This window comes from Hemitrygon akajei, chromosome 6 (assembly GCF_048418815.1).
Source record: "Hemitrygon akajei chromosome 6, sHemAka1.3, whole genome shotgun sequence".
NCBI classification, from domain to species: domain Eukaryota; kingdom Metazoa; phylum Chordata; class Chondrichthyes; order Myliobatiformes; family Dasyatidae; genus Hemitrygon; species Hemitrygon akajei.
Window position 1 is genome coordinate 67,790,099 of NC_133129.1, and position 72,089 is coordinate 67,862,187.

The 72,089-nt window shown below is 44.9% G+C and overlaps 1 protein-coding gene across 1 annotated transcript; it reads right to left on the reverse strand.

Moving 5' to 3' along the window:
• Positions 1–7,063: 7,063 nt before the first annotated feature.
• On the reverse strand, positions 7,064–33,212 carry LOC140729139 (thioredoxin-like). The gene is made up of 5 exons (XM_073048582.1): positions 33,063–33,212; positions 25,348–25,452; positions 18,096–18,155; positions 8,672–8,737; positions 7,064–7,462 (listed from the first exon to the last, which is right to left on the reverse strand). Exons 1-5 carry the CDS (start codon positions 33,087–33,089, stop codon positions 7,349–7,351), a joined length of 372 nt encoding a protein of 123 aa, XP_072904683.1. The 5' UTR covers positions 33,090–33,212; the 3' UTR covers positions 7,064–7,348.
• Between the last annotated feature and the right edge of the window lie 38,877 nt (positions 33,213–72,089).

Below are 72,089 nucleotides of genomic sequence, written 5' to 3' on the forward strand. Positions count from 1 at the left end.
TTCATCACTTGCAGAAATTGTAGGTGATCTCACTTCCTCATCAACACTCCTTTTTCCAAGTAATATCCTACTGGCACCTTCTCAATTTCACTATCTGGTAGAGCTTGTTCTCTTAATTTTATAATCTCAGGGTCTCTATTCTGCTCTGCTATCATCTCCTTCCGAGACAGTGATAAATCTTCATAGTCAGACTTACTCCAAGAATCTTGTTCAAACAATGAAGGTAAGAAAGTCGCTGACACATCCTCAAAACTCAAATCCTGAGTTGAACAGTCATGAGTAACAACCTCATTCTGCGCATCAATCTTTTTAGCCATAGCTCTAGTCACAACACAGGAAGAATCTGTGTTAGAATTCATCTGTGGTTCCTCTGACTCCATTGTCAAATGCACTTCAGGAAAAACTTGTCCACCTGCCAAGTCATTACCTAACAATAAAGAAATATCCTTCACAGGTAAACTAGGCTGTAATACTACTTTAACAAATCCTGTAACTAACCCTGACTTTACATTTACTTTGTGTAAATGTACAGGCATAAAAGCACTCCCAACACCTCGTATATAATTTACCTCACCTGTATCAGACTCTTCATTAAACTTCAATACACTGTCTAACATCAGTGATTGAGAAGCTCCAGTATCCCTAAGGATTTTTATTGGCACCAGAGTAGATCCTTCTTTCAAGGATACAAACCCTTCAGTTATAAAATGATCACATCCCTTTTTAACTTGGTCAGACTCTAACAAAACCTCATTTGTGTTTATCGAACCCTGTAATTTTACAGGTGCTTCAGTATGTTGCACACAAGCATCTGGGACTGCTTCCTTCTCTTTCTTTTTCAATCGGAAACAGTTAGCTATTACATGGCCAGGGTTCTTAAAATAGTTACAAATAGGACCAAACTGTCTTTCCTTCACAGGTTTTCCTTCCTCCTTACCTTTCTCATTAACTTCTGATTTAATTTCTGATTTACCTTGAGTCTCCGTGTTATTTTTCCTCTTAAAAATTCTGCACTGAGGAAATTTATTCTTATGGATTAAAACATACTCATCAGCTAATCTAGCAGTCCTGCAATGTATCAGTATCCCTCTCATTTAAGTAGGTCCTTACGTCAACAGGGATGCTTCTTTTAAATTCCTCCATTAAAATCAGCTCTTTCAATGTATTATAGTCCCCATTTACATTTTTAGAAGAAACCCATCTCTCAAAACACACTGCTTTATCATAGGCAAATTCCACATAAATTTTTTCCACAGACGTCTTCAAACGTCTGAATCTTTCTCTATACGCTTCTGGGACCAATTTGTATGCTTTCAAAATCTGCTATTTCACAATATCATAATCAAGTGCTTGCACAGCAGTTAAAGCTTTATAAACTTGTTGTGCTTTGCCTTTAATTACACTCCGTAACAACACTGACCATTTACCTTTCGGCCACTCTGAAATCTGAGCAATTGTTTCAAAATGTTGGAAGTATCTTTCCACTTCTGTTTCACTAAATGGAGGGACAAATTTAATTTCTTGACTAGCAACAAACAGTTTTCTAGAACCAGAAGACTGATTCTCAGACCTTAATTCCGCCATCGCATTTTCAAATTCCCTCTGTTTACCTTCAGCTTCTAACCTACATTAACCATCTAGACTTGAATACTCCTCTCTCCTATTCCAGCCTCACTCCTTCTGAACGCTCAGCACTCCACTCCCTCTGCACTAATCCTAACCTCACCTTCAACAATGCAGATAAGGGAGGTGCTGTAGTGGTCTTGTGGACTGACCTCTACCTTGCTGAGAACCAGCGCCAACTTTTGGAAACCTCCTCTTATTTACCCCTCGAACAGGACTCCACCAATAAACACCAGGCCATTGTCTCCCACACAATCACCATCCTTATTGACTCTGGGGATCTCCCACTCACTGTCAAAAAACTCATAGCTCCTGCACCCCACACCTCCCATTTCCACCTCCTACCGAATCCCCATACCTGCTTGTCCAGGTAGACCCATTGTTACAGCTTGTTCCTGCCTCACTGAACTCATATCTGCATACCTCAACTCTGTTTCATTCCCCCGGTCTAGTCCTTTCCTACCTACATCCATGACACCTCACACGCTCTTGATTGTTTCAAAGGTTTCAGTTTCCCTGGCCCCCATCATCTTATTTTCACTATGGTTGTCCACTCCCTATACTCCTCCATCCCCCACCAGGAAGGCATCAAAGCTCTCTGTTTCTTTCTAGACACCAGACCGAATAGCTCCCCTCCACCACCACTCCCCTCCACTGAGCAGAACTGAGAGAGAGAGAGAGCGAGAGAGAGAGAGAGGGAGAGAGAGAGAGAGAGAGAGAGGGGGGGGAGGGAGAGAGAGAGAGAGAGAGAGAGAGAGAGAGAGAGAGAGAGAGAGAGAGAGAGAGAGAGAGAGAGAGAGAGAGAGAGAGAGAAGATTGTGCGGGATACAATAATTTGGAATTCTGGTTAATTGGGCCATTGGTTAATTGGGCCAGCAGCTAATTTCGGACAACTCTTAAAGAATGAAAATGAATTGAGAAATGGCCAGATTCCCTTCATTTATTTGTGACACCATGTTGCTTAATTGGGTCAGGAGACTGATGCTAAACAGTTTCTAACTATCGTCAAGTTATGTGCAATTGTCTGACCATTTAACCCTACACTGTGCTTAGAGCAAACAGGTTTTAACTAGTCACAGTGGTGTGTGGTTGTATTATGTTTCCCATTTGGGCTGACGGATGCTGATTTATAAAGTAGTGATGTTTGAAGCACAAATATTGACCTTTTACAGGCTGTATAGTTTGTCAGTGATAGTTGGCGAGAAATAAGCAGTGAGACAACTCAAAACTATTTTGCTCACTGCAGTTTTAAATATTCAAACTTGGAGATACCAAAAGTGGCCGTGAGTGAAAATGAAACTATTTTACTACTTCAACAAGTTAGAAACTATCAACTACCTCGACTCTGTTTCATTCCCCCGGTGTAGTCTTTTCCTACCTACATCCATGACACCTCAGACACCCTTGATTGTTTCAATGGTTTCAGGTTCCCTGGCCCCCATCATCTTATTTTCACTATGGTTGTCTAGTCCCTATACACCTCCATCCCCCACCAGGGAGGCTTCAAAGCTCTCCGTTCCTTTCTGGACACCAGACCCAACAGCTCCCCTCCACCACCACTCCCCTCCAATGAACGGAACTTGTCCTCACTCTAAATAATTTCTCCTTTGGCTCCACCCACTTTCTTCAAGCAAAAGGAGTAGCCATGGGCACTTGCATGGGTCCCAGCTATGTCTGCCTGTTTGTCTGCTACGTGGAACAGTCTATGTTACAAACCTATACAAGTGACCGTCCTGCACTCTTCCTGCACTACATCATCGGTTGCATTGGTGCTGCTTCCTGCACCCATGCTGAACTCATCGATTTCATCCACTTTGTCTCCATCTTCCACCTGGCCTCAAATTTTCCCAGTCCATTTCTGACACTTCCCTTCCCTTTCTCGATCTCACTGGCTCTATCTCTGAAGACAGCTTATCCATTGATGTCTATTATAAAGCAACTGACTCTCACAGCTACCTGGAGTATACCTTGTTCCACCCTGCTACTTGCAAAAATGCCATCCCCTTCTCGCAATTTCTCCTTCTCCGCTGCATCTGCTCTCAGGATGATGCTTTTCATTCCAGTACGAAGGAGATGAGCTCCTTTTTCAAAGAAAGAGGCTTCCCTTCCTCCACTATCAATGCTGCCATCAACTGCATCTCTTCCATTTCATGCATATCTGCCCTCACCCCATCCTCACACCACCCTACCAGAGATAGGGTTCCTCTTGTCCTCACCTACCACCCCACCAGCCTCCATGTCCAGCACATAATTCTCCAAAACTTCCTCCACCTCCAACTGGACCCCACCACCAAACACATCTTTCCCTCTCCCCCCACTTTCTGCTTTCTGCAAGGATGGCTCCCTACACGACTCCCTTGTCAATTTTTTCCTCCCCACTGATCACCCTCCTGGCACTTACACGTTCAAGTGCTACACCTGCCCATACATCTCCTCTCTCACTACCATTCAGGGCCCAAACAGTCCTTCCAGGTGAGGTGACACTTCGCCTGTGAGTCAACTGTGGTCATCTACTGTGTCCGGTGCTCCCGGTGTGTCCTCTTTTATATCGGTGAGACTCGATGTAGATTGGAAGACTTCTTTGCCAAGCATCTACGCTCCATCTGCCGGAACAAGTGTTATCTCCCAGTGGCCACCCAGTTTAATTCCACTTCCCATTCCCATTCCGATAAGTACATCCATGGCTTCCTCCAATGTCGGGGTAAGGCCACACTTAGCTTGGAGGAACAACACCTTATATTGTTTGGGTAGCCTCCAACCTGATAGCATGGACGTTCATTTCTCAAACTTCCAGTAATGACTCCATCACCCCACCCCATTCACTATTTCCCATCCCCTTGTCCCTCTCTCCTTGCCTGCCCATCGCTTCCCTCTGGTACTCTTTCCCCCCCTTCTTCCATGACCTCTGTCTCTTTCACCAATCAACTTCTTAGTTCCTTGCTTCATCCCTCCCATCCCTCCCCCTCCAAGTTTCACATATCACCAGGCGTTTTTCTCTCTGTCCTCCCCCCATCATTTAAATCCGCTCCTCAGCTTTGTTTCTCTGGTCCTGCCAAAGGGTTTCGGCCCAAAATGTCTACCTCAAATGTTGCTCCTAAGAGAGAGACACTTTGTTTGAGGTGGACTTTGAGGGATGTTCAGACTGTGACAGGTGCTTTCACGCAAGTGAAATTTTGATGTTGTTCGATGCTGTGAATTACGGTTATCTCCAGCTTTGGAAGAGACGAGCTCCAACGGCCATGCTCACTTTTAGACTGGTTTAACTGTAACGGGCCCTTCTATTTTATTTTCTTCTTTCTTCTGATAACTGTTTGAGAAAGCTGAAATTGGTAAATATACTATCTTTAGAATTGTATGTGGTGTACGATCGGTTATTTCTTGCTGACCGATAATTGTGTATGGGCAGTATTTACACAGCATTCACTCAAATCGAGGTCAGCCAAAAGAGCCAAAGCATAAAGACTTGACCCCGGCAACCACAGGTCTCTGGGTCATTGATGGTTCGCGAGCCAACAACAGGGTTGCGGTCCTCTTGGATGAGATTAGGAGCGGTGAACCAAAAATAACCCTTCCAAGAGGGTGAAGAAGCTGGAAAGGGTTTAGAAAACAGGGTTTAAGTATCTGAGGCTGATGAGATGCCGAGGCCACACAAAAATAAACAGCATTTGATTAGGTATAGCTGTGATTTAAAAATAGAGTGGTCCAAGACAATTCATGGGCAATGACAAAGTGATGACTGTATTTTTTTGAGAGATTGGGAACCAGTGTTCTACGGACATAAGAAGATATGGGTAAACGTGACTATGAACACAAGGTTCGGGAGAAAGGGCCATATTTTCAAGCATTGAAGGCTGTCTTGAGGTGCCAAAGGGCCATGTGAAGGTCTGGATGGGAGAAGGCCTGGGGTAGGTGTTGTAATGTGAAGAAGCTCACTGAAGCGACATTGAAGCGAATGTGTCTTATTCAACAAATGAGACAATCTCAGAGGAAGAGGCCTGTTTGACCCAAAATTACATGAAATTTTGTATGCTAAAGATCAAAGGACAATTCTATACTTACAATGTATTAACAATGCCTCCTTTGAAAGGTGGAGGGAGGGACTGGAGTAGGAGCTGGCAGGTGATAGGTGGATCCATTTTGGGGGGTGTTTTAGAGTGACTTTTTAGGTTTGGGACATACATTTAACAATAGACTTTGGCTTCACATCTGAAAATGTATTGTGGATTTAAATTGCAGTGCAGCTCTGAACAATGGGTTCCTTAAAACTGTGAATCTCGGTCCAGCCAATGCTGATTAAAATTCATTTGGATATCTGTGGTGGGGATTTGAATCAGGAGGTATGAAGGTTGTATGCATTTTCAAAGAAAGCATTGTTCATACATTGAAAATATGGAATTGTCCTTTGATGTTTGGCAATAGCAAATATCAAGCCCATGTTGGGCCAGTAGACCTTTCGACTAGAAGTATCTGCATATGATCGACTAAAAGCGTCTGCATATGATGCCTGTTGTAGATTGTTTTGTCGAATAAAGAAGCTGCTTTGTATCTACCAGTAATTTTCTCCGGTGATTTAATTCATGCAATAACATTTGGTGTCAGAAGTGGGATACCTTTCTGACCCAGCGTGTGGCCAGCGATCTTAGCAGGATAAGTTATTTATAAGTTAATTATAAATTAGTACTCACACTTGGATTTGTTCAGGTTGGTGGTACGCAGGAACACAAGGTATCATGAACATAGAGGGCTGAACTGACAAAGTGGTGCATGTGCTTGCATGTGTGTTTATGTGAGAGAGGAAACTTTGTGTGTTAGGTCTCCAGTTCCATTGTGAATGATCAGAGGGGCTCCCTTTGTGTGGTTTTAATGTCAGTTAGATGGAAAGCTCCTACTCTCCTTTATCAGTGAAGAGGAGCTACTTCCCTTCAACCTTTCGGTTCTTCAACCAACCAGCACAACCCCAGCACAACCCCAACACAAATCGTAGAGTCTGGCGACACTATGATCACTTTGGACGAAAATTAACTACTAATTTTGGCACGTGGCCAAATGGCTAAGCTGTTGGTCTAGTGATCTGAAGGTCACTAGTTTGAGCCTCTGCTGAGTCAGCATGTTGTGTCCTTGAGCAAGGCACTTTGCTCTGTGACGATACCGGTGCCAAGCTGTATCGGCCTAGTGCCCTTCCCTTGGACAAGATTGGTAGTGTGGAGAGGGGAGACTTGCAGCAGGGGCAACTGCCAGTCTTCCACATAACCTTGCCCAGGCCTCAGTCAATATCGAAGTCGATGGACAGCCGAAGAACTACTAATTGTGTTCTTTCTTGTGAATGCTACTCGTATGATACTGTGTGCCTGTGAAGTTGCTGGAAGAAAGATTTTCATTGCACCTGGTCAGACATGTATTTGTGCATATGACAATAAACTCCACTTTGACAAGATGAAAATCAAACAATCAGGGATTTAATTATACAATATTCAATATCATTGTTCACAATAGCTAGGAAATGCTGTCATGAAGCACCATTTTTATTATTTTACATCCTGGAACACATCAATGTCAATTAATTTCTTCCATTTTGCTCCAATACCTTTCATGAAAGGGACAGCGGCTGAAGGAACAGGGCATCAGCAAAGGGTCACTGGAGTTATTAACCTACTAACCATTACATCTTTGAACTGCAGGATCCAGAGAAAACCCACATATTCCACAGGGAGAACGTACAAAGTCCTTACATAGGGCGTTGACACTGAACTCCAGAACCTGGTGCCCCAAGAAACCGGTCTCTGACTTCCTTTATTGCGGCTTTCAGCTCAACCTTATTCGCTCCTATTATCTTTTTTTCCTGGAAATACAACATTGATTAATCAACAGGTTAAATGAGACCATGGTACTGACTGAAGAAGTGTAACACAAGTGCTTTGTGTGGCACTTCAAGCAGGTTACATCACACAACTCAATGTGGGCCACAGCCTAGGATCCAAGGACCATCATCCTTGAAGATAGTGTCTTCTCTAACATTCCGGTGTTACTTTTGCACCCACCATTCCTCTCTCAATACTGATGTCCTCAGCCTGGTTCCCTCTTGTGATTTTTTCCCATATGATGTCCTCCCAAGCCTAGAATCTCTGTATTGGTTCAACCTCTTAGTGGCAGGGCCATTCCAGAGAATCCCAGGCCAAGGGCCTTGTACTTGTTAGATTTGCACACCAAACAAAACATTGCCATGAACCAGAGTTTTGTTGTCCATTATTTTTACAGTTTCTAGAGAAATTTTCATTGAAGTTCTTTTGACAGTCACAGGCCCATTTAGCATTACTTTAATAACGTGGTCAGTATTTACTGTCTCCTCAGTTTCTCCACCAGTTTAAAGTTGTACTACCAATTCCAAAAATCAGCTGAATTATGCACATCATGGACTGCTGATGAGACACCATTCCTTCTGGAAAGTCACCTCCCACTTTTTCCAATGTGTATTGTCATCTTTAACATTCCTCTTATGATGTTAGTGCTGAAAATAATAGCCATTTGAAAATTAAATTTGTGTGCTCATTGCAATTATTGACTAATACATTTTCAGTTAACTTGATAAAGGTTGTCCAATATTTTGAATAATTGCTGCACTTTTTATTTTCAGTGTTTTAGACGTTCTAACTTCCACATTTGTGACAATTCCGCTATTTTTAATCAACCAACTCATTTCCTTTTTCATTATTAAACATGGTTTTATAGTATCTCTGTCTCTTCAGTATCTTTATTTCCAGTTATATGCAGCTATACAATCCACAGAACCACAAGTTGAACTAATTCTAATTTCTGATCAGTTTATCAGTTATATCCTCACCCTGTCTTAAGTCAATGTACAGCATTTCCAGGCTTGGATATTCAGTGTAAGAAACTAAAGGTGAATTTGCAGCCAGAGGTTTGAAAGATTGATCAGTAACACTGCCAATGCCCACATGGAATTGTCCCAATACACACCAATGTGAATTCACCCAACATCCTAACGTGAAAGGAGAGTGATTTGGAAAATAGTACTAAAATTGCATCTTACCTCTGCTCCATGCATAAAAATGATGAATGTTGGCAAAGCTGTTACCCCTTTAGACTGAGCTAGATCCTAAAGGAAAGACATTGGTAGAATTATAGGAAACAGCACAGTAACAAGACATTTTGCCTATCAATATATAGCTAGTGACCTGACCTGATTTAACATGTTCCTGGTTGCCTGTAATTTCATTCAATAAACATTCTAATTCCTTTTAAAAGACTGTCCCTGTTTCAATACAGTCTATAGTGAAAAATACAAAAGTCGAGTTTCCCCACGATTACTGAGGGCCTGTGCTACTGAGCTGGGAGAACCACTACAGCGCATCTTCAACATGAGCCTGGAGCAGAGAAGAGTACCCAGACAGTGGAAGACATCCTGTATTGTCCCGGTACCGAAGAAACCACAACCAAAGGAGTTGAATGACTTCAGACCTGTTGCCTTGACGTCGCACGTGACGAAGACCATGGAGCGGCTGATAATACAGAATCTGAGGCCACAAACCAGGCACGCCCAGGATCCTCTTCAGTTTGCATATAAGGAGAAGGTGGGAGTGGAGGATGCTATCACGTATTTGCTGCACAAATCACTCTCTCACCTAGAGGGGGTCAGTTGTGCTGTGAGGATTACATTCCTTGACTTCTCTAGTGCCTTTAACACCATCCAGCCCAAGATCTTAAGGCACAAACTAACGGAGATGGGAGTAGACTCTCACATGGTGGATTGGATAGTGGACTACTTGACAGATAGACCTCAGTATGTGCGGTTGGGAGACTGTAGGTCTGACACGGTGGTCAGCAGCACAGGGGCGCCGCAGGGAACCATACTCTCTCCGGTCCTGTTCACCCTGTACACATCAGACTTCCAACATAACTCAGAGTCCTGCCATGTGCAGAAGTTCGCTGATGACACGGCCATAGTGGGGTGTGTCAGGAATGGACAGGAGGAGGAGTATAGGAAACTGATACAGGACTTTGTGATATGGTGCGACTCAAACTACCTGCGTCTCAATATCACCAAGACCAAGGAGATGGTGGTGGACTTTAGGAGATCTAGGCCCCATATGGAGCCAGTGATCATTAATGGAGAACGTGTGGAGCAGGTTAAGACCTACAAGTATCTGGGAGTACAGTTAGACGAGAAGCTTGACTGGACTGCCAACACAGATGCCTTGTGCAGGAAGGCACAGAGTCGAATGTACTTCCTAAGAAGGTTGGCGTCATTCAATGTCTGTAGTGAGATGCTGAAGATGTTCTATAGGTCAGTTGTGGAGAGCGCCCTCTTCTTTGTGGTGGCGTGTTGGGGAGGAAGCATTAAGAAGAGGGACGCCTCACGTCTTAATAAGCTGGTAAGGAAGGCGGGCTCTGTCGTGGGCAAAGTACTGGAGAGTTTAACATCGGTAGCTGAGCGAAGGGCGCTGAGTAGGCTACGGTCAATTATGGAAAACTCTGAGCATCCTCTACATAGCACCATCCAGAGACAGAGAAGCAGTTTCAGCGACAGGTTACTATCGATGCAATGCTCCTCAGACAGGATGAAGAGGTCAATACTCCCCAATGCCATTAGGCTTTACAATTCTACCGCCAGGACTTAAGAACTTTTTAAAAGCTATTAATGCTTTTTGAGACGGTGATTTAGATGCATATCATATTTTTTTACTGAGTTAAGTATTGTATGTAATTAGTTTTGCTACAACAAGTGTATGGGACATTGGAAAAAAAAGTTGAATTTCCCCATGGGGATGAATAAAGTATCTATCTATCTATCCCCCTTCACATTTTGTGCAGCCAAAATGCACAAAGCAAGCACTCGCAAAACAACGTGGAAATGAGCAAGTAGTCTGATTTAGAAATGTTGGCTGAATGATAAATATCAATCAAGAACATTTGTGTACTTCTGCTCCCAGAGACAAAAGACCACATCACCAAGAAGTTATGGTCAAGGGAGGTGAAGGAATGCTTACAGGACTGCTTTGAATGAGTGGATGGCATAATATTCGGCGACTCATCTTTGAATCTGAATGAATTGTTTCTGACTTCATCAAGACAATGGAAGTGTGCCTTCAACAACATGCAGTACTGTGCAAAAATCTTAGGCACATATTTGTAGCTAGGGTGCCTAAGTGTGGTGAATTTTGGCCAATTGGGTCGGGTGAATACCTTTGTCAGACTATAGTGTCTGTCTTGCCTAATGCCAGGAGCAACAGAGTATTGTGATACTGCCCCCCAGCCTACTGCTGTACACTGTGAGGCTACATGATACTGCCCCCCAGCCTACTGCTGTACACCGTGAGGCTACGTGACTTAATTGTGGAAGAAAATTCTGAATAAATGGTTAAAATATCTGAGTTGTTAACACCCTGCACTTCCCTTTAATTAGCAATATGCCTAGTGAGATCTTAGTGCATTACACAGCAGTGTAAACAAGATGGAGACAATGATGAGCATAAATTGTAGGGAGGACCCTGTGGGCTATCAAGTTTCTGATAATTAAACAGTGTGTATGGTTTTTCTTCACCTGTCTATTACTAACATATAAAACAAATTATATTTTTGTACTTTAATAACTTACTGGATCCAAGGATTTAATGAGCCTTCTTTATCATAAATAAAGACTTACCATTCTGCACGCTTGCAATAATCTATCTTAGTTTCAAGGCTGTTCTGACAACGCATCTCTGTGTGTCGTGCGCAGAAAAGAGACGGTCTCTGGAATTTTCGTGGGAATTGATAATACGCACAGGATTGACTTTTTAAACTCTGACATATAATTGACATCTCTGTGTGTGCCCGTGCGCATGTATAAAAAAGGCAGCGACTATTGTTCTTTGGAAGATTAACGATGCATAGTGGGTCATTCTTCCCTTATTCATGATTAAAGGTATTCTCTAGTCTCTTTGAAGTCCATGTCCAATTTATTAGTGACTAACCTTAATTGAAATTCCATAGCAAATTAATTTCCCTAACACTATGTTTTTGCACAGTACCGTGCTGTGTTTGTCAACGTAGAGCAGAGAACGAGTTTGTAAATCCGGTGGGAGCAAAGTGCTGGGAATGGTGAGGGTGGAGCACCATAGGAGGTGTGTGGGACAGGTAGGAGACACACTCAGACCTGAGAGAACAGGCAAGGTGATTTAATTCCACACAATTGGTTTATTGATCATTACAGAATGTCTTTCTGGTGCTTTCTGCTCTCTTCCCCTTTCCCCCAATCTGATTTCGCTCTCCCCGACTCCCTTCCTACTCTCAGTCTACAATAGAGACCCATATCAAAACCAGGTTTATGATCATTCACATATGTCATGATTTTTTTGTGATAGCAGTACAGTGCAATACATGAAGTTACTACAGTGATCTGCAAATGCTTTGGACATTCTAGCTACATTAATGTGCCCAAGGCTGTTGCACAGTACTGTACTAGACAGACCCAAGCCAAAAGCCGTGGCTGAACCACAAAATCTGGATCTGAAGCATTCAAGAAAATGAATAAACTGTCGATGTTTTGCGCCGACCCTTCTTCGGGACTGGAAAAGAACGGGCAAGATACTAGAATATAAAGGGAGGGGGAAGGGGAAGGAGGATTAGCTAGAAGGTGCTGGGGGAAGCTAGTTGGGTGGGAAAGGTAAAGGGCCTCTGATATACCTGAAGACTTGGCCTGCACAGCTGTCTGTGGCAAAGAAAAAAATTCCTTATCCCTGATCTATATGGGTGTCACTCTATTCAGAATCTGTGCCGTTGAGACTCCTCATAGGAAACATCCTCAATATCCAGTCTCGGCCTTTCAGTATTCAATAGGTTTCAATTTGATCCTCCAACATTCTTCTAAACTCCAGTGAGTACTGGCTCATTGCCACCAGGACTCCCATGTGATAACCATTTCATTCCTGGGATCATTCTTGTGAACGGCCTCTGGACCCTCTCCAACACCAGCACATCTTTTCTGGGATAAGAGGCCCAAAACTGTTCACAATACTCCCAGCGAGGCCTCACCGGAACTTTATAAAGTCTCAACATCACATCATTGCTTTTATATCCTAGTCCTTGTGAAATGAATGCTAACATCGCGTTGACCTTCCTCACCACAGATTCAACCTGCAAGCTTATCTTTAGGGAGTCCTGCCTGAGGACTCCCAAGTCCCTTTGCACCTCTGATTTCTGAATTTTGCTTCCATTCAGAAAATAGTCTACACTCTGATCCCTATTACCAAAGTGCATGACCGTACACTTCATGACACTGTATTCCATCTGCCACTTCTTTGTCCAATCTCCTAATCTGTCTCAGTCCTTTTGCAGACACCCTGCTTCCTTTCACTACCAATCTTCCACCTACTTTCTCATCGTCCACAAACCTGGCTACAAAGCCATCAATTCTGTCATCCAAGTTATTGGCATATAATGTGAAGGGGTCCCAACACAGACCCCTGTGGAGCACCACGAGTCACCAGCAGCCAACCAGAACAGGTTCCCATTTTTCTGACTCTGCTTTTTGCCATGGTAGAATCTCTCCTGTAGTACCACGGCCTCTTGTATTGTTAAGCAGCCTCACTGTGGGACTTTCTCAAAGGCCTTCTGCAAATTGAAATAAACAATGTCCACTGACTCTCCTTTGTCTATCCTGCTTGTTATTTTCTCAAAGAATCTTTGAAATTCAGGCTTCCTCAATTCCAAATAATTGAGGGAACCAGAAGACACACATTCAGCCTTTTAACAACAGCTTCTTCTCCTCCACCATCAGATTAAGGAATGGACTTCACTGTATTTTATTTCATCTGTGTTATGGTCTGGTCTGAAACCCGCTTTCCGGGTCTTGATCTGGTCCGCGGGCTCTGGGTCTTGATCTGGTCCGCGGGCTCTGGGTCTTGTAGCTGTCCCTCCTATCACCCTTAAGCCCAAATAGGATTATCTTGGCTTAAGGAGGTGCACCTGAGAGCTATTGGCTGGCAGGTGTATATAAGGGGCTCTGGAACTGAGTCTAGTTGGGTTGTCCTGTTTTCTCTGCGTGTCTTGTACTGGCTGTTCTGTCTGGTTTGTCTTGTTTGTGCCATTGTGCTGTTTGCCTGGCTATCCTGTTTTGACCCTGGCTTGGAATACCCACTGTTAATCATCTAGTTCTGTAAGTCTGTTCTTGTAGTCACCCTGGACTGAGCTCCCTTCTGATCCCTTGCCTCTGTCGGGTAAGCAGGCTGGACTGCTGTTGCCTGGCAGGGGACTCTGACCCTTTCCTACCCCTCGCTTCTGACGGGTTGTGCCCTGCAACCTGCCCAGGCCCCTGAGTTCCTGTCTGGGAGGCCAGGCCCTGCACAGAAGTAATGTGTCCTGCCCAGGGGGCTATCCTCCCAGCATTCCTTGTCTTATAGACCCATCCTCTAGCCTAGCCCAGGGTCCCACCTTTGCCATGAACTCCAGGGTCCCGCTTTTGCCATGAACTCTGAACCCCAGGATCACCGTTGCATGCCACGGTCTCCCCATCTTGTTCTATCCTTTAGTTGTTCCTGTCATGCCCCTAGTACTTCAGTGCCTGCGTCCTGCACTTGGGTCCAGTCCCCACGTCCCCTTGTGACAATCTGCTGCTTCGTTGCCCATTCTGCCAATCTGTCTAAGTCCTGCTGCACCGATCTTTATATTGTCAACAAACCTGGCCACAAAGTCATCAATTCCTTCATTCAAACATCGACATATAATGTGAAAAGAAGTGGTCTCACCATTAGGCTCTTGAACCAAAGGGGACAGCTTCACTCAACTTCACTTGCTCTATTATTAAAATTCCCACAAGCTATGGCCACACTTTCAAAGACATTTCATCTCATTTTCTTGATATTTATTGCTTATTTATTATATTTTCTTTCTTATTATGTGAGAGGTGATTGATAAATTCAATTCCTTCTACCTTAGGCCACAAACTTATCAATCACCCCTGCTGTGTACACTTTCTGGAGGTCCAAGATCAGACTTCTCAAAATGTGGTCTTGGCATTGAACAGCAGGCGTTCCTAATCGTAGTCTGACAGTGGTCTAGTGTGTTTGGATCCTTTTGCTGCAGGTGATGATCAAGCAGAGATTTCTTCAAACAAACCTGTTGAAGTCCCCAAGAATGATTTGAAAGGCGTTGGGATAGGCTGTTTTTTGTTTGCTAATAGTGGTACTCAGTATCTCGAGTGTCTGTTTAGCATCTGCCTTTGGCAATATGTACATTCCAGTTTAGGATCATGGAGAACTCTACTGGTAAATAGAATGGTTGGCATTTAATCACTAGATGTTCCATGCCAGGAGAACAACAGTACAACAATACAGGTGCGTCTGAACATCACAAAGAATTTATTATGAAGCACAGACACCCACCCCCCCCCCACCCCCAATTTTTGTCTTCTCTAAATCAGCAGTCCAGTCGGTGTATCATAATGGCCTTGGGTCTTACCAACATGCCTGGCGTGAGCCAGGTCTCCATGAAACACAAAGTGCAGCATTTCCTCATTTCCCTCTGATACTGCAATCTTGGCCATAGGTTCTCATTCTTGTTCTCTGGAGACTGTTCATTTTAACCGGATGCTGGTAGAGGAAGTTTCGTACCCCAGTGATTCAGTCTGACTTGGAGTCCTCCCCTGCTCCCTTCCTCCTAACCCGAAGTAGCAAAATCATTTCCTTTTCACTCCCAACCGTTTCTCACATTTCCAAGCCTGAATGCTTGAAACCACAGTGAGCAAAGCAGTTCTGAATTGCCTTAATGCTTATTTCTCACTACCAGTGAAATAAATCACCGCTATTTATAAAAAATACAAACACATGCAACTAACATCATTCAAAAACTCGAGCAATGCTGGAAATCCAGGTAACACACAAAAATACTGGAGGGACTCAGCAGGCCAGGCAGCATCTATGGAAAAAGAGTACAGTCAACGTTTTGGACTGAGACCCTTCATCAGGACTGACATCTTCTACTGTTGTGACGAGCCCACACTCAGTTTGGATGAGCAACACCGTATATTCCAGTTTGATGGCTGCCCCCCCTCACTGGACCGCCTGCAGTTTGCATACCATCCCAACCGCTCAACAGATTACACCACTGCCACCACCCTCCACCTGGCCCTAACCCATCTGGACAAAAAAAGACACATATGTTCGGATGCTGTTCATAGACTTCAATTCAGCATTCAACACAATCATCCCTCAGATACTGATCGGAAAGCTGAGCCTACTGGGCCTGAACACCTCCCTCTGCAACTGGATCCTAGACTTCCTGACTGGGAGATCTCAGAGATCTCAGTCCCCTCCCTGCTTCCCCTCCCCCACCCCTTGATCTTTCCTCTGATTGGTTTTCCACCCACCCCTACCGCCACCTTCTTTATAGGACCCCTGCTCCCTCCTTTAGTCCTGATGAAGGGTCTCAACCAGAAACGTTGACTGCTCCTTTCAACGGATGCTGCCCGACCTGCTGAGTTCATCCAGCATTTTTGTATGTCTCAGTCAGTCTGTGGTGAGTCTCATCAGCAAGAACGATGAGTCAGCTTACAGAGAGGAGGTGCAGTAGCTAGCGGACTGGTGCAGAGCCAACAACCTGTCTCCGAATGTGAACAAAACAAAAGAGATGGTTGTTGACTTCAGGAGGGCATGGAGTGACCACTCCCCGCTGAACATCGACGGTTCCTCAGTAGAGATCGTAAAGAGCACAAAGTTTCTTAGTGTTCACCTGACGGAGAATTTCACCTGGTCCCTCAACACCAGCTCCATAGCAAAGAAAGCCCAGCAGCGTCTCTACTTTCTGTGAAGGCTGAGGAAAGTCCATCTCCCACCTCCCATCCTCATCACATTCTACAGGGGTTGTATTGAGAGCATCCTGAGCAGCTGCATCACTGCCTGGTTCGGAAATTGCACCATCTCGGATCGCAAGACCCTGAAAAGGATAGTGAGGTCAGCTGGGAAGATCATCGGGGTCTCTCTTCCCGCCATCACGGACATTTACACTACATGCTGCATCTGCAAAGGAAACAGCATTATGAAGGACACCATGCACCCCTCATACAAACTCTTCTCCCTCCTGCCGTCTGGGAAAAGGAACCACAAGCATTCGGGGTCTCACAACCAGACTATGTAACAGTTCCTTCCCCCCAGCTATCAGACTCCTCAATACTCGAAGCCTGGACTGACACCTTGCCCTATTGTCCTGTTTATTATTTATTGTAATGCCTGCACTGTTTCTGTGCATTTTGCGCAGTCCTGTGTAGGTCTGTAGTCTAGTGTAGCTTTCTCTGTGTTGTTTTTTTTTTAAACGTAGTTCAGTCTAGTTTTTGTACTGTGTCATGTAACACCATGGTCCTGAAAAATGTTGTCTCATTTTTACTATGTACTCTACCAGCAGTTATGGTCGAAATGACAATAAAAGTGACTTGACTTGACTTGAATATTGACTTCTCAAAGTTCCGGTAATTCCCCATTCCCATCTCTCACCTCATCACCTCCCTCTGGTGCTCCACCCCCTTTTCTTTCTTCCATGGCCATCTGTCATCTCCCATCAGATTCCACCTTCACCAGCCCTACATCTTTTTCAACAATCAACTTCCCAGCTCTTTACTTCATCTGTTTCCCCCCCCCCCCAACCCCAGTGTCACCTATCACCTTGCAATACAACCTTTCCTCTCCCGACTTTCTTACTCCGACTCCTCATCCTTTCTCCTCCTAGTCCTGATGAAGGGTCTCGGCCCAAAATGTTTACTGTACTCTTTTCCATGGATGCTGCCTGACCTGCTGAGTTCATCTGTCATTTTGTGTGTGTACTATTTAAAAACTGTTCGCTCTAATCACAGTGTTGTGTCTAACGGCCACACAACTGTATGTGACTGATACAGTTGAAAAGGTTTTGGCAATGATCTCTTGTCCCGATTAAGTGGCATAGTGTTACAAAGGTAATCCTGACTATTTTTGCAATTAGTTTTTGTTCTTCAAGAGTTGTCCCAAATAAACAGCTGACCTCATCTGATTAACCGATGGCCCAATTTATGGGAATCCACTATATATATTTCTTATTATAATTTAGGATTTTAAAAAAATTTGTATTGCACTGCGCTGTTGCATCAAAACGACAGACTTCACACCATATGACCGTGATATTAAACCTGATACTTATTTTGAAGGGCCCCAGCCAGTTCAACCCTCTCTGAACATCACACTTCCCCAGAGCCTTTCAATAAACATGGATCACCCCAAGTGTGGTGACCCCAGAGTTTGATACTTTCAGAATTTCACTCTACATTGACTTCCAGGAATTGGAGTGGCAGTAATTTGTCTCCCATTTTTAATATTCCTGATGCATATCCAAATTAGTTTTGCTACAGCAAGTGTATGGGACATTGGAAAAAAAGTTGAATTTCCCCATGGGGATGAATAAAGTATCTATCTATCTAAATAAAGTCAAGAGTTTGCAGAGATTCTCCAACTTACTTCAACTTCATCCACGTCGACGGAACAGAAAATCATATCTGTAAATTCTTCAGAAAGTGCCTAGAAAGAAAAGTAAATGTATTCCATTTATAAGAAATATTTGTCTCCAGAAATACTCTCATTTAAACTTACATCAGTTACTTTAATAATCACACTTCTGAAATACTATTTGAAAGCTAAATTCTATGAAAAGCAATACTAATAGTGGTTTTCCTTCCATCACTAGTTATGGTTGACTTACACCCATTGGGATTGACACTGACACTTAACATATGAGGCAGTTAAGGATCAATCACATTGGTAGGTCGAATCACACACAGGCCAAACTGATTTTATTTGCCCAAAGGGTACATCAGCACCAGCAATTCACACCAAGTCTTCTAAAGTGACAAACAAGTGAAATCCGAGGAACTCAGCAGGCCAGGCAGCATCTATGGAAAAGAAGTACAGTCGACGTTTTAGACTGAAACCCTTTGGCAGGACTGGAGGAGAAAAGCTGAGGAGTAGATTTGAAAGATGGCCGGGGGGAGGGGAGAGAGAAACACCAGGTGACAGGTGAAACTTGGGGGGGGGGGGAGGGATGAAACAAAGAGTTAGAAAGTTGATTGGTGAAAGAGATAGAAGGCCATGGAAGAAAGATGAAAGGGGGAGGGGGGATGAGCACCAGAGGGATGTGAAGGGCGGGCAAGGAGATAACATGAGAGAGGGACGAGGGAGTGAAAAATGGTGAGGGGGATGATTGGGTGGAGACATTACTGGAAGCTTCAGAAATCGATGTTCATGCTCATGCCATTAGGTTGGAGGCTACCCAAATGGAATATAAGGTGTTGTTCCTCCAATCAAGGTGTGGCCTTATCACGATATTGGAGGAGGCCATGGATGGACATACTGGAATGGGAAGTGGAAGATGTCGTCTCTGCTCCAACCATCTCTCAGTGGCCACCCATTTTAATTCCACTTCCCATTCCCCACCCATTGCATCCCTCTGGTGCTCCTTCCCCCCACCCTTCCATGGTCTTCACCAATCAACGTTCTAGCTCTTTGCTTCATCCCTCCCCCTCCAACCTGGTGTTTCTCTCCCCTCCCCCAACTTTCAAATCTACTCTTCAGCTTTTTTCTCCAGTCCTGCCAAAGGGCTTCAGCCTGAAACATCAACTGTACTTTTTTCCCCATCGGTGCTGCCTGGCTTGCTGAGTTCCTCCAGCATTTTGTGTGTGTTGCTCAGTCTTCTAAAGTGGACCAGCTGATCACTCAGTACAAGGTCCATCATGCCAGGGGAAAAAACATTAGGAAAACTATCTGTTTAAGTTACGTTACCCATAGAGTCAAGCCTTCATTTTCTGCCTGGGCAGTTGTGAATGTCCAGCTCTTATCTTCATCCCTCCCCCTCCTGTCCTTTCCTATCACTTTGGATCTCCCCTCCCCCTCCCACTTTCAAATCTCTTACTATCTCTTCTTTCAGTTAGTCCTGACGAAGGGTCTCAGCCTGAAACGTCGACAGTGCTTCTTCCTATAGATGCTGCCTGGCCTGCTGTGTTCCACCAGCATTTTGTGTGTGTTGCTTGAATTTCCAGCATCTGCAGATTTCCTCATGTTTGTGAATGTAATGCTTTGCATATCTAATTTCCAGATTTCAGGTAACTGCTACCTTCTGACCTCCCCCCATCTTTTATCTTTTCTCCCTCCTCTTGGTCTCCATTACCCTCACTTTGCCAGCCCCCAACATCTCCATCTGCCCAACATCTGTACACTCATTCCACTGAACCACCCCCCCCAACCTTTATGCCATGCTCCACCACCCTCTGTCAGATTTCACCTTTGTGAGCCCTTTGTCACTTCCACCTATCACTGCCCATCTTCTGACATCATTACCACTCTCCCCTCTCCCTTATCACCTCCATAATCTGAATCCAGCCGGCGCTGACCAGCTCCTGCTCCACCCGTTCCCTTCATGTTTTCATGTCTCTACCAGCTATATACCCTCTTGTGCTAGTCCAGATTAAGTGCCTCAACAGAAAACATCATGAATTTCCCTCCACAGATGCTGCCTGGCCACCTTCCACCAGCGATTTGTGTTGTCATATGTCAAACGCCATAGAAACATACCTTTCAGCTCACACCAATTACCTATAACTTTAATCCCATTTTAATGCTGCCCACATTTCAACCAATCTCCCATTTACCTTTCCATCAAGGACAATTTACAGTGGATAACTAACTTACCAGATTGTATGTCTTTGGGATGTGGGGAAAGGTGAGCAGGCCAAGGAATCTCAGCAGGAACATGCAAGCTTAATATCCTCCTCTGGCTGGTCATTCCATATACTCTCCTCCCTGTTTAAGAATTTTCCCCTTGGGTCCCTCTTAAATCTTTTCCCTCTCTCCTTAAACAATGCTCTGAAGTTCTTGATTCCCTTTCTCTAGAAAGGAAACTGTGTGCAGTCACCGTACCTACACCCATCAGTTTGTTAAAAGGTTGCCACCCGGTCTCCTCTGCTAAATAAATAAAACCCTCGCCCATCCTCTCTCTATAGCTCAGATCCTCAAGTCCAGGCAATATTTGCATAAATCTCCTTGCAAACTTTCCAGCTTACTGCTATTTTCCCACATAAACAGGGTTGCCAACACCTACAGGTGTGTACAGATCTATATTCCCTGGAGTTTAAAAGTGGTGGACAGTAAAATAGGGAGGGATTTAGATTGCAAGTAGATACATTTTGTAAAATTTTGGGATTTGTGGGTGCTGGAGTACTGGCACAAAAGAGGAGAGGTGGCACGTGTCACATCAGCCACGACTATATTGAAAGGTAACACAGGCTTGAGGGGTCAAAGGGCCTATTCCTGCACCTGTTTAGTTATAATCTGATTGACCATGACAACAGTATTTACAGTATCTAATAAAGCCGCAGATCTTGTTGCTGTAGTGAAATTACTGAACCAGCAGCCTGGATTCCTGGACCATTAATTAGGAGACAGGAGACCGAATCATGACATGGAACCTGGGACATTTCAATTCAAGTAATTAAGAACATAAGAAGATAACATAAGAAATAAGAGCAGAACTGGGCCAACTGACCCATTGGGCCTGATCCACAATTCAATAAGATCATGGCTGATCTGGCCATGGACTCATCACCAGCTATCTGCCCTTTTCTCGTAACTCTTCCTTCCTCTACTATGCAAAAATCTGTCTAACCTTGTCTTATATACATTTACTGAGGTAGCCTTTATTGCTTCATGGGGCAGAGAATTCTGCAGATTCACCACACTTTTGGCAAAGCAGTTCCTCGTCTTCTCCATCCTAAATCTTTTCCCCTGAATCTTGAAGTTATGTCTCCTAGTTCTAGTCTCACCTACCAGTGGAAACAACTTTCCTGCCTCTATCTTATTTATTCCTTTTATAATTTTATACGCTATAAGATCTCCGCTCATCCGTCTGAATTCCAGCAAACCCAGACCCAGGCGACTCAATCTCTCTTTATAGTCCAACCCCCTCATCTCTGGAATCAACCTGATGAAGTTCTTCTGCACCGCCTCCACATCCATGATATCTTCACTCAAGTCAGGAGACCAGAATGGCACACAGTACTCCAGGTGTGGCCTCACCAGTACCCTGTACAGTTGCAGCATGAACTCCCTGCTCTTCAATTCAATCCCTTTAGCAATGAAGGCCATCGTTCCATTTGTCTTCTTGATAGCCTGCTGCACCTGCAAACCAACCTTTTGTGATTCATGCAAAAGCACTCAAGTCCCTCTGCAAAGCAGCATACTGAAATCTTTTACCATTTAAACAATAATCTGATCTCCCATTTTTCCTTCCAAAGTGTATGACCTCACATTTACCAACATTGCACTCCATCTGCCAGACTGTTGCCCAGTCACTTAACTTATCTACATATCCTTGCAGACTCTCCGTATCCTCTAGCATAATTTGCTTTGCCACTCAGTTTAGTGTCATCAGCAAACTTAGATACACTATTGTTGTGGGCTCAGTTCCAATCCTGTGGCACACCACTCACCACTGATTGCCAACCAGAGATATGACCAACTCTCTGCTTTCTATTGGCTAAACAATTCTCTATCCATGCTATTTATCCCTAACTCTATGCATCCTTATCTTATGGATAAGTCTTTTATGCAGCATCTTATTGAACGCGTTCTGGAAATCCAAGTAAATAACGTCCATCCGTTCCCCTCTATCCACTGCACTTGTTATATTCTCAAAGAACTCCAGTAAGTTTGTTGAACAGGACCTGTTTTTGCTGAATCCGTGCTGCATCTGCCTGTTGGATCCATTTCTTTCCAGATGCCTTGCTATTTCTTCTTTAATGATAGCTTGAAGCATTTTCCCAACTACACAACTAACTGGCCTATCGTTCCCTGTCTTCTGTCAACATCCTTTTTTGAACAGTGGTGTGACATTCACCTTCTTCCAATCCATCAGGACCTGCCCAAGGTCTAGAAGAGAATTTTGGTATATTATCACCAAAGTCTCAACTATAACCTCTGTCATTTCAGATTCAGATTCAGATTATTGTCATTTAGAAACCACAAATGCAATGCAGTTAAAAAATGAGACAACGTTCCTCCAGATTGATATCACAAAAGTACATGACAAAACAGACTACACCAGAAAATCCACATAACGTTTGGCAATCCCCAATCCAGAGTCCGGGGAGGCTGCTGCTTATTAATATCGCGCTACTGTCTTAGCATGTTCCCTGGAAAGAAGCTCCAAATCCACCAGACAAACAAGACCAAAAACTAAAGCTACAAGACCTGCACAAAACCACATAGTTACAACAGTGCAAACAATAGCATAATTGATTAAAAAAAAACAGACCATGGGCACAGTAAAAATAATCCAAAGATTTTAAAGGACTATAAGTTCAAAAGAAATCACCACACAGTTTCCACAAGTCCCCAGGGTCCCGACAGACTCGCCATTCCACGCCGGCGGCAGAAGGGAGTACCCCCACTATGGACTTCCAGGGCGCCATCCGACTCAGCCTCACAGACACAGCACACAATGGAAGCTCCGTCGAAACCAGCCTCGCAGACGCAGCACACACTGAAAGCGACCTGAGTCCGTCAAAAGGACTCCGAGTCCATCGAAACTCTGAGCCGACGACCATCCCCTCCGGCACAGCTTCTTCAAGCACCATCCTCTGCCAAGCGTATTAAGACGGCCCCACCAACGGCCATCAGCAACGCGACCCCGAGGACTGGGGGCCTGTTCTTCCCAGCAGAGTCCCGGACCTCACAGCAGCAGCAGCAACGAAGAAGGTCTTCCTGGAGATTTCCCGATGTTCCTCCGTACTTCCACATCCATTTTCAATCGATTATGATTGCGCACGGCACCCCACTTCACAAATAACAGATAATCAGCTCCGGAGTGGCCACTGCAAGCTGCGTTGCACCGCCATCTTGAATCTTAAAATTCTTTCAATACCCTGGGATGCATTCCATTAGGACCAGGGGATTTGTCTATCTTTAGGCCCACAATATTGTTCAGCACTACCTCTTTAGTGATAGCTGTTGTATTGAGGTCCTCACCTCTTATCACGTCTATATCATCTCCAGCATGTTAGACATGTCCTCGACTGTGAAAACTGACACAAAAGACATTCAAAGCCTCAGCTATTTCCTCATTACACAATATTAATTCCCCCTTCTCTGGCCACTCTTTTCTGCTTTATATAATCATTAAAAAACTAACTATCGATTTCTATATTTGGTGCTTGTTTATTTTCATAATCCACCTTCCATTTCTTTATTGCTCGCTTAGTGGATTTTTTGTTGATTTTTAAAGTTTTCCCAATCTTCCAGTTTCCCACTACTCTTGGTGACTTTGTACACATGAGCTTTTAGTTTGATGCCTTCCTTTATTTCCTTAGTTATCCATGGCTGGTTCTCCCCACCCTCACTGTCCTTGTGTTTAACTGAAATATACTTCTGTTAAGCACTGTGGAAAAAAATCTCTTTTGAAAGTCTTCAACAGTTCCTCAACCATCCCAGCATATAGCCTGTAGTGTTCTCGCTCAGGTGTAAGCTAACGCTGAACTAAACACCGAGGTAAACCGTAGTCAATGAAAACAGGATCGCAGTAAGATTAACCATTTACTGTTCACTCTTCACATTAATGTATGGTGAAAACTGTTGATAAAACAATACAAGATTTGTACAGTATTTGTTTCCTTCTAGATATCACACTTACATCGTAAATACTTGCAAAGGTAAAACTACAACAACTACATTACATTAAAGTGCAGCATACAGTTAGAATCTACTTACGCCATTGACTGCTTTAAATACACTTCAACACGACTATCCGCAACTCTTTAACTAACGAAAACATAAACCTTATCGACCGTCGTTACTTTTAACAGAATCAGCGTTAACATTTTAATTCAACACATCGATTATCTATGAACTTACAGCGTTGCTACACTGTGATTTATAATGCGTAGAGAGACAACTTTCTTGCGCTGGTCTCACACGTGTGAGCCCCCTCCGTTCCGTTTTTCCCAAACCGGTATTTTCCCACAAGATGCGGCGAAACCGGATGTGACGTCATCGCATGCCGCGATATATCACAGACAACGAACATACTTTAAACAATCCTAACTTTAACTAAAAAATACTAACAAATGAATTACTAAGCGAAAATATTATAAACTAAATAACTGCCATAAAGGCAACACATAGCCTGTGTTCCCAGTCTGCCCAATCCAACTCCTCGCTCATCCTGTTGTAGTCTCCTTGCTCAGGCATGATACGCTGTTTTAGATCAAACTATTGCCCCTTCCATTTGCATGAGAAACTCAAGCATACTATGATTGCACTTTCCAAGAGGATCCCCAACTAAAAGGGGCAATTAAAGAAGGACAATAAATACTGTCATTTCTGACAACTTCCATCTCATGAACAAGCAAAAATCAAAGTCAGACCACCCTATGAACCAGTTAATGTAGCAAATCATTGTGGTGACAGAATCCTGTTGCTACAAGAATGAGGTACAGTTCCTGATTAATACGAGATATCTAAGAAATAAGCTAAGTGCACAAGGATCAAATATTTGGTACAAATGAGCCATTAAACAATAATTAGCTGAATCCCTTTCAATGCAGAGAGCCAAGGCTATTGCAGACTTATCACAAGATTGCAGTTTATTGGGTTGAAGGGCAGCTTTTGTCATTCAGCAACATTACACCGTGAGTCACAAATTCTCATCTGCCAGTACTGTACTCACAGCAAAATCTGGTTCAATCTTTTTGCAAGGACCACACCAAGTCGCGGAGAAATCAACGATAACTATCTTGTCGCCAGCCTCCTGAAGCTTGGCGGTGAACTCAGCCTGAAAGTTAACAAAAACAGGTTATTCTAGTTAAATTAAAGCAAAGAGTTCCAGAAATTCTGATGGTGCTCGCTACAATATTTGGCTCTGTGCATCCTGTGAACTTCAAAGTTAATGGGTGATGTACTTTTTAAAAGGTACTAGTCACTTGGGATAATAGTACTCCAGGTTCATCTCTGAAATGATGATTGGGAGCTAAAACTGCCCTCTTTGAAACTGAAACAAGAAGATTTTTGTTTCCTCTTAAAGATAGATACTTTAATACCAAATCCACACATCAGTAATACTTAGCTAGTCATCTACCATTTGCCCTGTGATCATTTTTTAAGCCAATACATAACTTCGAAAAATGTTTTCGTTTAAAGACACAATGCATTTATTAGCCTGATAACACTAAATAGAAAGAAATGCTTGCGACAATTGTATTTTCTGCATATAATTTTATTCATAAACTTATTTCAATTATAATGTTAAGAACTGAGTCCAAGCAAACAATGGTACTGTATATTGACCAGTTTCATTCTGTAGACACACACACACACACACACACACACACACACACACACACACACACACACACACACACACACACACACACACACACACACACACACACACACACACACACACACACACACACACACACACACACACACACACACACACACACACACACACACACACACCCCCCCCTTCTTCGGTTGTCCATCGAAATCCAATGATGACGTCCACTCTTTTAATGGTGAGATCTTTGATGACTATACAGTCCTATCCTGGACCCACAAGCTCTACTGCAGTTGGGACATGTATATGTGGTAGTGATGGCAACCATGGCTGTATTTCTCCTGGCTCTCTTCTGCTGTCTTCTGGTTGTTCTTTCCATCTCCAGAATATGAACCCCATCCCTACACGGTCGCCAAGTGTTACGGTCAGCAGCAACATCCTCCAGGTCCTCAGGTGCCGAAGACTTTTGCACAGTACTGTGCTGTATTTGTCAATGTGGAGCGGAGAGCCAGTTTGTATGTCTGACGGGATGAAAGTATATCGGGAATGGCGAGGGCGGATCCCCGCGGGAGGGGCGAGGGACAGGTGGCAGAGAAGGAGTGTCAGGGGTCGGGGGGAGTGTCGTGGGTGCAAACTCACTCACCCCAGAATCACCAGGCAAAGTCTGTTGAGTCCAAACAATTGGTTTATTGATCATTACAGAATGTCTCTCCGGTGCTTCCTGCTCCCTCTCTTCTCCCCAAAGTTGATTTGCCCTCTCCCTGCCCCCTTCTCACTCCCAGAAAACAGATCCCATATCAGAAGCAAGTTCATCATCACTGAATCTTGTTTTTTTTCATGGCCACAGTACAATGCCATACATAAAATTACCAGAGTACTGCGCAGAAGCCTCAGGCACTCCCACTATATGTGTGATACCGTCATCAGGATTGCTGTATGGAGTGAGAGGGGTCAGGGGGAGAGTCAGGGGTCGGGGGGAGTGACGTGGGTGCAAACACACTCACCCCAGAATCACCAGGTGTGCTGAACTATATATACCTGTCTGGACACGCCCCCCGCTGACTGCTCCTGTGGCTCTTCCCACAGACCCCTGTATAAAGGCGATTGGAGGCACTGCTCCCCCCTCAGTCTCCAGGATGTTGTGTGATGGTCTCTTGCTGCTGATAGTGCTTTCTCTTCCAGCTAATAAAAGTCTATCTCTCGTCTCACGTCTCCGAGAGTTATTGATGGTGCATCAATTTTATTAGCTGCAATTTTAAACCATGGAGAGCATTTTACGACCGGACCGGTTGGACATTGATCCTCAAGCTCCCGAAGCAGCCATTGCCTTTGAACTCTGGCTTGCATGCTTCCAATCGTACCTGGAAGAGATTCCCGTGACTGAGCCTGCTATCATGCACAAAGTTCTGCTCTCCAGGGTCACTCCGCGGATATACTCCCTCATCAGAGTCCTGCTGACCCACCAAGGGGCACTGGATGCCCTCAAAAGACAGTACCCGCGGCTGGTGAACACCGTCTACGCAAGATATTGCTTAGCGACGCGGCGGCAGCAGGCTGAAGAGTCGAGCGCTGAGTTTGTCTGGGCCCTACAGATACTCATGCGGGCCTGCGACTGCAGGGGACTGACAGTGGAACAGCATGCGGAGCTCCTGGTACGAGACGCCTTTGTTATGGGGATCAGGTCAGTGTACGTGCACCAGCGGCTACTGGAAAATGCCGATCTTACCTTACGCTCGGCGATCGAGCTGGCTGACACGCTGGAGGCTGCTCTGCACAACGCTGACGTTGTCCAGCCGCGCGATCTCCCGCCGGTTCCGTGGACACTGCAGACCCCGCCACCCACCGGCGAATCGACCACAGCTGCTGCCACTCGCGAGTCCGTGACCTCCCCGCAACCCTCCAGCGAATCGACCACGGCTGCTGCCAGTCGCAAGTCCGCGCAGTGTTACTTCTGCGGACTCGAAAAGCACCCCCGAAAACGCTGCCCGGCCCGAGAAGCGACCTGCTCCGGCTGCGGAAAGAAGGGCCATTTCGCCAAGGTCTGTAAGTCTAAACCATGAGCGGGGTCAAGCAGCGCCACGTGCGAGGCATGGGCATCAGCATCTTGGTCGCCGCCATCTTGCCTGCCCGCCTCGTGCGAGGCATGCGGGCAGCCATCTTTGTTGGCGCCACCTCGCCCCGCCTCCGACCCACGGGTGCTTACCGGGCACCAAGATGGCGATTCAACTCTGGCCTCCGTAACCCTCGACCAAAGCGCTCCACACCAGCTCGCAAGGTAAATGATGGACATCCTGGTGGAGGGGCACAGGACTAGCTGCCTGTTTGACACGGGCAGCACTGAGAGTTTTATTCACCCAGACACTGTGCAACGCTGCAGACTCATGACACAGCCGGTAAGCCAGAGGGTCACCATGGCTTCTGGATCGCATTCCACAGACATCCGGGGGGGGTTGTGTAGCGACATTGGTGGTGCAGGGCACAGAATATCGGAACTTTACGTTACTGGTCATGCCTCAACTGTGTGCCCCTGTGCTATTGGGGCTCGACTTCCAGAGCCAACTGAAAAGTGTGACAATGGAGTATGACGGGCCCCTCCCACCAATCACTGTCAGAAATCCTCAGTTTTGTGGGGTTTTGTCATATACTCCGCTACTGACCACACACACACACACACCGACCCGCACATCCCACACAACACCATGCCAACGGCCGCACTACTGACACCACTTGCAGCCTCTCCACCCTCAAGATCCCTCCCCCACCACTGTTCGCCAACCTGACCCCCGACTGTAAACCTGTGGCAACTAAAAGCAGGAGGTACAGCGTGGGGGACAGGGCCTTCATTCAGTCAGAGGTGCAGCGGCTGCTCAGGGAGGGGATCATTGAGCCAAGCACAAGTCCTTGGAGGGCCCAGGTGGTCGTTGTTCGGACCGGGCAGAAAAATAGGATGGTCGTGGACTATAGTCAGACCATCAATAGGTTCACGCAGCTTGACGCGTACCCCCTACCCCGCATCGCAGATATGGTCAATCAGGTGGCTCAGTACAAGGTGTACTCGAGCATAGACCTGAAATCCGCTTACCATCAGCTCCCGATCCGCCCGGAGGACCGCCCCTACACCGCCTTCAAGGCGGGCGGCAGGCTCTATCACTTCCTGTGCGTCCCCTTCGGTGTCATGAATGGTGTCTCTGTCTTCCAGAGGGAAACGGACCGGATGGTGGACCAGTGCCAACTGAAGGCCACGTTCCCATATCTGGATAACATCACCATCACTGAATCTGCGGTCATGACTGGTCGGATCACGACACCAACCTCTAACGATTTTTCCAAGCAGCCAAAGCTCTTAACCTCACCTGTAACAGGGACAAGTGTGTGTTCGGAACCACACAACTTGCTCTTCTTGGGTATGTCGTGGAGAACGAGGTCATTGGCCCTGACCCCGACCGTATGCGCCCCCTATTGGAACTCCCTCTTCCCACCACCCTCAGAGCCCTCAAACGGTGCCTGGGCTTCTTTTCCTATTACGCCCAATGGGTCCCTCATTACGCAGACAAGGCCCGCCCCCTGGTCAAGTCTACCGCATTTCCCCTCTCTGCCGAGGCCTGTGTGGCCTTCAACCGCATTAAAGGGGATATTGCCAAAGCAACGATGCATGCGGTGGACGAGACCATTCCCTTCCAAGTAGAGAGTGACGCCTCTGACTTCCCGCTTGCCGCTACCCTCAATCAGGAAGGCAGGCCAGTAGCATTCTTCTCTTGTACCCTTCAAGGCCCTGAAATTCGGCACTCCGCGGTGGAGAAAGAAGCCCAGGCCATAGTGGAAGCTATTAGGCACTATCTCACTGGCAAAAGGTTCACCTTGCTGACCGACCAGCGCTCATTTGCGTTCATGTTTAGCAACCAACAGCGGGGCAAAATCAAAAATGATAAAATTTTGCGGTGGAGAATGGAACTCTCCACCTACAACTATGATATCCTGTACCGGCCTGGAAGGCTCAATGAGCCCCCTGATGCCCTATCCTGGGGAACGTGTGCCAGCGCGCAGCTCAACCAGCTATATGCCCTCCATGCAGATCTTTGCCACCCGGGGGTCACCGGACTCTACCATTGCGTGAAAGCCCGGAACCTGCCTTACTCCCTTGAGGACATCAGGACAATGACCAGGGACTGCCAAGTCTGCGCTGAGTGCAAACCGCACTTCTACCGTACTGAAAAGGCGCAACTTATCAAGGCCACCTGCCCCTTTGAGCGACTGAGTATCGACTTTAAGGGCCCCCTTCCCTCCACCGATCGCAATGTCTACTTTCTCAACATAATCGACGAGTACTCGCGGTTCCCCTTTGCCATCCCCTGCCCTGATACCACTGCTACGTCCCTCATAAAAGCCCTGCACCATCTCTTCGCTCTGTTCGGATATCCCTGCTATATCCACAGTGATAGAGGGTCCTCCTTTATGAGTGATGAGCTGCGCCAATACCTGCTGGCTAGGGGTATTGCTACTAGTAGGACCTCGAGCTATAATCCCCGGGGGAATGGACAGGTGGAGAGAAAGAAGGCCACACTCTTAGTCCTTAGGTCAAAGGGATTGCTGGTCTCTCACTGGCAGGAGGTCCTCCTCGAGGCACTCCACTCCTTCCGCTCTCTGTTATGCACGTCCACCAATGCCACCCCTCATGAGCGACTCTTTTCTTTTCCCAGGAAGTCTGTCACTGGGACCACCCTACCAGCTTGGCTGACGTCCCCAGGGCCAGTGCTGCTCCGGAAACATGCGAGGAGCAATAAATACTCCCCAATGGTCGAGAGGGTTCACCTACTTCATGTGAACCCCCAGTATGCCTACGTGGTCTTACCTGATGGGCGGGAGGACACGGTCTCCGTCTGCGACCTGGCGCCTGCAGGAGCACCAGACCCCTACCCCGAACACTCCATGGTGACTATGAGCCCCGTACCCACCGAGGTGTATACCCACCTGACACTGCGCACACCAAGCCCTACACAGACTCCTCGCGACACTCCCATACCGGGTGCCTCGCACACGCATGAGGGATTACACCTCAAGTCAGCCCGGAACCAGCACAACCACCGGCACTGGTGCAATCACAGCTGGTGCTACGTAGATTCGACCGCCTGCTAGACTTAACCTGTAAATATACTTGTAAGAAGCTTCACCCCGTGGGGACTCTCTTTTAAAACAAAGGGGGGGGGGGGTGAATGTGGTGAACTACATATACCTGTCTGGACACGCCCCCCCTGCTGACTGCTCCTGTGGCTCCTCCCACAGACCCCTGTATAAAGGCGATTGGAGGCACTGCTCCCCCCTCAGTCTCCAGGATGTTGTGTGGTGGTCTCTTGCAGCTAATAAAAGCCTAATGTTTGCCTCCCGTCTCCGAGAGTTATTGATGGTGCATCAGCAGGTAAAGTCTGTTGAGTCCAAACAATTGGTTTATTGATCATTACAGAATGTCTCTCCGGTGCTTCCTGCTCCCTCTCTTCTCCCCAAACTTGATTTGCCCTCTCCCTGCCCCCTTCTCACTCCCAGAAAACAGATCCCATATCAGAAGCAAGTTCATCATCACTGAATCTTGGTTTTTTTTCGTGGCCACAGTACAATGCCATACATAAAATTACCAGAGTACTGCGCAGAAGCCTCAGGCACCCCGACTATCTGTGTGATACCGTCATCTGGATTGCTGTACGGAGTGAGATTTTGTCGCACAGTTTGGGCTAATCGGGTATCTTCTTTCTCTTTACGAAAGACATCCCAACATGGTAGATTGTCAGGGTGAGGCGCAGCAGGTAACCCAACCACCCTCTGTGAACCAGCAAAGAAAATATATAAAAACACAAAATGCTGGCAGAACTCAGCAGGCCAGACTGCATCCATGGGAGGAGGTAGTGGCGACGTTTCGGGCCGAAACCCTTCATCAGGAGTCAAGAAAATATATATACGGGAGGTCATTTTGCAGTGCGGAAGGAAACTGTGACGATTTTCATAATCAGTCACGTTTTCACTTCTCCACCGCACCCAGCCTCTACACTTCTTTCGTAATTAAGACTCACAGTGAAACGCTTTGTGGAAAAACACACCCTTGGGGTAAGTTCACGCCGGCAAAATGTAAAGTGGATCTCCGTCAGATATCCCTGATCCTCCTTCAGCGTTTAACCCTACTGTTACAATAAAAAATAACCGCTACTGTCCTCCCTCGACCTTAATTTTTTTCTTCGTTATCACTTCCGGAAGTTTGTTGGGACATTTTGTGTCATTAAAGCCACATGCAAATTTAATTTCCATCCTTGTAATAAAAATAAAGTTGAAATCTTGGAGAAGAACTGCTGTAAACTATTCCCAGTAATCCAACAATTTTGTTTAAATGGAGGGTGAAAGAAAGTACACGAACTAACCAACAAAAAGCCAACAGAGTTTAAACGGAGAGCCCTACAAATCTACAAGTACAGACCGTGGAAGAGAGTCTGCATTCTTCAAAACGACAGGATGGTCGGAAGTTAATTCAACCACCACTTCTTTCATTCATAAGAGTCCCGAACGTAGTAAAACGTTGACTCGTGTCGTCAGAAAAAGAGTGGCCCAGAGTCAGGAAACAAACTATTAAGGCATGCCGGCGAGAAAGATAGATTTGAAAGGACGAGGTAGGAGCAAAAGATTCGGGAAGGAATCTCAGAGGCTGCCAGCTCTTCAAATGGCGCTCTACTTCAATCGAGGATTATTAGGAAACCCTGTTGTATTTTAAAGTTGTACGGTGGGAGTTCGTTGACAAACCCAGTTCAGCTGCAAATATTTTAAAGAAAGGCGCAGGGACGATAGGAGAGCTGGAGGTGATCCAGAAGTATCCTCAGGACAGACTTCCCGCCCAGCTTTCTGTCGTCAATGTTGAAAAAATAAACGCACGGCATTCTTATGATTTAAAAAAGCAACATTTTATAAACCTGTATTAACAAGCACACCCTTTGCATTGAAATGCATCACGTGGTTAAGTTACTTGGTTTAAGGAAAACGGCTGAGCAATTTAAAATCACTTGGTTAAAATAACCCTTAAAATATTTCATACAAAATGAATATTGACACTGAAAAGTTACTTTCAAGCTTACTTGACTGTGAAGTTTGAGCACAACCATTGTTTCTCCCAGTCTTTCCTCTTGCCAATTTATATTCGGTAATTATCCTCTGTAATTTATACTTGAGAAGACTGAGAGGAACACGCCTATTGTTGCAAAAGGTAGCCTGACTTTTCTCCATAACTATAGGAATTGTGAGTAATACAGCCAATTTCCCATTGGCACGTAAATGTCGTAAATTAACATGTTTCCCCAGGATATCAGAGGCAGTTCAGTCCATCGCTGTCTGGTAGGGAGGGGATACTGCACAGGACCAAAAGAAGCTACGGAAGGTTGTTCATCTAGTCAGCTCCACCTTGGGCTCTAGCCTACAAAGTACCCAGGACATCTTTAGGAAGCGGTGTTTCACAAATGTAGCGTCCATTATTAAATAGCTTCTTCCTAAAGATGCTACCTGGCCTGCTGCGTTCCACTAGCATTTTGTGTGTGTTCCTTGAATTTCCAGCATCTGCAGATTTCCTTGTGTCCATTATTAAAGATAATCATCTCCAGCACCCAGGACTTGCAGTTTTCTCATTGTTGCCATCAGGTAGGAGATACAGAAGCCTGAAGGCACACACTCAGTGATTCAGGAACAGCTTCTTCCCCTCTGCCATCTGATTCCTAAATGGACATTGAAGCTTTGGACACTACCTCACTTTTTTAATATACAGTATTTTTGTTTTTGCACATTTTTAATAATCTATTCAATATATGTAATTGATTTACTTATTTATTTATTATGTTTTATTTTTTTTTCTCTCTCTCTGCTAGATTATTTATTGAACTGCTGCTGCTAAGTTAACAAATTTCAGGTCACATGCCAATGATAATAAATCTGATTCTGAATTCAAATCTACATCAGCTCCCAGAGAAATTCCCATTCCCCATTAATTTACAACACTTTAACTTCCATCTGGAAACTTTGCAGCATTCGGGGGAACTGGAGCTGCAGCTCGAAGACCTTTGGCTTGTTAGGGAAAGTGAGGCAAGGATAGACAGGAGCTACAAGGAGATAGTCACCAAGACGATAGGAGATAGATAAATGGGGGGCTACAAGGAGAGAGAAGGGAGAATGACAGATAGTGGAGAGCATCCCTGTGGCTGTCACTCTCAATGATAACTACTCCATTTTGAGTACTGTTGGGGAGGGGGGTGTGGTGAACTACATATACCTGTCTGGACATGCCCCCCGCTGACTGCTCCTGTGGCTCTTCCCACAGACCCCTGTATAAAGGCGATTGGAGGCACTGCTCCCCCCTCAGTCTCCAGGATGTTGTGTGATGGTCTCTTGCTGCTGATAGTGCTTTCTCTTCCAGCTAATAAAAGTCTATCTCTCGTCTCACATCTCTGAGAGTTACTGATGGTGCATCAATTTTATTAGCTGGAATTTTAAAACATGGAGAGTATTTTACGACCGGACCGGTTGGACATTGATCCTCAAGCTCCCGAAGCAGCCATTGCCTTTGAACTCTGGCTTGCATGCTTCCAATCGTACCTGGAAGAGATTCCCATGACTGAGCCTGCTATCATGCACAAAGTTCTGCTCTCCAGGGTCACTCCGCGGATATACTCCCTCATCAGACACCTGCCGACCTACCAAGGGGCACTGGATGCCCTCAAAAGACAGTACCCGCGGCCGGTGAACACCGTCTACGCAAGACATCGCTTAGCGACACGGCGGCAGCGGGCCAGAGGGTCGAGCACTGAGTTTGTCCGGGCCCTACAGACACTCGTGTGGGCCTGCGACTGCAGGGGACTGATGGCGGAACAGCATGCGGAGCTCCTGGTATGAGACGCCTTCGTTACGGGGATCAGGTCAGTGTACGTGCGCCAGTGGCTGCTGGAAAACGCCGATCTTACCTTACGCTCGACGATTGAGCTGGCCGACACGCTGGAGGCTGCTCTGCACAACGTTGACGCTGTCCAGCAGCGCGATTTCCCGCCGGCCCCGTGGACACCGCAGACCCCGCCACCCGGCTAATCGACCTCTGCTGCTGCCACTCACGAGTCCATGAACTCCTCGCAACCCTCCAGCGAATCGACCATGGCTCCTGCCAGTCGCAAGTCCACGCAGTGTTATTTCTGCGGACTCGAAAAGCCCCCCCCCCCCCAAAACAAAACGCTGCCCGGCCTGAGAAGCTACCTGCTCCAGCTGCGGGAAGAAGGGCCATTTCGCCAAGGTCTGTAAGTCTAAACCACGAGCGGGGTCGAGCAGCGCCGCGTGCGAGACATGGGGGGCGGCCATCGTGGTCGCCGCCATCTTGCCTGCCCGCCTCGTGCGAGGCATGGGGGCGGCCATCTTGGTCGCCGCCATCTTGCCTGCCCGCCTCGTGCGAGGCATGGAGGCGGGCATCATTGTCGGCGCCACCTCGCCCCTCCTCCAACCCATGGGTGCTTACCGGGCACCAAGACGGCGATTCAACTCTGGCCTCTGTAACCCTCGACCAAAGTGCTCTACACCAGCTCACAAGGTCAATGATGGACATCCTGGTGGAGGGGCACAGGACTAGCTGCCTGTTTGACACAGGCAGCACTGAGAGTTTTATTCACCTGGACACGGTGCAACGCTGCAGACTCATGACACAGCCGGTAAGCCAGAGGGTCACCATGGCTTCTGAATCGCATTCCACAGACATCCGGGTGGGTTGTATAGCGACATTGGTGGTGCAGGGCACAGAGTATCGGAACTTTGCGCTACTGGTCATGCCTCAACTGTGTGCGCCTGTGCTATTGGGGCTGGACTTCCAGAGCCATCTCGAAAGTGTGACTATGGCATATGACGGGCCCCTCCCACCACTCACTGTCAGGAATCCTCAGTTTTGTGGGACTTCGTCATATACCCCGCTACTGACCACACACACACACCGACCCGCACATCCCACCCAGCACCATGCCGACAGCTGCGCTACTGACACCACTTGCAGCCTCTTCACCATCAAGATCCCTCCCCCACTGCTGTTCGTCAACCTGACCCCCGACTGTAAACCTGTGGCAACTAAAAGCAGGAGGTACAGCGCAGGGGACAGGGCCTTCATTCAGTCAGAGGTGCAGCGGCTGCTCAGGGAGGGGATCATTGAGCCAAGCACAAGTCCTTGGAGGGCCCAGGTGGTTGTTGTTCGGACCGGGCAGAAAAATAGGATGGTTGTGGACTATAGTCAGACCATCAATAGGTTCACGCAGCTTGACGCGTACCCCCTACCCCGCATCGCGGATATGGTCAACCAGATAGCTCAGTACAAGGTGTACTCGACCATAGATCTGAAATCCGTTTACCACCAGCTCCCCATCCGCCTGGAGGACAGCCCCTATGAGGCAGGCGGCAGGCTCTATCACTTCCTGTGCGTCCCCTTCAGTGTCACGAATGGTGTCTCTGTCTTCCAGAGGGAAATGGACCAGATGGTGGACCAGTGCCAACTGAAGGCCACATTTCCATATCTGGATAACATCACTATCTGAGGTCACGACTGGCAGGATCACAACACCAACCTCCAATGATTTTTCCAAGTGGCCAAAGCTCTGAACCTTACCTATAACAAGGACAAGTGTGTGTTCGGAACCACCCGACTCGCTATCCTTGGGTATGTCGTGGAGAACGGGGTCATTGGCCCTGATCCCTACCGTATGTGCCCCCGTTAGAACTCCCTCTTCCCACCACCCTCAAAGCCCTCAGACGGTGCCTGGGCTTCTTTTCCTATTACGCCCAATGGGTCCCTCACTACGCAGACAAGGCCCGCTCCCTGGTCAAGTCCATCGCATTTCCCCTCTCTGCCGAGGCCCGCATGGCCTTCAGCCGCATTAAAGGGGACATTGCCAAAGCAACGATGCATGCGGTGGACGAGACCATTCCCTTCCAAGCAGAGAGTGATGCCTCCGACTTCGCGCTTGCTGCTACCCTCAATCAGGCAGGAAGGCCGGTAGCATTCTTCTCTCGTACCCTTCAACGCTCTGAAATTCGGCACTCCGCGGTGGAGAAAGAAGCCCAGGCCATAGTGGAAGCTATTAGGCACTGGAGGCACTATCTCGCTGGCAAAAGGTTCACCTTGCTGACCGACCAACGCTCGGTTGCGTTCATGTTTAGCAACCAACAGCGGGGCAAAATCAAAAATGATAAAATTTTGCGGTGGAGAATAGAACTCTCCACCTACAACTATGATATCCTGTACTGGCCTGGAAGGTTCAATGAGCCCCCTGATGCCCTATCCCGGGGAGCATGTGCCAGCGCACAGCTCAACCAGCTATACGCCCTTCATGCAGATCTTTGCCACCCGGGGGTCACCGGACTCTACCATTTCGTGAAAGCCCGGAACCTGCCTTACTCCCTTGAGGACATCAGGACGATGACCAGGGACTGCCAAGTCTGCGCTGAGTGCAAACGGCACTTCTACCATCCTGAAAAGGCACAACTTATCAAGGCCATCCGCCCCTTTGAGCGACTGAGTGTTGACTTTAAGGGCCCCCTTCCCTCTACCGACCGCAATGTCTACTTTCTCAACATAATCGACGAGTACTCGCGGTTCCCCTTTGCCATCCCCTGCCCCGATACCACTGCCACGTCCCTCATAAAAACCCTGCACCAGCTCTTCACTCTGTTCGGATATCCCTGCTATATCCACAGTGATAGAGGGTCCTCCTTTATGAGTGACGAGCTGCGCCGGTACCTGCTAGCTAGGGGTATTGCTACTAGTAGGACCACGAGCTATAATCCCCGGGGAAATGGACAGGTGGAGAGGGAGAATGCCACCGTGTGGAAGGACAAACTTTTTGCCCTTAAGTCAAAGGGGTTGCCGGTCTCTCTCTGGCAGGAGGTCCTCCCCGAGGCACTCCACTCCATCTGCTCCCTTTTATGTACGTCTACCAATGCCTCCCCTCATGAGCGCCTCTTTTCTTTTCCCAGGAAGTCTGCCACTGGGACCACCCTACCAGCTTGGCTGACGTCCCCAGGGCCAGTGCTGCTCCGGAAACATATGAGGAGCAATAAATACTCCCTGGTTGAGAGGGTTCACCTACTTCATGCGAACCCCCAGTATGCCTACGTGGTCTTACCTGATGGGCGGGAGGACACGGTCTCCGTCCGCGACCTGGCACCCACAGGAGCAGCAGACCACTACCCCGAACACTCCACAGTAACTATGAACCCTGTACCCACCGATGTATATACCCACAAGACACCGCGCACACCAAGCCCTACACAGACTCCTCACGACACTCCCATACTGGGCGCCTCGCACACGCATGAGGGATCACTGACGCCTAATGGGCTGACACCTCAAGTCAGGCCGGAACCAGCACAACCACCGTCTCCGGTGCAATCACAGCCGGTGCTACGTAGATCGCAGCGACAGATTTGACCACCTGATAGACTTAACCTGTAAATATACTTGTAAGAAACTTCGCCCCATGGGGACTCTCTTTTAAAACAAAGGGGGGGGGTGAATGTGGTGAACTACATATACCTGTCTGGACACCCCCCCCCCCCCCCCCGCTGACTGCTCCTGTATAAAGGCGATTGGGGCACTGCTCCTCCCTCAGTCTCCAGGATGTTGTGTGATGGTCTCTTGCTGCTGATAGTGTTCTCTCTTCCAGCTAATAAAAGCCTATCTCTCACCTCACGTCTCCGAGAGTTATTGATGGTGCATCGGGGGAGACCAACCTGGGGGCAGAAAAAGTGGCTGTGCCTTTAGCACTGACTGTGGTCCTATAGCTCAGAGGGGCAGGGAACTAAAGAGAATGGCAGCAGTGATAGGGGACTCTAGAGTCAGGGGGACAGATAGGTGACTGCGGATGTGAAAAGGAAACACAGATGGTAGTTTGCCTCCCAGGTGCCAGGGTCCACAATGTTTCTGAACACATCCATTCTGAAAAAGGAGGGTGAGCAGCCAGAACTTGTGGTACACATTGGTACCAATGACGTAGGTAGAAAAAGGGATTAGGTTCTGAAAACAGAGTACAGGGAGTTAGGAAGGAAGCTGAGGAACAGCTCCTCAAGGTAGCAATCTCAGGATTGCTGCCTTTGCCATGCAACAGTGAGGATAGGAATAGAATGAGATGGCAGATAAATGCGTGGCTGAAGAATTGGAGCAGTGGGCAGGGATTCAGATTTCTGGATAATTAGGACCTCTTCTGGGGCAGGTGGGAGCTGTACGAAAGAGACAGATTGCATTTGAATCCGAGGGGGACCAATATTCTTGCGAGTAGGTTTACTAGAGCTGTTGGGAGTGATTTACACTAATATGGCGGAGGGATGGGAACCAGTATGATAGAGCTGAGGATGAGCCAGTAGATTTACAAGCAGAAGATGGATGTAACATGAATGTGAGGAAGGATGAGCCAATGATTGAATACAGGTGCAGAAAGAGCAAAGAGTTAGATTGTACCATGGAGGCAAAATTCAAAAGGGCAAAGAATATAGGACTGAAGATACTGTATTTAAATGCACATAGCATTCTATAAGACCTCAAGACCATAAGATATAGGAGCAGAGTGGGCCATTCAGCCCATCGAGTCTGCGCCACCATTCAGTCATGAGCTGATCCAATTCTTCCAGACATCCCCACCCCTGCCTTCTCCCCATTCCCTTTGATGCCCTGGCTAATCAAGAACCTCTGCCTTAGATACACCCAATGACTTGGCTTCCACAGCAGCTCATCACAACAAATTCCACAGATTTACCACTCTCTGACTAAAGTAATTTCTCCGCATCTCAGTTCTAAAAGGACATCCTTCAATACTGAAGTCGTGCCCTCTTGTCCTAGAATCCCCTACCACAGGAAATAACTTTGCCATATCTAATCTGTTCAGGCCTTTTAACTTTCGGAATGTTTCTATGAGATCCCCCCTCATTCTCCTGAACTCCAGGGAATACAGCCCAAGAGCTGCCAGATGTTCCTCATACAGTAATCCTGTCATTCCTGGAATCATTCTCGTGAATCTTCTCTGAACTGTATCCAATGTCAGTATATCCTATCTAAAATAAGGAGCCCAAAACTGCACACAGTACTCCAAGTGTGGTCTCACGAGTGCCTTACAGAGCTTCAACATCACATTCCTGCTCTTATATTCTATACCTCTAGAAATGGATGCCAACATTGCATTCGCCTTTTTAGAACCATAGAACATTACAGCACAGAAACAGGCCCTTTGGCCCTTTTTGGCTGTGTTGAACCATTTTTCTGCCTAATCCCACTGACCTGCACCTGGATCATATCCCTTCGCACTCCTCTCATCCATGTACCTGTCCAAGTTTTTCTTAAATGTTAAAAGTGAGCCCGCATTTACAACTTCATCTGGCAGCTCATTCCACACTCTCACCACTCTCTGTGTGAAGAAGCCCTCCCTAATGTTCCCTTAAAACTTTTCCCCCTTCACCCTTAACCCATGTCCTCTGGTTTTTGTCTCCCCTAGCCTCAGTGGAAAAAGCCTGCTTGCATTCACTCTATCTATACCCATCATAATTTTATATACCTCTATCAAATCTCTCCTCATTCTTCTACGCTCCAGGGAATAAAGTCGTAACCTATTCAACCTTTCACTGTAACTCAGTTTCTCAAGTCCCGGCAACATCCTTGTAAACCTTCTCTGCACTTGTTCAACCTTATTAATATCCTTCCTGTAATTAGGTGACCAAAGCTGCACACAATACTCCAAATTCAGCCTCACCAATGTCTTATACAACCTCACCATAACATTCCAACTCTTGTACTCAATACTTTGATTTACAAAGGCCAATGTACCAAAAGCTCTCTTTACGACCCTATCTACCTGTGACGCCACTTTTAGGGAATCATGTATCTGTATTCTCAGATCCCTCTGTTCTACTGCACTCCTCAGTGTCCTACCATTTACCTTGTATGTTCTACCTTGGTTTGTTCTTCCAAAGTGCAATACCTCACACTTGTCTGTATTAAACTCCATCTGCCATTTGTCAGCCCATTTTTCCAGCTGGTCCAAATCCCTATGCAAGCTTTGAAAATCTTCCTCACTGTCCACAACACCCCCAATCTTTGTATCATCAGCAAATTTGCTGATCCAATTTACCACATTATCATCCAAATCATTGATATAGATGACAAATAACAATGGACCCAGCACTGATCCCTGTGGCACACCACTAGTCACAGGCCTCCACTCAGAGAAGCAATCCTCCATTACCACTCTCTGACTTCTCCCATTGAGCCAATGTCTAATCCAATTTACTACCTCTCCATGTATACCTAACAACTGAATCTTCCTAACTAACCTCCCATGCAGGACCTTGTCAAAGACCTTACTGAAGTCCATGTAGACAACATCTGCTGTCTTCCCTTCATCCACTTTCCTGGTAACCTCCTCGAAAAACTCTAATAGATTGGTTAAACATGACCTACCATGCACAAAGCCATGTTGACTCTCCTAATAAGTCCCTGTCTATCCAAATACTTGTAGATCCTATCTCTTAGTACCCCTTCCAATAATTTACCTACTACTGACATCAAACCTACCGGCCTATAATTTCCCAGATTACTTTTAAAGCCTTTTTTAAACAATGGAACAACATGAGCTATCCTCCAATCCTCCGGCACCTCATCCGTATTTTAAATGTATCTGCCAGGGCCCCTGCAATTTCAACACTAGTCTCCTTCAAGGCCCAAGGGAATACCCTGTCAGGTCCTGGGGATTTATCTACTCTGATTTGCCTCACGACAGCCAAGCACCTCCTCCTCTTCAATCTGTATAGGTTCCATGACCTCACTACTTGTTTGCGTTATTTCCATAGAGTCCATGCCAGTTTCCTTAGTAAATACAGATGCACAAAAACCATTTAAGATCTCCCTCATTTCTTTTGGCTCCATACATAGCCGACCACTCTGATCTTCAAGAGGACCAATTTTATCCCTTACTATCCTTTTGCTCTTAATATACATGCAGAAGCTCTTAGGATTATCCTTCACCTTGACTGCCAAAGCAACCTCATGTCTTCTTTTAGCCCTCCTGATTTCTTTCTTAAACATTTCTTTTGCACTTTTTATACTCCTCAAGCACCTTATTTGCTCCCTGTTGCCTATACATATTATACATCTCTCTCTTCTTCTTTATCAGAGTTCCAATATCCCTCGAGAACCTAGGTTCCTTATTCTCATTCACTTTGCCTTTAATCCTGACAGGAACATACAAACTCTGCACTCTCAAAATTTCTCCTTTGAAGGCCTCCCACTTACCAATCACATCCTTACCAGAGACCAACCTGTCCCAATCCATGCTTTTCAGATCCTTTCTCATTTCTTCAAACTTGGCCTTTTTCCAGTTTAGAACCTCAACCTGAGGACAAGATCTACCTTTATCCATGATCAAGTTGGAACAAATGGTGTTTTGATCGCTGGAACCAAAGTGTCCCCCTACACACACTTCCGTCATCTGTCCTAACTCGTTTCCTAATAGGAGATTTAATATTGCATCCTTTCTTGTTGGTACCTCTATATATTGATTTAGAATACTTTCCTGGACACATTTTACAAACTCTAACCCATCTAGACCTTTAACAGTATTGGAGTCCCAACCAATATGTGGAAAATTAAAATCCCCTACTATCACAACACTATGTTTCCTGCAGTTGTCTGCTATCTCTCTGCAGATTTGCTCCTCCAATTCTAACTGACTATTGGGTGGTCTATAATACAACCCCATTAATGTGGTCATACCTTTCCTGTTTCTCAACTCCACCATATGTCCTGCCATGTGCAGAAGTTCGCTGACGACACAGCCATAGTGGGGTGTGTCAGGAATGGACAGGAGGAGGAGTATAGGAAACTGATACAGGACTTTGTGATATGGTGCAACTCAAACTACCTGCGTCTCAATATCACCAAGACCAAGGAGATGGTGGTGGACTTTAGGAGACCTAGGCCTCATATGGAGCCAGTGATCATTAATGGAGAATGTGTGGAGCAGGTTAAGACCTACAAGTATCTGGGAGTACAGTTAGACGAGAAGCTAGACTGGACTGCCAACACAGATGCCTTGTGCAGGAAGGCACAGAGTCGACTGTACTTCCTTAGAAGGTTGGCGTCATTCAATGTCTGTAGTGAGATGCTGAAGATGTTCTATAGGTTAGTTGTGGAGAGCGCCCTCTTCTTTGTGGTGGCGTGTTGGGGAGGCAGCATTAAGAAGAGGGACGCCTCACGTCTTAATAAGCTGGTAAGGAAGGCGGGCTCTGTCGTGGGCACAGAACTGGAGAGTATGACATCGGTAGCTGAGCGAAGGGCGCTGAGTAGGCTACGGTCAATTATGGAAAACCCTGAACATCCTCTACATAGCACCATCCAGAGACAGAGAAGCAGTTTCAGCGACAGGTTGCTATCGATGCAATGCTCCTCAGACAGGATGAAGAGGTCAATACTCCCCAATGCCATTAGGCTTTACAATTCAACCGCCAGGAGTAAGATATGTTTAAGTGCCGGGGTTGATTGTATTTAATGTATCTAAGTAAACTACTTAAGAACTTTTTAAAAGCTATTATTAATGCTTTTTGAGAGAGTGATTTAGATGCATATCATATTTTTACTGAGTAATTTATGTAATTAGTTTTGCTAAAACAAGTGTATGGGACATTGGAAAAAATGTTGAATTTCCCCATGGGGATGAATAAAGTATCTATCTATCTATCTATCTATATGGTCTCGGTAGACAAGCCCTCCAATCTGTCCTGCCTGAGCACTGCTGTAACATTTTCCCTGACTAGCAATGCCACCCCTCCACCCTTTATCACTCTGCCTCTATCACATCTGAAACACCTAAACCCTGGAAAATTAAGCTGCCAGTCCGACCCCTCCTGTAGCCAAGTTTCAGTAATGGCTACAATGTCATAATTCCATGTGTCAGTCCACAACCTCAGTTCATCTGCCTTCCCCATAATACTCCTCGCATTGAAATAGATGCACTTCAGAAGATTATTACCACCACACACAAACCTTTGTGACTTTGCATGAACTTTTAACATAATTTACTTTCACCCCCGCTTCACTATCTGCTCTGTCACTCTGGTTCCCATCCCCCTGCAAATCTAGTTTAACCCCACCACCCCCAACAGCACTAACAAACCTCCCTGCAAGGCTATTGGTCCCCCTGTAGCTCAGGTGTAACCCGTCTCTCTTGTACAGGTCCCACATGCCCCAGAAGAGGTCCCAATGATCCTGAAATCTGAAACCCTGCCCCCTACACCAGTTCCTCAGCCACATGTTCATCCTCCGGAGCATCATACTCTTACCCTCACTGGCACGTGGCACAGGTAGCAATCCTGAGATTACCACCCTCGAGGTCCTGCTTTTTAACTTCCTACCAAGCTCTCTACTCTCACTCCTCAGGACCTCCTCACTCTTTCTTCCTACGTCATTGGTACCGATGTGTACCACGACATCTGGCTGATCACCCTCCCACTTCAGAATGCTGTGCACGTGATCAGAGATACCCCTGACCCTGGCACCCGGGAGGCAACAAACCATCCGGGAGTCTCTGTCACGATCACAGAACCTCCTGTCTGTACCTCTAACTGTCGAGTCCCCTATCACTACCGCTCTCCTCTTCTTCCCCCCTCCCTTCTGCACTGCAGAACCAGACTCAGTGCCAGAGATCCGGCTGCCGCAGCTTGTCCCAGGTAAGTCATCCCCCCTCAACAGTATCCAAATCCGTATACTTGTTGTTGGATATGTCCACAGGGGAGCCCTGCTCTGCCTGCCCTTTCCCCTTCCCTCGCCTAACAGTAACCCAATTACCTGTGCGCTGCTCCTTTGGCGTAACTACCTCCCTGAAGCTACTATCTATAAACTCCTCATTCTCTCGAATGATCCGGAGGTCATCCAGCTCCTGTTCCAGTTCCCTAACACAGTTTGTTAGGAGCTGCAGCTGGATGCACTTCTTGCAGGTGTCATTGTCAGGGACACCGGAGGACTTCACCACTGACTCAACCCGGAGGTTAATCTTTAGGGTATCTTGCACAAGGACTCCCAAGTCCCTTTGCACCTCTGCATTTTGAATTCTCTCACCATCTACTGACTGCCTGTTTATTTCTTCCTTCAAACTGCATGACCATACACTTTCCAGCATTGTATTTCATTCGCCACTTCTTTGCCCATTCCCCTAAATTATCTAAGTCCCTCTGCAGGCTCTCTGTTTCCTCAACACTACCCAATCCTCCACCTATCTTTGTATCATCAGCAAATTTAGCCACAAATCCTTTAATACCATAGTCCAAATCATTGACATACATCGTAAAAATCAGCAGTCCCAACTCCGACCCCTGTGGAACTCCACTATAACCAGCAGCCAGCCAGAATAGGATCCCTTTATTCCCACTCTCTGTTTTCTGCCGATCAGCCAATGCTCCCCCCACGCTAATAACTCACTGTAATTCCATGGGCTCTTATCTTGCTAAGCAGCCTCATGTGCGGCACCTTGTCAAAGGCCTTCTGAAAATCCAAGTACACCACATCTACTGCATCTCCTTTGTCTACCCTGCTTGTAATTTCCTTAAAGGATTGCAGTAGGTTTGTCAGGCAGGATTTTCCTTTCAGGAACCCATGCTGACTTTGGCCTATCTTGTCATGTGCCTCCAGGTACTCTGTAATTTCATCCCTAACAATCAATTCCAACATCTTCCCAACCACTGATGTCAGGCTAACAGGTCTATAGTTTCCTTTCTGCTACCTCCCACCCTTCTTAAATATCAGAGTAACATTTGCAATTTTCCAATCATCCGGTACAATGCCAGAATCTATTGATTCTTGAAAGATCATCGTTTATGCCTAGCTATCTTTCCAGCGACTTCCTTCAGAACCTAAGGGTACATTCCATGAGGTCCAGGAGATTAATCCAGCCTCAGACCATTAAGCTTGCTGAGCACCTTCTCAGTCATAATTTTCACTGCACAAACTTCACTCTTGAATGTTCGGTACACTGCAGACATCTTCCACTGTGAAGACGAATGTAAAATACCCATTCAGTTCCTCTGCCATCTCTGCATCTCTCATTACAATATCTCCAGTGTCATTTTCTCTATCTAAGTATAGAAAATATATATATATATATATATATTTTAAGTATAATATATACTTAAAAAAAGCTACTTAAAGCTACTTATATACTTAAAAAATATCATCTTCTATGATATTAGTCGCCAGCTTTCTCTCATAATTCATCTTTTCCTTCTGAAGTTTTTAAAAGCTCTCCAATCCTTCATCCTCCCACTAGCTCTGGCTTCCTTGTATGTCTTCTCTTCTACTTTTGCTTTGGCTCTGACTTCACTTGTCAGCCATGGTAGTGTCCTTCCTCCCTTTGAAAATAGCTTCTTATTTGGAATATATCTGTCTTGCACTTCCCTCATTTTTCGCAGAAACGAAACTCCAGCCATTGCTGCTCTGCTGTCTTTCCTGCAAATGTCCCTTTCCAGTCAACTTCAGCCAGTTCCCCACTCATGCCATTGTAATTTCCTTTATTCCACTGAATTACTGACACATTGGATTTTATTTTCCCCTCTCACATTTCAATGTGAACTCGATCATATTGTGATCACTGTTCCCTAAGGGTTCCTTAACCTTAAGTTATCTTATCACCTCCGGATCATTGCACAACACCCAATCCAGCACAGCCAATCCCCTGGTTGGCTCAATAACAAGCTGTTCTAAAAAGCCATCCTTTAGACATTCTACAAATACTCTCTCTTGAGGTGCAGTACTGACCTAGTTTTCCCAATCCACTTTCATGTTAAAATCCCCAACGATTATCATGACATTGTTTTTCTGACACGTCTTTTCTATCTCCTCCTCTAAGTTGTAATCCACATCCCGGCTGCTGTTTGGAGGCCTGTATACAACTGCCATTAGGGTCCTTTTACCCTTGCCATTTCTTAACTCAACCCATAGAGACTCTACATCTTCCAATCCTATGATCTCTTTCCAATGATTTAATATTATTTCTTGTACACAGAGCCACACCACCTTCTCTGCCTACTAACTTATTTTTCTGATACACTGTATATCCTTGGATGCTCAGCTCCCAATGGCAGCCATCCTATAGCCAAGTTTCAGAGATGGCCACAACATTCGATTTGGCAATCTGTAGCTGGATTTCTTATGCTGCGAGCCTTCAAATACAACACTCTCAGTCCAGTATTTGTGGCTTTCTCTTTTAACTTCACCACACTTCTATTACCCTGTAACTCATGCTACTGGCTTTGATTAAGCCTTATTTCCTGCTTGTTCTTTCTATAATCTCTGTTGCAACCTATCTTTGATTTATTTCTGTTTTCCTCTTCCTCAGCCCTATCACGCCGCTTCCCATCCCCCTGCCAAGTTAGTTTAAACCCTCCCTAACAGCTCTATGAAATGTGTCTGCTAGGATATTGGACCCCTTTGGGTTCAGGTGTAACCCGTCCTTTTTGTACAGGTCATACCTCCCCCAGAAGAGGTCCCAGTGATCCAGTGATGATCATTCGGAATAAGGTGGACAAATTGTGACGCAATTAGAGATTGGTCAGTATGATGACCATCACTGAGTCATGGCTGAAAGAAGGCCATAGTTGGGAGCTTCACTCAGAGGAGATACTTTGTATCAAAAGAACAGGCAGCAAGGCATGGGCAATGGTGTAGTTCTGTTGGTAAAAGATGGAATTACATCTTTTGAAAGAGGTGACATAGGGTGAGAGAATGTTGTATCTTTGTGGGTGGAGTTTAGAAACTGCAAGGGTAGAAATACCATTATGGGAATCATATATAGGCCTCCAAATTGTAGCCAGGATATAGGGTTGAGATCCCTGCCAGTAAAGGGATCTGGAAAAGGCATGTAATAGGGGTAATGACACAATTGTAACAGGGGACTTCAATATGCAAGGGCATTGTGAAAATCAGGTTGGTGTCGGATTGCAGGAGAGGGAATTTGTTGAATGCCTGTGAGGTGGCTTTTTAGAGCAGCTTGTGCTTGAGCCTACTCGGGGAAAGGATATCTTAGATTGAGTGTTGTGCAATAATCCAGATCTTATTAGGGATTTTAATGTAAAGAAACTGTTAGGAGGCAGTGATCGTAATATGATTGAATTCATAATGTAATTTGAGAGAGAGAAGCATTGCAATGGAATAAAGGGAATTACAGAGGCATGAGAGAGGAGCTTGCCCAGGTAGAATGGAGGAGGCTACTGGCAGGGATGTTGGCACAGCAGAGGTGGCTGATGTTTCTGGGAATAGTTCACAAGGCACAGGATAGATATGTCCCTCAGAAGATCAAGTTCTCAAATGGCAGGGGTAGGCAGCTGTGGCTGACAAGGGAAATTAAACACTGCATAAAAGCCCAGGAAAGGGAATATAAGGTAACATAACTGAGTGGGAAGTTGGATTGTTGGGAAGCTTTTAAAATCCAAGAAGAAGTGACTAAAAAGCTATAAGAAGGGAAAAGATGAAATATGAGGGCAAACTTGCCAATAATATAAAGCAGGATACTAGAAGTTTTTTCAGTTATACAAAGAGTGAAAAGGGAGGTGAGAGTTGATATTGGACCACTGGAAAATGATGCTGACAAGGTAGTAATGGGGGAACAAAGAAATGGCAGATGAACTTAATGGGTACTTTGCATCTGTCTTCACTGTGGAAGACACCAGCAGTGTGCCAGAGGTCTGTGAGTGGCAGGGAGCAAGAGTGAGTGCTATTGCTATTACAAAGGAAAAAGTGCTAGGCCAACTAAAAGTCTTAAGATGGATAAGTCACCTGGACCAGATGGCCGACATCCCAGAATCCTGAGAGAGGTTGCTGAAGAGATACAAATGCATTGGTCACAGTCTTTCAAGAACCACTTAATTCTGGCATGGTCCTGGAGGACTGGAAGGTTGCAAATGTCACTCCACTCTTTAAGAAGGGAGGAAGGCAAAAGAAAAGAAATTATAGGCCAATTAGCCCAAACTCAGTGGTTGGCAAAGTGTTGCAGTGTATAATTAAGGATGTTGTTTTGGGGTACTTGGAGACTAATGATAAAATATGTCAAAGTCTGCATGGTTTCTGTAAAGGGAAATCTTGCCTGACAAATCTGTTGGAGTTCTCTGAGGAAGTAACAAGCAGGGTGGACTAAGGATGTCATTTACTTGGATTTTCGGAAGGCAATTTGAAAAGGTGCTATACATGAGACTGCTTAACAAGATAAAATCCTGCGGCGTTACAGGAAAGATACTGGCATGGTCAGAGAAGTGGCTGACAGGCAGGAGGCAGTGAGTGGGAATAAAGGGGCCTTTTCTGGTTGGCTGCCAGTGACTAGTGGTGTTCCTCAGGACCGCTACTTTTCACATTTTTCGTCAATGATTTGGATAATGGAGTTGATGGCTTTGTGGCAAAGTTTGTGGATGATCCGAAAATAGGCTGAGGAAGCAATGCGATTGCAGCAGGACTTAGACAAATTGGAAGAATGAGCAAAAAGTGGCAGATGGAATACAGTGTTGGGAAATGTATGATAATGCATTTTGGTAAAAGGAACAATAGTGCTGACTATTATTTAAATGTGGAGACAGTTCAAACATTAGAGATGCAGACAGACTTTGGTGGATAAGTCGCCAGACATATCTTCGTGCTCTGTATTTTGCAAATTCTACATTATTTTGTCTAGGTTCTTTTGTCTATGTACTCACTCTCCAACTGTTCTTTCATTCTGTGACCTTGTTTACAACTGATCCTTGTGGTCACCCCATTTTACTGTACAAGCAACAGCCCCATCCACCATCCTTCCTGCTCCTGTTATCTCCACCTGACTTCTGAGTATTTTCAATCTGAAAGGTTAACTCTATTTCCTTTCCTTCGGGCAGTTGCATGGAGCAAATAATAGAGATGGTATTTCAGAGCTCCAGTAACCTGAGTTCAGTTCTGACCTCAGCTACTATCTATGTGGAGTTTGCACATTTTCCCTCAGATTATGTTGTTTCCATAAGAGATAGGAGCAGAATTTGGCCTTTCCCTCAGAATATATTGCTTCCTCCCTCATCCTGAAGGTTTGTGGGTTAGTGAGCTAATTAGCCACTTTAAATTGACCCTGGAGTATAAATGAGGGGCAGAATCTGGGGAGAATTGATAGGAATGTAGGAAGAATAAAACAAATAGGATTATAGACTCAGATCTATACAACACAGAAACAGGCCCAACTTATCCATGTTGACCAAAATTAGATGGATGTAGGATTAATGAAAATGGGTGGTTGATTGTTGGCACAAGCAAGCTGGGCCAAAGGGCTATTTCCTGTGTTGTACACCTCTGTAAGATGAAAGCTGACCTATTGAGAATATTCTGTTTTTATTTCAGATTTCCATCATGTACAAATAAAAAAAGTCTTTGTCGCTGGGTTGTTTGAGGGGTGAGGCAGCAGCATTATTAATCAGCCAAGCTGATGTCACAAGGGAGTAGCTTGCAGCCTAGCTACCTAGACCAGTTTTTCCACATTACATTACACAAAGCAAACGTCACATACTCGCCAATTCACAATTTCTTTAGCAAAGCAACTTCAAAGCTACTTAAAACATTCTAAGACATACTATTGCTGGTATAATGTGGCACCTTATGGAGTAAGATGGGTCTGAGAAATTATTAAAACATATTTTGTTCAAATTTAATTCTTTCTTGTAAAATTGTGTCTTATTTATATTTAATTTGTGAATGCTGCTGATATGATGCTATGAGCCTCTGATGCTACTTGCTGCTGCAAGTAAGATTTTCATTGTACTGTACCTGTGCACCTGGGCATTAACATCTTAGAGGATCTACCCTGGGCCCAACAGATTGATGAAATTATGCAGGAGGCATGCTAGCACCTCTATCTGATTGGGAGTTTGATGAGATGTAGTATGTTACCAAAGACTTTTGAAAATTTCTATGAACACAACATTCAGTAGATGCTGGAAATCCAGAGCAATACACACACAAAACACTGGAGGAACTCAGTTGGTCAGGCAGCATCACTGGAGCGGAATGAACAGTTGACGTTTCGGGTCAAGACTCTTCATTAGGACTGGAAAGAAAGGGGAGAGAAGCCAGAATAGGACGGTTAGGAGAGGGGAATAAGTAAAGCAGGGCAGGTGATAGGTGAAACCAGGTGAGATGGAAGGTTGATGGTTGTGGGGTGGGAATAGGTGAAAGAGATAAAGGGCTGAAGAGAAAGAAATCTGACAGCAGAGGAGAGTGGGCCATGGGTGAGAGGAAAGTAGGAGCGGCACCAGAGGGAGGTGATGGTCAGGTGAGGAGAAGAGAAGGGGTAAGGGCGAAGCCAGAAAGAGAGAGAACGGGAGGAACTTACTGGAAGTTAGAGAAATCGATGTGGCTGCTGTACAGTTGGGAGCTACCCAGATGCAATATGGGGTGCTACTTCTCTATCCGGAGAGTGGCCTGATCATGGTAGTAGAGGAGGCCATGGAATGATGGTGAAGAGCATTCTGAATGGTTGGAATGAGGTACAGGAACCTGTAAACACACTCATTGACTTAGGAGCAGCTTCTTCCCCTCTGTCAACAGATTTCTGAATGATCATTGAACCCATGAACACTACTTCCTCATATCATTTTTGAAGTATTTACTTATTTTGTACTTTATATAACTTTTATGCCTCTATGCTATCACAGAAGAACAAATTTCAGGAGTAGGGGTATTAAGAAGGGATATGGCGTGTTGGTCTTCATTAGTCGAGTGACTGAGTTCAAGAGCCACTAGGTAATGTTGCAGTTCTATAAAACCCTGGTTAGACCACACTTGGATAATTGTGTTCATTTCTGGTCACTTCATTATAGGAAGGTTGAGGAAGCTTCAGAGAGGGTGCAGAGGAGACTTACCAGGATGATGCCTGGATTACGGGATGATCTAGTGAGGATTATGTTGAGCGAGCTAGAGCTTTTCTTACTGGAGCAAAAAAGGATGAGATGTGCCTTGAGACAGTTGTAGAAGATGCATAGATTGAGCTGACAGCCAGAGACTCTTTCCCAGGGTAGACAAGGAGGCACAACATAAAGGTGACTGGAAGAAAGGGTAGGAGGATGTCAGAGGTATGCTTTTTCTATGAGTGGTGAATACATGGTATACACTGTCAGAGCTGGTGGTAGAGGCAGATACATTAGGGGTACTTCAGAAACTCTTACATAGGCAAATGGATTATCAAAAATTGGAAGGTTATGAAGGAGAGAAGGGCTCGATTGATCTTCAAGTAGGTAAAAAGGTCATCACAATTTATGGATGAAGGGCTGTACTGTGCTGTACTGTTCTATATAAGTCAGTGATAATAAACCTGATTCCTATCTGCTCCTGTGCATCTGACAATGAAATTAACTTTCACAAAGTGATGGAGAAGTAGAGAAGTTCAGGGAGAGCTAGAGACCTGGCAAATGTAGGTGGTGAGCTGAAAATGGAGCAGTTAAGATTTTTTGCCTAGTCATGCAGGCTCAGCATGGTGTTGTCACGTGGTACGTGTCAATCACCAGACGGTGTAGCTGCCTTGTGAGGAGGAGCTGACAATTAAAGGCAAGTTACAGCAGTGAGTCACTGTACTGAGCCTTCGGGAAATCTGTGTGTGTAAACCACTCAGTCATCGTTGTGAAAATAAGCTGCATTTTATCAGAGGAACAGAAACCATGAAAGCAAGCTCAGCGATGACACTGGGGAGACGGGAGACACAGATGCTGACAACTGGGGCAACTGGGGGTTGGGGAGGGGGGGTTGAGTTTTTTTGGGTCAAAGTCCTGACTGAAAGTGGAGAGGTAAGGTCGCCAGTGTAAAGTGGAGAGAGAGATTGGTGAGACAGGGGCAGAGTATCAGATGATCTATAGGGGGAGGAGAGGTGCTTTAAGATAATGAGCAGATTGAGCTAGGGAGGGGAGGGGGAGGACATGATTGAAGGAGCTTCCCAAGAATTTATTTCAGATTGCCTAATTTGTGCATCAATTCCTATTATCACTTGTGTTGTGAGGGCTGATGGCCAAGTGTACAAAGGTTTTTTAACTTGAATGATTTGAGAACTGGATATCCCAAACTTTCTACACTCAGCCTTTGGATGTCTCAAACTCTTCAACTGAGAGTGTTATGAGTTCTCAGTCAGTGAGTACACCTGAGGCTGAACTGATAGAGGTTTGGTTCCTAAAGGCATCATCAGGATGGGGGAAGGGCAAGAGAGTGGAAAGTTACTCTTAGTGGGTAATACCACAAGGGCTCAGGTACCAGCTGACCTCTTCAACACAGAAGTAATTTTCAGTGACCAGGTAGCCTTTGGTTAGAGCTTTTCCCCATGATCAGCCTAGCTTTTCCTCTATCAGTGACCCCTTCTCGTTCAGACCTCCCACAGCCTGTGCAGAAGAGATGGTTTGCACCGGAACTGGAGGGGGTCTAATAATCCGAGCAGGAAGCTTTGCCAGTGCTGCACAGTGGGGTTTAAACTAAAGTCACAGGGGGGATGGGAACAAGACTGTTGGAACAGTTGGTGGAGAGGTTGTGGAGAGAGATGTTGGTGAGATCTCAAAGTCAGGAAGCAAAAAGTTGAGCACAGTGGGACTGATGTTCTGAGCTGTGTATATTTCAATGCAAGAAGTATCGTAGGAAAGGTAGAGAACTCAGGACATGGATCAGCCCCTGGAATTATGATATTGTAGCCATTAGTGAGACTTGGCTGCAGGAGGGGCAGGACTGGCAGCTCAATATTCTGGGGTTCTGTTTTAGATGTGACAGAGTGGAAGGGATTACAGGAGGAGGAATAGACATGACAGTACAAAGGATGTATGCGCCTGTCAGAATAAAAGGTAAAAATATCAAATGTAGGGAACTTTGGTTTTCAAGAGATATTGCGGCCTTGGTTAAGAAAAAAAAGGAGGTGCATAGCAGATACAGGCAGGTAGGAACAAATGAGGTACTTCTGGAGTATAATAAATTCAGGAGAACACAAGAAAGAAATCAGGAGGGCAAAAAGAAGAGTTGAGGTTGCCCTAGCAGACAAGATGAAGAAGAATCCTAAGGGATTCTACAGATACTGTATGTTAAGAGCAAATGGATTGTGAGGGACACAATTGGCCTCTGGATGATCAGGATGGTAAGGCATGTGGGGGGCCAGAAGAGATGGGGGAGATCTTAAATTAATTTTTTGCACCTGTATTTTTTTAGGAGATGGACACAAGTCTATAGAATTGAGGCAAATTACATCTACTTCACGGTCTCTACACTGATTATAGAGGGGGAGGTGTTTGTTGTCCTGAGGCAAATCAAGATGGATAGATCTCCAGAGCCTGACAAAATATTCATTTGGATTCTATGGGCGGCAAGTGTGGAAATTGCAGGGGCTCTAGCAGAGATATTTAAGTCATTTTTAGTGACAGGAAAGTTAGTAGAAGATTAGGAGATTGCTAATGCTGTTCCACTTTTAAAGAGAGTCTCTAAAACTAACCTGGAAATTATAGGCCAGTGAGTCTGACATCAGTAGTGGAAAATGTATTGGAAGGTGTTCTAAGAGACCAGATATATTGTATAAGTATTTGGATAGACATGGACTGATTAAGGATAACCAGCATGGCTTTGTTCATGGTAGGTCATGTCTAACCAATCTTATATAGGCCTTTTAGAGGAAGTTACCAGGAAATTTGATGAAGGAAAGACAGTGGATGTTGTTTACATGGACTTTACCAAGGCATTTGACAAGGTCCTGCATGGGAGGTTGGTTAAGAAGGTTCAGTCACTTGACAATCAGGATGAGTTACCAGACCTTGACTTTGTGAGGGAAGTCAGAGAGTGGTAGTAGATAGATGTCTCTCTGACTGGAGGCCAGTGATTAGCCGAGTGCTGCAGGGATCTGTGCTGAGCCCTTTGTTGTTTGTCATCTGTATCAAGGATTGATAATGTGGTTAACTGGGTCAGCAAATTTGCAGGTGACACCAAGACTGGGAGTGTAGTGGACAGCAGGGAAGCCTATCATTGCTTGCAGAGGGATCTGGATGATCTTGAAAAATGGGCTGAAAAACGGCAGATGGAACTTAATGCAGACAAGTCTGAGGTTTTGCACTTTGTAAGGACCAACTAGGGTACAATAGGTCTTATACAGTGAACAGTAGGGCACTGAGGAGTGCGGAAGAACAAAGGGATCTGGGAATATAGGTACATAATTCATTGTAAGTGTTTCACAAGTAGATAGGTTTTTAAAGAAATCTTTTAGCATATTGGCCTTCATAAATCAAAGTATTGAGAACAGGAAATGAGATGTTGTGTTGAAATTATATAAGACATCGGTGAGACCTCATTTGGAATATTGCATGCAGTTTTGGTCAGGAAAGATATAAATAAGGTTGGAAGAGTGCAGTGAAAATCTACAAAAATGTTGCCTTGCCTGAGGACCTGAGTTATATGGAAAGATTGAATAGGTTAGGACCTTATTGCTTGGAACATAGACAATTGAGAGGAGATTTGACAGAGGCATTCAAAACAATGAGGGGTATAGATAGGGTAAATGCAAACAGGCTTTTTCATCTGTGGTTGGGTGGGACTACAACCAGAGTTCATGGGTTAAGGGTGAAAGGTGAAATGTTTGAGGGGAACTCAGGTTGTCATGAGAGTGTGGAATGAGCTGCCAGCACAAGTGGTGCATGTGAGCTTGATTTCAATGATTAAATGAAGTTTGGATAAGTACATGGATGGTAGGGGTAGAGGGCCATGATCCTAGTGCATATCAATGGGAGTAGGCAGTTTTAAAGGTTTTGGCATGAACTAGATGGGCTGAAGGGCCTCTTTCTGTTCTCGTGTTTTCTATGACTCTATGACACTAAGCAAGACAAAAAAATCAAGCCTAATAAACTTCTCTTTCCCCCTTTGTTCTGTCAATGGGTCTTTAATCTGAACTATCAACCTTCTTTCTCACAGATGCTTTCTGATCTGATATGCATTTCTAGTAGTTTAATATTTTAAAAAACTCTAACATCTACAAATATTTAGATTTTCATATTATTTCCATGATCACTGTTTCCCTTTTTCCTTCTTGGATGTTGTCTGATAAGGAGATACACTGAGGTCCCAAGCACCCTGTGGCCTTCACTGTGACTTGACTCTACACAGTGCAAGCATGGTCTGGAATAGACTGGTCCTGCAAGGATTCAGACTAAAGAGGGACCGAGGAGAATGCCGATGCTGGAATCTGGAGCAAAAGCAAACAGCTGAGGAACTCAGTGGGTCATCTGTAGAGGCAAAGGGGTAGTTAATGTTTTGGATTGAGACCGTGTGTCAGTCCTGATGCCGGGTCTGAACATGAAACTGTGTTAATTCCTTTACACCCAGTGATGCTGCAGGACTTGCTGAGTTCCCTCACCAGTTTCTTTTCTGCTTTATGCGAAAGGACCTTGGTCTAATATGTCCTACTTCTTCAGCAAAGCTTGGTCTACTGACACTCATTCAGTCCTGCAGCAACAACACACTTGCATGGTATCTTTAGAATTTGTCGTAACTTTGTATTTGATCCCAAATGCAGAGAGTAAACACACTCATTATTTTCAATTACTTTCTTATACAAATTACTTAATTTGTTTTTATAGATCATCTGGTAAGTTGGCGGCATGCTTAGATGCAGCAGCCACTCTGGGTCCAATCAAAGGTGCATTTGCTTGTCTTGTACATGTCTTTTATGAGTGCGAGTCACTGCTGGATACTGAGAACAGTAAGCACTGTGGGACTGTCCCATCAGTGAATTGTTCAATTGTGATTGAACTGGAATTTTTGTTTACTGTTGTTGTGTCGTTTGGACGTGTTGTGTACCGTTATGCTGAGATGCTGCATGGCTCACAAAAGTAAGAGTGATTGTCTTGGATGTTTTTATTGTGATCACAGGAGCCTGTTCGGCATTGGTGACATAGAACACCGTAAGCCTCATTCACTGGTTCATTGGTGAGGCTGATGATGGGGGTGCTGTGTTGCCTTAGTTGTTGGGCGGACAAGGCCCACATGCCTTGGACTCAACTGTTACAGCCTCCATGGAAGGGGACGCTGGAGGTGTCTGGGTCCCGCTGGATTTTGTAGAGTTGGTGGTTGGTCCATTTCGTTGGTGCTGCTCTCCACTGTTCATTCGATGTGTCAGTACTTCCAATTGAACTCTGACTTTTTGTGTCTTTCCCGCAGCTGTCAGTCTGTGGTTTTGTATTGCCACGTGCTCCTGTCCCCGCTCCTGCTCTACTCCGGCCCCTGTATCTCACCTGTTTCTCATTATTACCTGTATTGCTGTCACCTGTGTCTCATTGTGCTCCACCTATCATCTGCCTCTCTGTTTATTGTTCAGTGTATTTCACCTGTGTTTTCACCTGTTTGTTACCAGATTATGGTAGTGAATGTACCTGAGCCTTTCCAGCATGTGTATTTGTATGCTGTCTGTTTCTTGATTCTGGTTTTTGGATTTCTCTGGATGTTTTGATCTCTGCCTGAACTTTGATGCTGACTTTGTTTGCACCTTTGATTTGTTACTCAATTATTAGCACTGTGTGCACAGTACTGGGTCTGTGATTGGACCCCTGCTCCAGTGGCCTGATGTAATAGAAGATCAAGCTGGACCAGGACAACTCAAGGACTTGTACTATATTATTTTATTTGTCTTTGTTACTGTATGTTTTTCTGAAATCATAACCATATGTCTTCTGTATAGTGTGCTGTTGGTAATGTGTTTTGCATGTTGGCCCCAGAGGAATGCTGTTTCACTTAACTATATTTGTATATTGTTGAATGATATTTAAACTTGAACCTAAATGGTTTATTGATACTTTCCCTTTCATCTTAAGAGACCTTGAGATTCATGGCTCATGAAGGGCCTAGGTGTGCAATGCTGGTCCTCTATGTAGTCTTCTTGACTTGCCTGTACTCTAAAAGACAGTCAAATTCCTTGTAAAGATTCAAGAGCATGAAGATACAAAGAATACTGTGGATTCCAGAACTCTAAAATGGAAACAGACATGATGGAAACACACTCGACAGGTCAGTTTGCATTTGTGGGAAGAGAAACAGATCAAAGTTTCAGGTTGAAAACATGTTTCTTGGATTTCATGAAGATTTGTACAGTTCAAGTCAGACACCCATGTCTATTACAGTCCAGTGGTAATTGAGAGAATAAACAGGTTGCTTATCATAGGATGTAGAATTTAAGTTGAAATGCAGAGTTCAAATGGTAATTACCAATTAACAATTAATCAATTAACCAATTCACATTTAATGTGAATAAGTGTGAGGTTATCCACTTTAGGAGTAAGAACAGGAAGGCAGATTATTATCTGAATGGTGTAGAGTTAGGTAAGGGAGAAATACAAAGATCTAGGAGTCCTTGTTTATCAGTCACTGAAGGTGAATGAGCAAGTGCAGCAGACAATGAAGGCTAATGGAATGTTGGCCTTTATTATAAAGGGAATTGAATATAAGAGCAAGGAAATCCTTTTGCATTTGTACCGGGCTCTAGTGAGACTGCACCTGGAGTATTGTGTACAGTTTTGGTCTCCAGGGTTAAGGAAGGACATCCTGGCTATAGAGGAAGTGCAGCGTAGATTCACGAGGTTAATTCCTGGCATGTCCGGACTGTCTTACGCAGAGAGGTTAGAGAGACTGGGCTTGTACACGCTGGAATTAAGGAGATTGAGAGGGGATCTGATTGTAACATAAGATTATTAAGGGATTGGACAAGATGGAGGCAGGAAATATGTTCAGATGCTGGGAGAGTCCAGTACCAGAGGGCATGGTTTGAGAATAAGGGGTAGGTCATTTAGGACAGAGTTAAGGAAAAACTTCTTCTCCCAGAGAGTTGTGGGGGTCTGGAATGCACTGCCTCAGAAGGCAGTGAAGGCCAATTCTCTGGATGCTTTCAAGAAGGAGCTAGATGGGTATCTTATGGATAGGGGAATCAAGGGATATGGGGACAAGGCAGGAACCGGGTATTGATAGTAGATGATCAGCCATGATCTCAGAATGGCGGTGCAGGCTTGAAGGGCCGAATGGTCTACTTCTGCATCTAATGTCTATATTTTAAAAAACACTATTCTGTCTAATTAAACTGGTGTCAATTCTGCCTTCTGTCAGAGGTGTGTCAGACTCCTGGGCTTAAACAAAGGCAGTAGCATTTGATCAAATTTGCCTGATATTGAGTTGCTTTATTTTAGTCTCTCAATAAGAGAATTGAGGAAAACCAGGACCTATAATCAGATCAAATACCAGGTTAGTATTCAATGTCACTAAATGACACGTCAAACAGAACACGTGAAAAGCTTTTCTTCCATGTCTGTGTACAAGGTGATTTTTACCAAACAACACAGCACTTTGCAATGCAGAAATAGACAATTTGGCCTTGGTAGTGCTTATGCTCCAGAGCATGCTAACAGCATCTTTGAAGATATTGTAGGAAAGAAAGGTGTGCAAAATCTGTAGTGCACACTATAGCAAAACAAATAAGCAGTTTACCATTAGATGAGGGGTAAATGATGGCTGCAGCATTCTGGTGAATCAGCAAAGTTGACTGACTTGACATGGGTACCCTTGCATCTCTAAGCTAGTTTTAACTTTTGACAAGGCTGTTCAAGCATGGTTGAAACAGTAACTCTTTCCCCCAGCAACTGGTGGGTGTTCTGTTTGCTGTTCTGTTCAGTTCCCAAGCTGCTGGGATTGTTGATCCCAACTCAGCCTTCAACTTCCACCCTACCCTCCAATTTACCTGGCCCATTTCCAACACTTCCTTTCCCAATATCTGTCTGTCTCTCTGGACAACTTATCTATTATAAACCCACTGATTTTCACAACTACATGGACTATACCTCTTCCCACCCTGTTACTTGAAAAAACACCATCCCCTTAATTCCTGTCTCATCTCTCTCAAGACAAGTTTTTTCATTAGAAAACAAAGATATTTTCTCTCTTCAAAGAAAGCTGCTTCTCTTCCATTTCACATGTCTGCCTTCACCCTAACCTTCTGCCACCCCACCAGGGATAGGGTCCTCGCCTACCACCCCACCAGCCTCCACATCCACCATATGATTCTCTGGAACTTCCATCTCCAATGGGAATCCCACCACCAAGCACATCTTTCCGTCCCACCAACTTTCTGCTCTCTGCAGGGATCACCCCCACGTGACTCGATTGTCTGCTCATCCTTCCCCACTAATAACCCTCCTGGCACTTATCCTTGTAAGTGGAACAAGTGCTACACCTGCCCCTACTCCTCCCTCACTACCATTCAGGGCCCAAAACAGTCCTCCTTGGTGAGGCAGCTCTTCACCTATGAGTCTGTTGGGGTCATCTACTGTATCCAGTGCTCCTGGTGTAGTTTCCTGTATATTGGTGATGAGACACAGATTAGGAGATTGCTTTCCCGAGCACTTGCGCTCCATCTGCCAGAAAAAGCAGGATCTCCCAGTGGCCACCCATTTTAATTTGCTTCCATTCACATTCCAACACTAGTCCATGGCCACATCTAATGTCGCAATGAAGCCACACTGAGGTTGGAGGAGCAACACCAGGTATTCCAGCCTGATGGCATGAATGTCAATTTCTCAAACTTCCTATAGTGCCCCCACATCTCACCATTTCCCATTCCCATTTCTGTCCCTCACCTTATCCCTTGCCTCTGGTGCTCCTCCTCCTTTCTTCCATGGCCTTCTGCCCTCTCCTATCAGATTCCCCTTCTCCAGCCCTGTATCTCCTTTGCCAATCAACTTCCCAGCTCTTCACCCCTCCCACCCTCTTGGTTTGACCCATCACTGTTTCTTCCTCTCCTTCTCCACCCCCCTGCACCACTGTTTAAATTCTGACTCCTTGTCTTTTAGTCCTGATGAAGGGTCTCAGCCCAAAATGTTGATTGTATTTTTTTTCCATAAATACTGCCTGGCCTGCTGAGTTCCTCCAGTATTTTGTGTGTGTTGCTTGGATTTCCAGCATCTGCAGATTTTCTCTTGATTGTGTATTGCAGATCCATAATTTTTTCTGCTTTTCACTGTCATTTGTATTGGTCTGTCTTGTAGTTCTTTAATAGGGTTTGAAGCTTTCACTTCATCTCTCCTTGATTTGAAACACATGTGGGTGGTGAGATTAATTGACTCCTTGCCAATATTTTTGATTATACTGAGTAATACTTTAAACAATGTTGACAAACATTGCTGCCTGGAAATTACTGTTTGATTTTTTTTCAAAGTGGGGAAGGGTAACCTGTCTGACAATAAACATAAGGCAACATCTGTTAAGAATATGTTCTCCATGACAACACCCATTATGTTGAAATACAATTACCACAACACTTGAATCCACCAAATAGCTGAAATGCTTGAAACAGCAATAGAAGTTGCACCTTCTCTCCTGGGGCAGATTTACTGCAGTGTCCTCACTGTTGAATCACAAGCCCCATTCAGGAATAAGGTGCACAGAAGATAAACAGCTAGTGTTGATGAGAAGGATTTGGCAGATACAAGGGCACTGGGAACACAGACTCGTTGAGTGATAGACAGCACCATACCTGTTACTCTGCTTGGTCAATCTCATTATGAGGACTCCACCACTGCTGTGCTAAAGTGTTGTGGAAGACAGTGCTGGTGGAACTCAACAAGTCAGACCTGATTTAAGGAGGAGAATGAACAGTCGATCCCTCAGCCTGAAATGCTGACAGTTTACAGATGCTGCCTGACTTCCCAAGTTTCACCAACATTTTGTGTACAGTGCTTTGGAATTCCTGCACCTGCAGAACCTCTTGTATCTAAAGTATAGTGTGCCTGCTGAAGTAATTCTATGCCATTCTTACCCTTAACTAATCCAGCTCTCTCCTGGCCATTTCCCTCATTTTCATACATTCAAGGTGGCCCAAGACTTGAGTGCCTCTTAAGTGAAGGAAAGAGAGTGCCATCTTGAATGGACTTAGCCTCGTGTACCATCAGCCATTATCGTCACTCTTCAGAGATCACCTAGCATTGGTGATCGCACAAGCAGGGCTGGTGATATGCAACAGCTGCTCATGACCTTCCCCCACCTACTCCCATGAATTCTCATGACTCTGATTGGGTGGGGGGTGGTGGTGCTAAGCAGGTGTCACACCTAAGGGTGAATAGCAAGCAGAGGGCAGGAGTGCCATACACCTCCTTTGGGAGAGATGTACCTCCACCCTGCCACACATTTAAATGAGTGTCAGTTGTAAAGTTTTAATTCCTGATGTAATTATTTTCAAAACCAGACTATGTCTGGTTAGGCTGGCAATTGAAACTGCAAGTATACCTGTAGTCAACCCCTTTATATTTTCAGATTGATATCCATCCTAATTTAGTCCATCTGTGGGTCTTAATCACATAAAGGTACTCGGTCAAACTGTCTAACTTGGTATCTATTTGAAACAACATCGGTGAGCTCCAGAGATGGAAATATTAACACAAGTGGCTGAATAAAGTCTTTCTGGTGCTACCAGCTGGGTACTGTTATCAATTATAACCACTGTTTCGATGAAGGTGGCAGAGTTTGTGATTGAAATGTCAGTTTATTATCAATACCTGCACCCAGGTGGAAGCCCAATAAGAGTTTATTTGTCATATAGACTGGGAAAGTACTGGATCCTTTTTCACCAGAAGTGGCCATTTCTAATCTTAATATGTATATATGGATTCAACAAGTGGAATAAATACTGTATGAACACTTTCTTTCCTGTGTCATCACTCCATAAATTAAAAAAAGTATAACAATGAGGTTCTGCTGTGACTTTATTTTGCACATTCCTCTAGCACGGTGACTTTTGTAAGTCTGCATTTATGTAGTACACCTAACTAACCTAGCAAACAGAAATATCTCAAGACAGCCCACATCTATGTTCTCAAATAAAATGTAATACCACGACGCATAAAGAGATGTGGGGCTGATTCTGGCTATGGAAGTGAAGCCTGGTCCTTTCAGCATGATAATTAGTGTCACATCTGTCACTGTGCTGGTCTCTTTATAGAACCAAGGACTTGGATAAAGAGGTTGCTTTTAAGAAGCAGGTTACAGGTGGATCAAAGAATAGAGAATTTCACAGAAAGAATTAGAGAGCAGAGTTTCGATCCTCGGAAGATGAAGGCGTGTAGTTGGAGCAACTGAACTCTGTGATGATCATGGGCCCTAAAATGGAGTCATAGATGAAGGTGGGGAATGGGCAAGTTCACCCTTTTCTCTTACGGCTCTAAACACTAACCAGTGTCTGGTAATGGCTCACAGAGACCCACCACTATCTTTATTTTAAAGTCATTTTGTTTTGGGGATCAAAGGAGGGCAATGTTATTGCCCTTGCTAATGGCCCCTTGTAAAGGTGTTGATGTTGGTGAGATTACCTTCTGGAGTTCCATCATTACAGTAAAGATGCAACTAAGCTTTGGTTGAAGATACTTACCATCAGGCCAAGATGGCACCAGTAAATAATGATCCCTCAGGTGACATCTTGCAGTACAGCCAATTTTTTCAATTACTTCACTTTCTTTAATGTTTTTTTTGTCCGAATCTGATTGAATGAACTAGTGCTTTGCTGTGACAAAAAAGATGTGGAGAATATCAGAGATGGGTGACCCAAAATGGACTGAGAAACAGGAGCTGGCTCATGGAACAGACCAGAGAGGGGGCATGGTGTCATGAAAGATTCCTCAAAGCGGTGAGGAAGATTGAAGAACTGAGGTGAATGCAGAGGAGGTCACTGGGGCAATGATGGGCTGGCGCCATTCAGACCTGGCGTGGTGGTTACTCTTTACGGAAGGACTGAGTTCATGTGTTATTGTTATAGTCATTTTTTTTCTGCAGGGGAGAGGGTTGGGATTTGATGCTATTGTTGTTGTGTTTACTCTGTGGGGGAAAGGTGGAAGATTTGGGGGTTCGTGATTTTTGTTTCTTTTTCATGTCCTTCCTTTCAACAACTCCCATGGTCTTTCTGTATTTCATGGCTTCCTGGAGAAGATGAATATCAGAATTGCACTGTACATGCATATTTTGACAATAAAATGAACCTCTGAACCATTTCAGAGGGCACTTAACCGTTAGCCACTTGGAGTGGACCTAGAGTCCAATGCAGGCTAGACCAAGTAAGACTTGTAGTTTTACTTTGCTAAGGACATTGAGGAAATGGATGGATCTTTACAATGATCTGGTAGATTTTGAGTGTAATTATTAAACCTAGAAATAGCTTTCCAGATTCTTAACTGAGTTTTGAAGTCTACAGCCTCCATGGTGAACTATGGATTTCTTCCTCATACCCTGTCTCCTCTCTGGACCACAGCACTAGGAACTGACAGAACTCTTCCAGTTCTGTTGTATTTGTTTGGATATGATACTTTCCACTCTTTATTTTCTTTGGATTTTCCCCTCCACCATGGATGACAGGGATCTGAAACACGTCTGCTCCAAATCCCACACTTGTGCTCTAACATCTCTCCTTCCATCCAGAATAACAGGGGTCCCCTTCCCCCTGCATCTGCCTTCATACTCGGTAGTTCATCCACACTGAACTTCATTCTGATGCCTATTTCTGATATACTCGTTCCTCCTTCCATTCTGAAGGAGACATTCCCTCCACGCTGCCTGGTTCTCATAGCCCCTCTCCTGCAGCACCCATTCCCTTCTCATGCAACAACAGGAGAAGCAACACCTCCCCTTTTATCCACCAACAATGTACTATTGGGCAAATGATTATGGAGCAGAGCAGATATTTCTTCTTGAGTGGACCTTTCATACAATAAAGATGTATTCTTGACCTCACCTTGTCATAGCACATGCACTCTATGGACTATGTGCACTGCACTTTCTCTGTAACTGTAACAGTATATTCTGCATTCCCAGTTGTTTTTCCCTTTGTACCACCTCGATGTACCAATGTATGGAACGGTCTGTCTGGGTGGCATGCCCACTGAAGCTTTTCACTGTATCTTGGTACATCTGACAATAATAAACCAATTACCAACTGGATGGCTCTTCCAAGACCCAGTGCCCCAACCCTGGGCCAACAAGGCTGCGAGATTCATTTAAAGTTAATTTGGAAAGCAACATTATCAGAGTCCGAAGTGACCTTACCGTGATGGCACCTTGAGCCAGTCCATCCTGGTGGGCAGTCACACTGGTACGGGGCTGAGCACAGGCCTCCATTCAGACATGGCAGAATGCAGATTGCTGCAGAGAATAAAGACACAGTTCACATCAGGAGTATACAGAACACTGTCATTATCATGCAGCAACACCTCACCCCATTAATTTCATTGGGACAAGTGTGAGAAATAAATATTATAGTGTAGCTCTCGATACAACACCTCCAAATATATTATTGTTTCCGATACACTGCAGGTGACACCTATCACTCATGACACCTATTGTATATTAAGGACAGTCAAGCTGGCGAGTATTTGTTGACAGCCTGGCAGTTAAAGATTTAGAAGTTAGTGCTAATTGACTAAAAATGGTATTTCTTTTTCATAGGGGGTTCCTCAGAATTGAATATTGACTTGCTTCTACTTGATTCTGTGAGTTCCAAGGTGACTGATAAGGCCAATGCACAACCCAGAGATTGTACTGTAGGTATCCTATGGGATGGTTGGGTGAATAGTTTGTGAAGATGTTCAACCCTTCTGTTGATGCAAAGCTTTTGTATGCTACCGATGAACCTAAATTCCTCCGTGCCACGCTGAAAGTTCCTTTTCTATTTTGAGCCGTCATTTGCCCGGATCTTCCAGGAGTGTATACAGATGCTGCACTTTCCCAAGGAGGGTTTGAGGACATCATTATGTCTGCTTGGCAACCTCTTCCTGTAATAGAGGCCTATGTTGGGTATGCAATGTGACCTGCTGAATGTTATTAGGGTCTATACTTCTTGCTGCTTTAGAAAAACAAACAACATAATCAAAGCTTACTTACATCCTGGACACTCATCCCACCCCCCCCCCCCCCCCAGGGTAGAAGATACAAATGCTCGAGAAGATGACCACCAGGCTCAAGGACAGCTCCTCTCCTGTAGTTATAGCAGACTTGAACAGATCTCTTGTATGTTAAGGAAGAACTCTTCACCTCAGAATCTACCTCAACATGAGCCTTGCCTTGCAACTTATGATCTACCAGCACTCCACTTTTTCTATAACTGTAACACCAAGTTCTGCATTCTGTTATTGTTGTTCCCTTATCCAACCTCAATGTACTTAAGTTTTGCAACTTGCAAGAGGGAAACTCTCTCCCCCTCAGTGGATTTGTATGTATAGTACCTCTTACTGCCTCAGTAAAGCTAAGACCCCATCCATTCTTTCTACTCTTCTTTCCCATTAGGCAGACTATACAAAACCCTCAACCTCATACTGGTAGGCTCAAAGGCAGTTTCTAGCCCACAGTTATCAGACTCCTGATTGTTTACCCGCACTGCACTGTCTTTTACATGGCATTCTACATTGTTATTGTTTTACCTTATTCTACCTCAATGCACTGTGTAATGGTTTGATCTGTATAGAGCACTATGCAAGATAAGCTTTTCACTGTATCATGGTCCGTTATTGTATGCTTTAATACATTAAGTTGCTGCATCACGATTGGCCAATTAGATATTTGTGATAACGGGGAACTGTACAGGTGTACCTAATAAAGGGGCGACTGAGTGTATGTGCGGGGTCCAGGATGAGTTGACAGCCAGGAACGTGAAGCTCCTCACCCTTTACACTGCAGCTCTCTCAATGAACCTGGCGCTAGTTCATGACTTCCCCTTCCTAACAGCCACAATTAGCTCCACAAGCGCAAGGTTGCTGCTCCAACACCACTCAACCAGCTGATCTATTTCACTCATGTACGTTGGCTTGTCATCATCTTTGATCCTGTCATTAGTGAACTTTCCAATGATGTTGGAGCTGTGCTCAGCTGCACAGTCATAGGTATAGAGAGAGTAGGGCAATGGGCTAAGCAAGTAGACCCGAGTTGCAGCTGTGCTGATGCTTAGTGAGAAAAAGATGACGTCTCCAGTCTGTACTGATTGTGGTCTCCTAGTGAGGAAGTTGAGGATCCATTTATGGAAGTCCAGATCTGAGAGTATGATGATCAGTTTTGAGGGGAGGATGGTGTTGTCATTGAGTACAACCTGATGTAGTATTCCCTTTATCCAAAAGGTCCATGTGGTCCAGAGCAGAATGAAGAGCCAGCAAGATAGCATCTGCTGTAACTCTATTGTGGAGAAAAGTGAATTATAATAAGTCCAAGTCTTTTACTTCAGAAGGAGATGACTCACCAAACCCTCGAAGCAGTTAATTACCATGGCTGTAAGTGCTGGTGGACAGTAGATTTTGGGGCAGGTCATATTGTTCTCTTTGGGCATAGGGACATCTAGAAACAGGTGGTACCTCATACCACTGAAACAAGAGGGAATGGGATGCATATCACTGCTGCTTGTTAGATCATGAGGTTTATGCCAAGGTTGAGGTCTTGATCTTTAAATGGCCTATTCCTCAGTCAGTTGCACTGAAGGTCATGGTGAATTTTAAGTAGTTGCTTTCAATCTGAGCTGCAACATTTGCTTGGTGGCTGTAGAAAGAATCATAAGGTGTGATGAGGAATGTCTAAGTCTGACACGGTGGTGACATCCTCACCTCGAAGTCAAGAGCCTCATTCAGAGATGTGAACTTAGGTGCTGATGAGGTCTTCAGATGAGAATTTCAACCCAGACCCCATCCAACCTTCCATGCAAAATGGTTTGAAACAGATCAGAGGAGTTATCCTATCGTGCTGGGAAATATTTATTGCTGAAACATTTCTGAAGCAGCATACTAGTAATTATGGGAAATAAATGTGTGCAAATTTGCAGCTGACTTTCCTACATTATATCTGTATGACATCCTGAAGCACTAAAGATGAAAAAGAAATAAAAGTCCTTCTAATATAAACTGATAAAATGCTGGAAACGCTCAGCAGGTCGGGCTGCACCTGTAGAAACAGCAAGTTCATATTTCAGGTCAGGGACCCATCGTCAGAACAGCAACCGTTCTAATGAAGAGCTCTGCACCTGAAATTTCAGCTCTTTCTCCTTCTACAGATACTGTCCAAACAGTAGAGTGTGTCTATCAACTTTTATGTCTGTTACATGAAACCCCTTTTTACTGAGCGTCTCTCGAGATGCGGCTTGTTAGCCCCTCGCCAACAGCCACTGGACTCAGCGGCTTCATACCTCTAGGGTGGATTTGACTTGTGCCCTACCAAACCCGTGAGGCTGGATCTCTCGCCCACTGTGTGAATACTGTGTGACTTACTACCCCCTGCAATCAGCAAGAAATAACAGATCGTATACTGCATACAATTATAAGGAAAGTATATTTATGAATGTCAACTTAACCAACAAGGTATTAAAGAAAAGAAAGTTAAAAATAAAAAGGGCCCATTATAATTAAAAAGTCAAATGTGCAAAGGTTGAGCTGAAACCCTCCAAAAGCTGTTGTGGCCGACGTACTCACGGGGCCAACTCCTATTCACCAGTCCTCGGAAGAATTCCCCTTCTTGGGCTCCTTCGAATCATGCATTCCTGCTGGACTGATTCTCTTGAGCTTCTTCTCTCTTCATCACCTGCTGAAGAAAATACCTCAGCCCACCCCAGTGTCCATCACAAAACCTCTCCCCCAGCATTTTCTAGAATCTTCTCCCCATTCCACTCTCCTGATTGGGTGACACAATATTTCTAAGATTCCCTTATCTTCAATAGTAACCCAAACACTCTCAGCAGAACCCACTGCTTCTACAGAAAGCCAATACATGAAATACGTTACAACATTTGCAGTAAAATCTTTATCAGGGCATTACCTACAGATTTTCCAGCATCTGTAATTTTATTGATTTTCAGTCTGAGAGTCAAATTTCAGTGATAGTCATCTGTAAGTACCCACTATTCAGGACATTTACAAAGAGAAGTGTGTAAAAAGGGTCCAAAAGATCACTGGGGACCCGAGTCACCCCAACCACAAACTGTTCCAGCTGCTACCATGTGGGAAACAGTACCACAGCATAAAAGCCAGGACCAACAGGCTCTGGGACAGCTTCTTCCACCAGGCCATCAGACTGATTAATTCATGCTGATATAATTGTATTTCTATGTTATATTGACTATCCTGTTGTACATACTATTTATTATAAATTACTATAATCGCACATTGCACATTTAGATGGAGACGTAACGTAAAGGTTTTTACTCCTCATGTATATGAAGGACGTAAGTAATCAAGTCAGTTCAATTCAGTTCAATGCTTGCAAAGTGTGACCTCCGTCTGCCTATCGGAGAAGGAAATTTGGATTAAATTGGATTCAGAAACATATAACAGAAGGATTGAAATAATAATTTAAAAGAGTTGGAAAATTTAAAAGAGGCTATGAAGAAGAGGAACAAAAACATTGAAATTAAATCAGGGTTTAAAAAGAGTATAAAACACTGAAGATACGGTTAAAGGTCGATGTGACTCTACAGAATCTGTGTGACCATCAAGCACCCGTACACTATTTCTACACTAAACATACTCTAAACTGCCTACATTCCTATTAATTCTCTCAAATTCTCCCACTCAGCTAGTAAAACTTGGGACGTTTCACAGTGACCAATTAACCTCCCAAATTCTTTCGAGTGCAGGAGGGAATTCACGAGGTCACAGCGAGAATGTTCAAACTCAAGCTGGACAGCATCAGAAGTCTGGATTAAAAGTGGGTCATGAGTGTTGTGAGGGTTATTTCTGATAGCTGTCCAACAGTACCATCTCAAGATCAAAGGGAAGCCTCTCATTGAAGGTTTCAGGCCTGTCAAAGGCAAAGCTGCAGTCAGAAAAGTGAGTCGAGGCCTAGCAGCCAGAGTCCTGAGCCTACGAAGCTCCGCAAGTCTACTGGGGAAGTTCAATGCTCAATATCTGTGAGTGCTTGTCCACTGGAGACTGGAGGCTGCCCCGGTGTGTGTATGGGTGTGCGCGTGAGAGGCAAGAATGGTGCTTGGTTTGTTTATTCACATGTTATTCTGTATTGTTCCCCTGAGCATTGTCAGCACAGAATGAGTAGTGATTCATGCAGGCTGCTCCTAATAATTCCTTGGGTGTGTTGGTTGTTAAAGCAAATGACTCATTTTACTGCATGTTCCGATGTACATAAATCTGAGTCTGAATCTGAAGGGTGAGAAAAAGAGACCGACATTCTAAGTCTTTTCCACATTTGGGAATGGTCAGAGACCAGGATTTTGGAAGTAAACTTCGATTATAGAAGCAATAAAGGAGGTGAGAAGAGACCTGGCAGATTTGCATTCAGCTGACAGAAAGGGAAGAGCTGACAGAAAGGGAACTGGAAATGGAGATGACAGCAACTCCCCAACACTCAGCATGATTCGGTGGGTAGCACCAAGAATCCAGTGGCAGTACATCGTAGTTTTGGGTTTTTATTCAGGAAATGTACTCTGTGCGGTTAAGCCTCCAGACTGATAAAACATTTAGACTCTTCAATCGGTTTAGATTTAGATTTGTATATCAGAACAAAGGCCAATGAATTCCACTTTGCCTGGATCAATCCTTTGAAAGAACTCAGTCACTACATACCCACTGTTCTTTCCTCGTTGACAAGGTTTCATTTTGAACTAACTACTCAACTCCCTCTCAGAAGCTGCTGTTGAAATCTACCTCTGCTCCATTTTCAGACATCATATTCCAGATCACTGCAAAAAGAAAATCCACATACTCCTCTGGCCTTTGGTTAGTCTGGTTAACCTAAAGTTAAACCAAAATCTGCATTGTCTCAGGCTTCGAGTGGTTATCAAAAATACTTGCTTCTTAACTTATTAAAAACCCTCAAGTTTTCTATCTAACTTTCTCTAAACCTTTGTCTCTAAAGAGGCAAACATCTTAGATGTTCTCATGTAAGGAGAAGAGTTGGGAGGAAGAGGCCATTGTGTATCACCTCATGAGTCACACGGGTGGCAATGGTGCCTTTTTCTCTATGAAGTTTACGTTACTGAATGTATTGACCATAAAATGCACTGTTTCTTCCTTTGTGTCTATTTTTGATCATGATTGAAGTAAAAATCACTAATGCAAGGGAAGCACCAGCAAAATCTCAATTATGGTTGCATTGATCACCTAGTTATTGCCTTAAGTGTTATGGACAAATTGAATATGATATCAGTCAGCCAGCAGTCTATACAGGTTTTGTTTCCACCAAGTGAAACATAGCATACTTCCTGTAAATTATTAATACCCGAGTCTGCGATCTGGTGCCAGTGAGCTGCAATAAAGCCTCTTTATTAGAAGCCATGCCAGGAAATTACGGAGGCTGGGTTACAAATTTAGTTACATATTTAAATATTTAATTTACATATATAAATTGCACATCAATATGCTGAGCTGACTGTAAAATTGAGTAAACTGATAAGGCCACTGGCCTGGATGCAACAACCAAGGTGTGAAGAAAAAATAACATTTCTATCACTTTTTTTCCCAAATTACTGGATGGCATAGCATGCTTTGCAAGTCAAAAAAAAACTTTTTAAGAGTAGACCACTTTGCACTACAATGGACATTTTTTTGTTCTAATGGTGTTCTTTCTTGTGGGATTTGATATAATTTATGTTTCTTTTGTAAATGTTGTGCCTGTGATGCTGCTGCGACAATGTGCCTGAGCATAAACACTGGGAAGAAACTCAACCTGGTTTTCCTTTAGTGAAGAAAACACTGAGTGATTCACACACAGCAAGCTCTCACCGCCAGCAATGCAATAGTAGCTGGGCGTCGGTTCTTGTGAGAAATGCAGGCTCTCTGGTAACTGCTGTACATTTAGTATAGGAACTATGCTGGAGCTGAATGTGCTCGGTACCATCCGGCAGGCTGAAAACCTTCATGGATGAGTTTTAGTGAGGTGCTCACACCCAGAGTGCAGGCTTCAGATAGTAGAGGGGCGACCAGCAGGAGAAGTGAGGGGAGTCAGCAGTCAGAGCAAGGTTCCCCTGTGGACATTCCCCTCAGCAACAAGTATAGCTCTTTTGATACTGTCGGGGGGCGGGGGGCGGATGACCTATCAGGGCACAGCAGCAGCAGCCAGGCACTGTGGCTGGCTC

Bases quoted from the DNA above. Each gene is read 5' to 3' on its own strand.
- LOC140729139 (XM_073048582.1), bottom strand. From the start codon at position 33,089: ATGGTTGTGCTCAAACTTCACAGTCAA. The intron at 25,453-33,062 runs GTAAGCTTGAAA...GTTAACTTTCAG, and splicing joins TGCTCAAACTTCACAGTCAA to GCTGAGTTCACCGCCAAGCT. The intron at 8,738-18,095 runs GTAAGTTGGAGA...TCTTTCCTTTAG, and splicing joins TCGACGTGGATGAAGTTGAA to GATCTAGCTCAGTCTAAAGG.